A 72,089-nucleotide genomic window follows, 5' to 3' on the forward strand; every position below is an offset into this window, starting at 1 on the left:
CTTCTATTTTTATTTATTTGTTTTCTGCAGAAGGCAAGCTAACTGGAGTTCTTGCAGCAAGGATTCAGAGAGAATTTCATCCACAAATCAGAAGAGTGTTGAAGCAGGGGACAGAATATGAASGTTTGGCCAAGCATTCCAAGTGATTCTTCAAAAAAAATTAAATKATGGCTGTAGAACACATTAAATGTGTCTCTTATTAAATGAGACAATAAATGAGTCATGTTTTGTGGGTGCTGATGATCATTCCAACACATAAAAGTGTGCAAGTACATACAGCTGGAATGCATCCTTGGAAAGCAACACCAAGTCAGAGTTAAAGTTTGACRTGCCATAAGGGAGACCCGTGATTCAGAAAGGTCTAAATAAGGTATAGAATTGGTCTGACAACAACTTTATGAAGTTCAACAAAGGAAAATGTAGAACAAAGGACAAAGGCACCTGTGACAGAAAAATCCCCTGTAGCAGAACAGGCTGGGCATTTGCCAAATGGAAAGTAATTTTGCTGAAAAACACCTAAGATACTGATGAACAGCAAGCTAAGGATGAGTCAGAAGTGTAGTCTTGCAATGAAGAAAGTCAACTTCATATTGGACATGTTAAAAAAAGTGTAGATAGCARCTCAAAGGGAGTTATTAGTCTGCTCCTTTCAGTATTTGTACAACCTCGTTTGGAATTTTGTCCAGATTTGGCCTTCCTAGTGTTAGAGCGAGTCTAAAGGAGGGCCACCAAGATGGGAGCCTATTGTGTACGAGGAGGCACAGAGACAACTCTGGTTTTCACTTTTAAGAGAAGTCTAAGAGGAGATCTTACTTTTTTTGTACTGTGCTACAGACAAGTTTCTGATACATTTTTTGGACACTAACAGTGAAAGTATGAGAGGCATTGGACAAAATGTACAACAATGGAAAGTCAGTAGATATTTTTTCACACCTTGAAGATGGCCCTAGCCTTGCAGTTGTTTCTTCACTGGATCAAATTGTTCCTCCAAACAATTCTCTTCTGCCTATATATCTACTAAATTCATTCATTATTTTCTTCTGTTAAAAAGAAATATTTTATGTTCTGGACGGTATTTCTGGTATTTATTTTTCCATAAAAGAAACCCACATAATGTTTTTTTACGTTTTTATCCTTTGTCATACAGAGGTGCTGTGTCATGGAAGACCTGTACTGTTTTTGAGATCAAATAAGCTCTGATTAATGTCATTGAAAAGTTTTCAAATCACAAAAAGAGAAAGATATTTTCCCAAAGCACATGGATAGAATGAGAAACCTTTATTTTAGGAAGCTGTCACATGGGAGAGTGAATATTTCCTAGAATAGGTAACAATTGATTTGTTTCTAAAAACTAGAATAAAAGTTCCCTAAAATGGAACTACCAAATAGCTTCTGGGAAAAAAATTACCAGAATATGACTGGAACATTTGTAGAGTATGCAGTCAGAGCTAACTCAGAGTACAAATGGTTTACAGAATGCTGCACCTGTTTCTAGCCAACAGTTCAGCTAGTCCTGGAACTCTAAATGGGGGCCTCAAATCACCTTCTGTTCAAAAGCAAAAGCCTTATAACCTAAGTTTTGGGTTCTGATCAGGAAATAGTAGATCAGGACTTAACATCAGAGCCCTGGCCTCCCCTAAGAGTAGTGGATGTAAAATACAGGTAATGCCCAAAACAATAGTAATAATATCTCTTGATTATCTTTGCTCATGTGAAAGTCAGACTGGCCAATAGCTGCTTTCAGGTAATAAATCAGCAGCAGGAAAATATCTTCCATTTCTACCCTTCTTGCCCCCTCAAAGCCCTAGAATCATCAAAAGCAAATAATAAACCACCAATTGAAATTGAATTCAGCAGGAAGATTCACCCAGAATATTCTTCACATTAATTCTTGCCACCTGACAGATTTATGTAATGGTAAAATTGGTGGTGAGAGGGGAGGATTGAATTTCCTTCTCCCAAGTGAGATGTAGTTAATAAAAGGAGTACTTTTCCTCAGCACTGTTCACAGAAGTTTCATGTCTATCATGCTGTGCTTAAAAAAACTACATTTTTTTCTTCATATATTCAAGACATTTTTAAAATCAATAATAAAATGTGCACTCTGGTCAAGGTACATTTCAGCAACTTTTATAACTCTTATGCTGGAAAATCCCTTCATGGCAAAAGGGATCTTCTTTTTTATCATATGTGGGATTTAAAGTAGGAATTTTTATATGAGAACAGTGAATTTTTAGAGAAACTACTCTGATCATTTTATTCCCCAATATATGAGTATTAATACTTTGCTTCTATCAAATCAAACTTTTGGACAGAAGCAAAAATAAGTCTTTGATATGRAATGAATTCCCACACAAAGCACAGTTATTTCCACAGTATTCAGAAATACAAGACCTGCATTCTACTAYGCATTGATTTTTGACCCAGATGGGTGGGATCAAGCCCATTTGTTCTCCACACAGACACACTCTCACCCCAGTTCTTGTGAACCTCCCAAAATGTGACACACAAGCAGATGTGGCAGAGGTGTCCTTTACAAGCTTCTTAATTCTCAGATCATTTTCCTGTGAAGCCCCCTCTCAGCTCTGTCCAGGGTGCTGGACAATCCTGAAAGGAAAGCAGCTGTTTGGATCAGCAGGAAACATTGCAGCACCTGTGGCTATCACTCCGTGCTCTTTGTCCCAAGCTCATGATGCAGCCAGCTGCCTCTGAGGTGGTGTTGGTGGGAGTTCTGCCCATGTTCCTGCTGCTGCAGATGGGTTTTGCTCCTGTCTGTCCCTTCTAATGGCAATTTTTTTATCCTATCTGTCCTATCCTCAAGCCGAGTGCCTATCAACCCACACTGTGCTGATTATCACTCCTAAATCACAAATCGCCAGGAACCCATTTTACCATTAACTCTGTGCATTATTAGACTCATTTCGGACCATCTGGCTTCTCAATATATTGGGACCTGGTGGCAAAGTCACCAGAGTAGTAAGTAAATTCAAACGGATTTGGATTTTATTGTCTCAGAACAAACACTTTGCTGAGAGGAATCAGCTGGAATTGATCTGGCAGAACAGTGGCTTCCCATCTCATTGCACAGCCCAGGCTTTATCAGGACCTGTGCATACTTAATCAACTGCTGGAGCATGTGCCAAAAATATGAGAGAAGTTGCATYTGATTAGGTCTGTCTTCCTTTGTGCTCTCTGGACTTTATTGATTTGGAAGAATTTGGAAGAATTGGGRCAGCAGGCCTCATTTCTCCAGTCCTCATTCTCATTCCTGTTGCCTTTGAAATGAAGAAAATTTATAGAGGTTTAAGTTTCTTACATCCCACCAGGATCAGGATTTACCATGAAGTTCTAAAAATGTAATTGACTAGTTCAAATTTGAATAGTCTTGTAGCAATAACAATAAAATTCCATATAATCCCAAATGACATTCTTAGAATGAAAGCTGGGATTTCTTAAGAAATTTGAAAGAAGTACTTACTTTCTGTTTAAATTCACTAACATCCCCCTCCCCATCACAGTCATAAACATTCAGGTCAATCAAGATACTTAATTCAGACACATTTTTTATTTTTCTGTTGGCTTCCGGATACTTTTGTTAAAATCTCCATTTTAATTACTCATTTACTACAGTGCTAAAGCTCACACTAAATTAAAAACTATTCAGAAGATTTTCAAAATGAGGATTAGAGAACAACATTACYTCAAGAAAAAAATCTGTTTGAAAAGTTCCTACTGAGCTTTTACTTTCAATATTTCACGTTTTTTCCCCCTACTTGTTTAGCATGGGAAAAATAAGACATTCTCTTCCAGGTAGGGATAAATGTTCTGACACAAGCTTAAATATGACAATCTGGTATMATTTCTCTCCTCATAGTCCTGACATACTAAATATTTTAATTGCATAAGACATTCTGCTGTTAATACAACTATCATATATTTACAGAATGGTTAATTTTCTAAATTTATTTTAATCAAGTATTTTAACATGTAATACAGGAGAAGCACATAGAGTGAAAAAATGTAACTTTTCAAGAAACAAATATTTCCAGCTTTGCTTCCTCATCTTGGTTTTTATAACTGAAAATCTGTTAAATCATTAAATTTTTATTTATTAGGAAAAGTGACTGAAAAATTAACAGGATTAACAAAGTAAGAGAACATTTGAGCAGAAAGAGTTTCTTTTAAGAYGAAGGCATGTCTTGTTAAATTACTTTTCTCTTGTAGACATTTTTAATTTTTAGCTATCTTTATTTTGAAGTTTTCTGACTCATGTTTCCTTCTGCTCTTTTGGTTTTGTTTGTTAGAAATTAAGACTGGTTGCCATCCAYTTATGGTCTCTGATCTAAAGGTTTTCTGCACTGAGGTTGTTACAAGCCCATCACTCTGCCCCTCTGGAGGAGCCTGCCTTACAGAGATACTGCCTCTCTTATCCACCATGATTRTACTAGCTTCTTTAATAGGGATCTTTCTCATAAGTTGATGCTTCTACTGACAAASACATTCAATTATTGTGACAATAATTTCATAAAGTGGCATTTTGAGATCCCCAAAGGGGTGGATTACTGTAAATACAATATATGTGAAAACATAAAAATAATTACTGCCACACAAGAAAATGGGGAATGTAATATGAGAAGGAGGAGGGACTGTTAATTTTTGTTTGCCCATTTCAGAAAATTAAGATTTTGTAGGCATTCAATATTTTCTGAATAGAAACTGCCTCATTATTTTATTTCAATAATGTAGCAAACTGTGCATTACAGAGAAAAAAATAACACCACTTTGTGAGGATAAGAGTCACTGAAATATTTTTAGACAAACATTTTGATCACACAACTGTAAATAGACATTTATCAATTGACATTGATAAACCAAGTAACAATTTCCAAAAGGATCAGAAATTTGATTGCAAATTGCCATTAGCAAAATTTTAATGGATGAAATTTTGGTGCACAGTCTGTGGCATCATGTTTTTTAAAGGTACCCATCATCTTCAGTAATTTAATCATATRGAACTTTAAAAAGTCCAGAGAAATGTATCGTAAAGGGAAGCAACAAGTTTTAAGCAATTTTATAGCACAAAATGAATGTTAAACTTAAGGAAGACCTGGAAGTCCTCAGAAATGGCTGATGTCACTTGGTTTGTTCAGCCTGATGAAGAGGAGACTGAGGGGAGACCTCACAGCTGTTCAGAACTTCCTTGTGAGGGGAAGAGGAGGGGCAGGCACTGATCTCTGCTCTGTGGTGACAGTGACAGGACCCAAGGGAAAGGCCTGAGGTTCTGTCAGGGGGGTTTAGGTTTGATAACAGAAGATTCTTCACCCAGAGCATGGCTGGGCATTGGAACAGGCTGCCCAGAAGTGTTTGGGCAACGTTCTCAGGCACACGTGGTTTGACCCTTGGGGATGGTGGTTCTGTGCAGAACCAGGAATTGGTCTTTTATAATCCTGATGGATCRCTTCCAACTGAGGATATTTTATAATTTTATGATTCCATGAACATGTGAGAGGCGGGAAGGGAATTTCATAAGATATACTTCCATATGGCAAAACTTAGAGTCTATAGAAAATCCCAGTTAGAAAAAGCCCCAACTAAATAGACTAATTTAAAATAAGAGAGCACAGCATTTCTATGTAATTTTGTCAGTGATTAAATTCAGGGACTAATTATGTTACTTCTTTGCAATTCCAGTTGCATCCCTCATTAATGTCTGGATTATGTCTAGCTATTAATTGAACAGGAATGAGATGAAAGACCTCCAGACGTCCCTTTCGCTAATTCAGGCAGGAATCATTGTGTTGTTTTTCCCCATGAAGTGCCTGTGCTTTGCAGAGACTGTCTCTCCATGTACTCTTGCAACCTTGAAGAGCTAAAAAACTGCAGCTCTAAATTGCTCAGACTATTAGTTTTCTCTCCGTTTGTTAAAAGTCAAGGAGTAATAAACTGTACCCCCATAAAGGGCAGCAGTGTCATTCATCGGTGTCATCAGGGTCATCACGCCAAACTTCTGAATTCAGAGCTAAAATCCTGGCTCATTGCTGAGATCAGGAATGGGTTGGGATTGTTTTATTTGCTACCTCATGTCTCAGCCTTTCTGATTCACATACATGTAATATAGTGAMTAAATCAATGTTTAAAAGCTGTCATGATGGGTGCTGTGTAGTATACAGGTTATCACAGAATCACTGAATTTTATGTGGTGGAAAAGAAATTTAAATGATCTTCTTGTTCCATATCCCTTGCCATGGCCAGGGACATCTTTTACTAGACCAGGTTGTTCAAATCCCCATTCAACTGAACCTTGGACATGAACATCTCCTCTGCCCTTTCCTTCCTGTTTTCTTTACCTCACTCTTCATTGGGAGGGGACAGGAGAAAAAAATGGTTTGGGCACTTTTTTCTTTTTAAAATCTCTGATTTTATAGGAAAGGAGGAATACTTATGCAAGTCCTTCAGAGCCAAGGAAAAAGCATAATCTAACTGTGATATGAACTAGCAGGAGTTTCGCACATTTTCAACACACTAGTATCCCTGATTTGTCAGTGGCATATTCCACTATTCCATCTTGTTGGAAAATGTCATTTCTACTTGACAAAAACAAAAAAAAAGTTTTGCTGAAACTATTCCCATTTTGAAATTTTATCTGTCTCAGTTATAAGCAACTGCACAAATCATTTCCATCCTCCATATAATCCATTTGGCTACCAGGACACCAGATATCAAGGTGTTTATTAAATACAAAAAGACTTCCAGAAGGATTAGTAAATCATAAGATTGCTAAAATTTAAATACACAGAGAGAAGCTGCCATCATTCTGGCTTCTTATGTTTTGTGCATTGGTACATTACATGATCAAGCTCTCTGCCTTTATTGCAGTCTCTACTCTTCTGGCTAGGAATTATTCCAAATACTCATGCCATAATTAAAAAGCTGTAYGCACTTTCTCCCTATGCAGACATTCTAAAACTTGGTGAGAAGAAAAATATTTCTTTAAGCCCTAGAAATCATGAAGAAAAATATCACATGTTTTTCAGTAATGACTTAATTTCAGTAATGACAGAAGATTTAATTGGGGAGAATTGTTTAGGAAGAACTCTGCCTGGGATTTAACATAACATCCATACAGATATTCTCACCCCTAGTAAGGTGCAGACCCATAACTTTTCATCTTCAGCATCCACCTGAGTAAATGACATGAAGCTGACTCATCTCAACATTGCCCAATCAATTCTAGTACTCCTGATAGGAAAGATATGAGTAAGGATCAGAGGACTGTGTACAAGAAAATATATATGGACCCWGGGATTGTATGTCAGCTACTATGGAAACCAGGAAAAAACATTTCTAAATAAMAAGAAATAATAAACACAGGAGCATTCAACCAAGGCATGGGAGTGAGTCCATTTGATTTTTTATTATTAAACAGAGATTCAGTACCTTTTTAATGCATATTTACACCCTCATGCAAACCAAATTCACTGGTTTCAACTGCTGATTCATATTTCATTTGATCAGTATTAAGTTGCAAGAATAGCCCTTTCTTTTTCAAACAAAAGGACAGCTTTGTGTATGTTTAATGGTTTATTAAATTTGTGCTTATTCTAATTTTGATTGATGTCAGTGTCATTGATGATAAACTCGTTTATAACAGAGAAAATCTTAGTTAATTCCAAGCTATTTCACCAGTCTTTCTTGCCCATGTCATGCAGGACCTCAGAATATGTTGGCCATTGGAAGAAGCCAGATTTACCATCTTTCAGCTGTGATAAGATCATCCCTTTTCCCCATTCCTCTAGTCTAGAATGCTATTAAAGTGAAACTGATAACAGATAAACAGTGGAAAAAATTACATGGAAGGCATGCAGTACATGATAATACCAATCAAGATCAATTTTCATCAATAAGTCTTTGTAAAGCTTAGTAATATAAAAAGGGGTGGCAAAAATAGATGTAATATATAAACCTTATAGAGATTTGTTAGACTCTGATTTAGAACTAAATCATACACTAATAGAATAATATCATGCAAAATGGGTATAGATATTAAATTTGTTTGTCAAGCATGGAGAAGCTGTAATCTTTTAGGGAATATCTAACAGGATTTCCCGCAGATTTATGACCAAATTTCTCTAAAATAACTTTAAAATAGATTGAAAAAGATGTAAGTAAGATTGCAGATTATGTGGCTTGACAGAACATCTACAATGACTAAAATGTCTGTAAATACATGTGTGAATAATAATATAAATCCAATGTGAAACAACAAAATGTAAAGCACGAATGCAAAGAATTAAAATATATAGCTTGTATGTATTAGATAGGAAACTGTATCCTTGAATGGAAGAACTCAGTCTAATTCCAATTTGACTGAGATGGTGAGACTTCACTATGGTGAAAACAATTTTAACAATTTTTTCCCAGAGTAATTGTAGCGGGTAAGTGCTGATTAAGCCTTATTGCAACACAGAATACAGTGAATTTATGATCTYAGAGACACATTCTTTTGTTCCTGACATACAGATGAAAAAAAGAAAATGTACTYTCAGGTTTCTGCACAAACACAAGTGTCTGCTTAGCCTTCTTGTTTAAATATTATGTTTATTTTTGTACTCAGACACATTTATATTTGTCTTTCCTGCCATCAAAAGCACAACATGGAAATGCCTTAACCAGTGAGGAGCAAACAAACCTGATCAGAAGTAACCAGGCTATGGTAGCAAATCCAAAATAATTTAATCTCATTTTGGAGCTGTGAACTCTTCCTTCCAGAGTTTGAATTCTTTTAGTAAATTTCTGTGTACCCAGGTAAATTCCAGCATGGTTTGATTATCTCTATGGAGTGATCAGCATAACCACTTTAAGAAGAAAACAGCAATTGAAAAAAGTCATGGTTACTATTTTAACTAGGATCCTGTTTCATGCATCTGCTTTTGAGTGAATTCAATGGTTTGAGACATCTTATTATGCTTGTGGAGACCATTGTCTCTCATTATTCTGAATCAGGGCTCCTGGATTATCAAAACCTCACCAAGTGTCTGAAATCAATTGGATAAGATTGGTTTTGGGATTGATATACTTCATTAAGCATAAATTCTTTTATATAATTATTTTTGTCTCATTAAACAGCAACAGTGGGGCCATTAAATGATATAAAGACTTATCTGGGGATATCCTAAACTTCCCAAATCTTAAAAATGCTAAAAGCATAGTCCTGTGACTGTGGTGCCCAAAGTAGTAGGGCCATTTGAAATACTTCTGACCTTTAAGACTGGTTTTGAAGAATGTGGAAATCTGTACTTAGTATGCTCTTCAGATAGAAAAGCAGCAAAAAGGGACATATTGGGACTTCTTTAACCTCAGAAATGTTTTTCAAGGCACCCAACACTGTTGAAGCTTGATGTTTCCTAGAGATAAGCAGAGTAAAATTAAATGGACACAGCTTTTAATATGTGATATGGGCAGAAATTTCACAGAATGATTTATAAGTGTTCTACATTAAAATAAAATTTCATATCTAATATATGATTAGATGGAAAGGCTGAGAAGGCCCAGAATTTTATCTGCATCACAGAGGATAAACAAAAACTTTTTAAGAGTGGGTGTCAAATTTCAGTATCTCACTGTTCAGGGTGTGTCCTGACCAGGCTGAACAGAACTGATATAGAATGAGCAAAATTAAATCTTCTATAATTCATTTTGTTTTCATAAAAGTATGTAAGATTGAGAGCCAGACAAAAGGAGAACAACAACAACAAAAGAAATATTTATTTGCTTTAAAGTATTTTTTTAATAAAAGCACATTGACTTTTCATTTTGAAATTACTTTGCTTATAGATTTCATTTTGGTTTGTTTCTTTGAAAACACTTGGAATGAAAGGAACATATGATTTATGATGAAGAAAAATATTTTATTTTCTTAGAGCTGTCAAATAGAAAGCTACCCTTAGGAGGAGATAGCTGGATCTAATATCAGCAGCTAGATGTAAGGAGTCATAACTAAATAAGGAGAGGATTTTCCTCCTCCTTTATTTTATTTTTTTAATTCATTGCTCTTCTTGAACAGAAATATAACAAAATAATCACCAGAATAATCAGTGACTCTGCCAAGCAATGGATGAAACAAAAATAAATGTCTAGAACTCTATCAAATGCTTTGAAAATGGAATATTTAATCTTCACTTGCTCAAAATGTTAAAAGAGGTATGTTAAAGAAGTGAGTGGATTAATCGTCAGTGATGTTAAACAGTTGTTGTGAATTAGGAAATCGAGCTAATTTTATCTTTTCCTGATTCTCTGATCAAGATTAGGTCGGCAAGACTTTATCCTGAGCACTGCCATTGCTCAGGTAGAGCAGAGAATTGCTGAGTGAGAACTTCTCTCATCATCTCGCCTCAGGCAGGGTCCAGCACTGACAAATTAAGGGTTGGTATCTTAGCTCTGCAACCTGTAAACTGATTTCCCAATAGCAAGACAATTCTCTCCCTCATATCTGCAGTCTAATTCAATTCATTTTATGCAATTCTGGTTTATCTGACAAATTGATGATTACAGTATATAACCTCACATATTCCACTGGAATATCCATACAGTAGCTTTATGGGTTGGGGATGGGCCAGGATTTTTTTCTCACAGTTGTCTTAGATAAAGAATGTCCTTCTTGAAGAACTTCTGTATTGCAGAACTTGATTATTTTCAGCACTGCTCTTTCTTAACTGTATAAATAAGAAATACCTAATTCCTGTTCACTGAGTAAGGAAGGTAATCCCTGTGGCACAGATCACGTGATGAATGCAGCAATTCCTTCCAGATGTACAAGACTTTTGTTTCCTTTAGAGGAAGCGAAGACACTATTATCCTCCAGCCCCGCTAACAGTGAACTGAAAAAAATTCTCAGGGCTACCTGCTTAGTAAGTTCTTACATATCCTTTGATAAGATCAACAATTTCCGTGCTTCCAGGAGAATAGCTAGTAAATTGCTATATTCTCTGGGAAGATAGTATCATTTTAATTATATTTTGTGGGAATAAGTTGCCCCAAAATGAATCCAAGGTTTCCTCCTGACAGAGAGAGAAATGAGCCACCCAAGCTCTAATGCATCAGCAAACTCCTGGAATGGAAATGCAAAGGATTTAAAGTGATCCTAAACAGGGAAATAGAAGAGGATTAAGAATCTTTTACAGGTTATTTGCATAATATTAGTAAAGCAGGTAAAATGAGATTGCAATGATCAATTTTCAAAACTCATAAAAAGTACTAATAATGAATTCTAAAATATTTGTATGGCTGGAAGCCTGGCTCTAAGTGAGAGAGGTAATTTTTTAATTGTGACATAGAGACCATTCATGGTGATAAACAGAGAGCAGAAAACCAAAATGAACTATTTGTATCAGTATTCCCTACTTAGGAACCAAAGGATATTTCCAGACCAAAAGCAGTTCTTAGTCAGGATGAGTCAAAAATACCATCTCAAACATAAGTGTCATTAGAAAAGTCTTTAGAACGCACTGGCAAGGAGAGTAGCAGCAAACTGCCAAGACCAAATCATACTTGCCTAAAAATTCCAACAAAATCTGATCCAAAATTACCATCTTAGGACCTGTGACCTCTTTGTCATGAATATATAGATCAGCATGTGAGTAATAGCAGTCAAAAAATATAACTCCATTTTTTATAAATAATGCCATTTCTATAAGAAACTGCACTTGAGTAAGTTCGATTTATAGACCAGTCAGATTTCTTTAAACAAAGGGAAAGAAGCTAACTAATAAACGAAACCATAACAATATAGCAGAGGGAGATGGTTTTCTTAGTTCTCATTTGTGTCTCAAATGCATTATAAAATTTTGTGGAATTGGCAGACATGCAGGAAACTATGATCCATTCAACACCATAGACTTCCAAAGTCCTGTGTGAAAAACTTTCAAGGATACAAGGTTGGCAAAAAATAAGCAAAACTATCAAAATTAATTAGAAGCAATACATTTCAGATTGGGGTTTTCTCTCCTCTCCTCTCCTCTCCTCTCCTCTCCTCTCCTCTCCTCTCCTCTCCCTTCCTTTCTAAAGAATTTTATGACTAAGAAAGGCACCAAAAATGAACAAAATAAAACTTGGTATCTACAAAAGAAGAGATCTCTAGAGCTTTCTGGAAAAGCAGCAGCTGTGGGATATGGTAGTGCTGTATGAAGTCCTGAATGGATGGAAAGTGAGTAATGTGTATTAAGTGAAAGCATTTGACGAGTTTTAACAAGATGAGTATTTCTTTGCATAATGCATTAACAGAGGTCATTTGGAATAGCAGATGTCAAAATGATAGATGGGATTAAAAGGAGCTAGCAAATTAATGAAAGAAAAGAGATTATTAATACTGCAAATTCTGGCTCCTAGTCAATGGATTGTCAGAAGCTAGGAAAAGATAACAGATAAAATAATAGCTTCATCCCTTCAGAATTTCCCAGAAGCAGGAATAGGATATTATGCAAGAAAGAAGACAGGACATTATACAAGACAGACCTCTGGTCAGAGACAGTGCAGACATTTTGATATCCAGTTCTACAATAAACTCACAAATCAGGGTGAGAGAATTCATAGTCTTCTGTGGTGCAGGTTGTTTTGAGAGCCCCTTCTGTAGACAAAACAATCTTAGTACTCAGACTATCAGGGTAACAACCACCCTATTCTTCATAATTTCCTATTTTGACACATGGAAAGCAGCATAACTGGTGACAAATATTGCTAGAACTTGGGGAACCATGAAAAACTCATCTCTGATGTTGTTCAGTGAACAAGACTTTCAATTCTTTAGCATCTCCAGATCTTACAGATGTGTAGACCTTCAGACAAGTAGTCTTTAAAAATGGTATTGGAATAACATTATTTTCTGTGCAAATGGGGGTAGCTGTATTCAAAATGCTAAAAACTTATTAAAAACACTCAGAGACACACACAAAATATTTGTCAATAAACCTGACATACTACAGTCATGTAATAAAAATTACTAAAAAATGTAACAACCACCAATGCTCGTTACTGTTAGCTGAGGGAAAGATATCTATACTTAGTTATGATAGTCATGATGTTCTGGCTCTATATTAAATAAAGCAAAATAATAGTCAGGGTCATCAAGAGGTCTGTTGACTTTTGCGTTCCTGTGTTTTTTGAGTCTTCCCTTGCAGTGTCTGTAAAGGGAGCCAATTTCAAGAAGAAGCTGAACCTAATTTTGGGCTTTGGTTTTGAGTCCTGGCTCTCAAGACAGCAGCTTCTGAAAAGTTATGCTTTTCATTTTTATTATAAAAGATTGCAAAAGAGATAAAATTTCCTCAGCTTGTTCCATGTTTTATGCTTTAATTCTAAAAATTTTCCCATTTCTCTGACTGAAGCAAATATTATCCTGCAAGAACTGCTCATAATTTCACCAATACACACAACTAATGAACTGACTGTACATAAAAAGCCTAAATAATAAATCTTGAACACCAGATACTGAGGAACTGAGGAAATTAGTAGACTCCTGTGTGAAATTAATTCATAAAAGCATTTCACTGGGAAATTGATAAACAAAAATTTCCAGGAGGACTGTAGCCCACAGTTCTGCATTTTGTATATGACTTTGTTTCATGGTAAGTTCTCTTGAGGGCAGTTTGAGGGGTAAGACATGACTAATCCAAGTCACAGTATCAGTGTAGTCATTTTATGAGTAGATGAATAGATTGTGATTAGAATAACATAAACAATTTACAGGTCAAATACATTATTTTCTCCCAGCCAGGCTGCAAGGCACCCAAGAAGCAGTATTCAATTACAGAACAGCTGTTGTAAAAAAGCCTAATCAGTAAATGGTGCTGGCCTTCTTTCTAGATAATTTTTACCTTTTTGTTTTAAATAAGATCCCCCAAATTAGAAATTCTGTGTTTAGGTTTTCTTGATTGTTTTCTGTAAGTATAATTCAGATTATATTCAAAGGCAGATGCTTTCCACATGCAATGCTATGATCAAAAACAATTTCTCACAAAATAGTATGATGTAATCCTTTAAATGGCTGTTCTTATAGAGCTTTCCCTTGAAGGTTCAGAAAAAATTAGATTCCCAAATACCATACACAGTAGGAACATCAGTGTTCATTTCCCACTTCGCAAAACAGGCCAAACAAAATTCTCAGGAAAAGGAAATCAAAGCCTCTGGTTTAACAGATCTGCCAAGATTGTGTGCCAAAAAAACAGATGCCCTGGCTGGGAAWCAGATATAATTAACAGCACTTGCCAGTATTTTCTGCTTTATTTTCTTTCCACCTACGAGTGAAGTGTGAGATTTTAAATATTTGCTTGAGTTRGAACAGAAACTTTTAAAATGGTTATAAAAATATTTAAAACACAATGTGTATTTAATAGAAAAATCTTAACAGAAGTGTATTTTAAAAATAGTGTAAATGGAAAAATACTCAGATGGAAATATTTTGCTAGCAACACTACGTATTTCCAGCTAATCAGCTTTACAGGACAGTTGTAAAATTGGGAAGTTTGGTGTCAAGGACATCTGTACTAAAAATTAGCAAATCCTTCATSATTTATATAGACAGCTGCTATAGGACAAAGATGTTTGTGTTTTCAAAACAGTGACCTTCTAATCAAACCCTTTATGAAACTTGAAAAAATATGCTTATTTGACTTTCATCAACCAACACGGACTTGCAAGGCACAGTGATTAAATGTAGGACAGGATTCTGTTATGTTTGATTTTCCTCATTCAAAACTTTCTCTGACATAAGTCCTATGTCAACATATGCTATGTAAAAGTCTACCCTAGGGAGAAGTTGTTTTCCAGGAAAATGTGTCTGTATAAAGAATACAGAAACCAGTAATATTATCAGTGTATATATTCCCTTTGATACAAGTTTCTTGTACTGCAAATCAAATGCTAGTCAAATTAAAACCAAAAATAATTATGATAAGCATGTAAATAGAAACTGCTTAGTATGTCCAATGTGATAAATTCATGCCACCTTTTAATCAGAGAAGACAATTTTACAGTCAACCCAGTCAACGTTACCAGCACAACACAACAGAATAACTCATGCTAAAAAGTCAAATATAATAAATTAAAAACAATTCCTTCCAGTTTTTGGAAGGAATTGTATATACTGTGTTTGGCATATCTTCTCCCCTYATGCAGTAGCAACACTTTGGTATTTTTCCTGTTTAACCCAGTAAAGATATTTCTTAAAGGAAGACAGTGTAATTACTAATCCAGGAAAAAGTGCCAGAAATTATTCCTTCCTTGGTGTATTCTTTAACATAGAAATAAATAAATAAATGGTTCATACTCAGTGGAGAAAAAGGAAAAAAAAATAGCTATCTTACATAAATGTCTTCTCATCCCTGGAAAAGTATAAGTTCCTTCTTGTTTTAGAAAGCCAGAGTGGTTAATTAAGGAGAAATTAAACCAATTTTAATGAAACTGCAAAGAACATAAAAATCTTTTAGTTCAGACAAATTTTGCACAGACCATCTTTTCTTAAGCCAATAATGAAAATTACTGAAACATTTCTGATGGCCTATGGGTGTGAGCTTGCTGGAYATGTCTAAACTCCTTTAAAACCTCACAACCATCATACAAATTTCATGGGAGGAGAGAATGAAGCTGGAGTGAGGGTGTCTCATTGCCTTGTTGTCTACAGGGAATCACAACCTTGGCTTCCCCAGAATCACTGTTCAACACAAACCRCATGCTGTTGTATTTCTGCCATTAATCTAGCTCATGTCTTTCTTTCAAACAGYACTGAAGAAGYAGCACMTATTCCAGGAGTCTTCAGGGCTGGYACCCCRTTCAGACTCTCAAGGAGGTTTTCCTCCAGTTTGAAGCCAGCAGGCTGAACAATCAGTGTCTGTTTGTCTTGCTGGGCWGCAGGACCCCTGGCAGAAGGCTTCCAGTCCCTCCACACAGTTGGCACAATTGCACCTCACCAATCTGGATGGAAGGCACTTGGAAATGGCTCTGATATGTGCCTGAGGGCTTAAGGCTCATGGCAGCCTCTGTGTTCAACTTGCTTATGCCTGGAGGGTGGCAGGTGCTTTTATCGATTTCCTTATCAGCTTCATCCTTACAGAAAGCACAAACACCTCGCCCCGTTCTTCTGCTACACAAAAACAGCACTAAAGAGCACTAAAACAGCAATGGTCTTACAGGGGATGRTTAAAGCAGTGGCCACAGAAGAAGAGGAGAAGGAGCCTGCAACAAARTAGTTGGTAACATCTCTAAATCATGAAAAATTTGTGCTTAGTTGGAGACTGAGGTTGAAAAAGATCCCTCAGGTATCTTCTTAAAAACARCAGTTACCAAGATGTAACCTCTTGAAAGTTTTTCTTGGTTTTTTTTGTTTTTTGGTTTTTTTTTTAATTTCAGTAATTATAGACATTTTCCTTAATCATAAAGTGATTASTAAATTAATAAAATCTTTGAAGAAAACAAGGTGTTATGAATAATAGAGTAACTGAGTATTTATGAAGAGCTGATCTTATGAAAGTAAAGAAATATGATAATCAGTAAAAACATCTGTTGCCACTTAACCATAGATGAATTATGAATTTATTTGGGAACAGACACATTCTTTGAAATTGAAAGACATCCACACTATGCACAGACTACACACAAAAGAAAATTAATCAGGAATTAAATAAGAAAATCTCACTGTTAAATTCTGCAGGTTTACAAGAAAAGAATGTTCCTTTGCCCATGTTCCTGGGAAAAGAACTGCAAGATAACTATTATTGTTGAGAGAAAAAGAACTCTGTGGTAATCTGATTACACTAGAAGAGCCACAGCATTACTGTATCATGACTGAAGAGACATCAAAACATTTATATTATATTTTTTACTAGAGAGCTACCTRGTAGAAATTTTCCAACTGTTATTCCAAAATGTTGTTCTCCCAGTTCTTCTTTCAAGCACTGAAGAATCTGCTTCTCTAATTTCCGTAGAAAAATCCTAGTTGAAATAAATCAAAGTAATAGCATGAACCATTATACCAATTTTACTGTGCAAGAAATTGACTTCCTGCACTGGAAGACTTTTCTTGGCATGGTTGGTTTTCCTGGCCTGGATGAATCCCATCACTGTTTGACCCACAACTTCTCTTTCCTGTCTGTTCTGTTTCTTTTAAATTGGATGAAGTGAAGCAGTTTAGTAGGGCAAGTCATCACGTTTAAGCAGCTTTAAATTCTCTCTCCTGTCATACAAATTTTAAGGATGTTCTCTACTTCAGACAAAGGGAAGGTTGTGGCTTTTAGCAACCAGTCATTTCCAGCAGTATTTGTTCTTCCTTTGTTGGTCACTGATATAATGGAGTGGAAATCCTTTCGTGCTGTGTACTGTATGTTTTGTGATTTACAGCTAGCCATCCCCGTGACAAAGACACTGTCTCTTCTGCGAACTGGAATGAGCAGATRAAAGACAATCACCATTTTGATGCATTTTAGGGATAATCTGCTCAGTAGGGGTGTTGGCAGGCTTCACAACTTTCACTGCATCCAGCCCCTTTGGCATGAACACTTTCACCCTCCAGTTTAGTGCATYCCTAACAGATTCTGGACTCAGGAGAGAGCAGCAGAAACTTTTATGCTTCAAGTGTCCTAACGGAGTCAGGATATCCACCTTCCATGCCTTTTTTAGGTGAAGACTATTCAGAGAAAGATTAAAGGTAAARTATGAACTGCTAAACCAAAATTTCTTCTGGAAGAAACCTTAATGCCTACTGAAGAAGAAACTGTCATTTAGTCTCAGTGTAGAGTTTGATCAAGATTTTCTTACTGGGTTAATAAATCCCATATTTCAATTTTGCAGTTTTACACGATTTGATTTCTTTTCCCCCTCACTATCACAAAATTTATGTATGTTACTTCAAGACAAAACTCACTCTTTCAAAAAGCATTWATGACTACCTACAAAACAGTACTGGTTTCCTTCTTTAATTTTCCCTTTCAARTTTATAGAATCATAGAATAATTTATGTTGAAACAGACTGCTAAGTAATTGAGTCCAAACGTTAACCCGTTACCATGGCATTCATCACTAAATTCCTGGGACCTGGGTGCTGCACAGGCTTCAGCAGGCAGAGACCCACCCAAAAATGAACTAAAGCAACTCTCTGTAGGAACAAATTTTATATACATACTGAGATATTGCTGAGACACTTTTAATAAAACAGCTTTTAATGCTGGTATCTATTTAGGTTCTTACAACTTCCCTCATAAAAAAAAAGATAAATTAAAAGAATAAATTGAAAAATCCCAATTAATTTATTTCAAGTGTGTACTTGCTTTCAAATGTATGCTAGATGAACTGWTGAATTTTTGATCAAATAAATTCCACCATCTTAATTATTTTTAGCATAATTTTTACTGGAAGGTTCTCTTTGAGTATAAAGAGTTTCTGTTAATTGTCTTCATTAGCAGAACATGATTTCAATTGCAAAACTTTTACTTCTCACCAAGAGCTTTAATAAGCTGCTTGCTAGTTCAATGGAACTGGGGTAATTAATCATGTCTAATAATCAATATTTCATATCAGCCAAAATAAAAAATAATCTAGGTATTTCATGATGTGTCAATAATGTAAAGTAATTAATTAATGGCTATCTTTATTAAATTGTACTAAGAAATCAAGCATTCCRTAAATATTACGACACCAGTGTAAACATTAAAAACCAAAAGTTTTTTAGAGTCTGAATGTGAAGAGTTGTCTAGACATTTTTGATGTTCAGCTTACTGTGAGAAGATTGCTGTCATAAGGGCAAGGATTCAATAATACCAGCTGAGTGTATGGCAAAGAGCAGGGTAAAACGTTAATCTCATGTTGCTTGTGACTGCAAAACTTCTTTGGCAAGAGAAATATCTGCTGTTTTCCAGCTGGTAGAATCCAGCAGACATTGCTTGCCCTGGACTGCTGATTTATGAGACAATAATTGAATGACACAGCAGCCTTACATTCCACAACAGTGCTGCCTGCTATTGCACTTCATTCTGTGAAGAATGGAAGTCACACAGCTGCACTGAACCAAGCTTCAGAATTACAGGCTGTATTTTATTTTCTATCAGAAATTTTATTAGTCCTGACAGCAGCACAATGGTTTTACTGCTATACACTGTGAATAACATCCTCCGTGAAGATTTGAAATGTATCTACTGCTTAGGGATTTGAAAACCTCCCCACATAATATCCTGAGATTCAGCTGCTGTGTTTGGTACCTTGTATGTCTCCTGTATGCATTTGGGGAACATATATAGGGCATTTAAAAAGTCAAGGCCTAATCCTTCAAAGGCACAGCAATACAGCTGCCTTTGAAGATCTCAGACAYATGAGAATATCTATTCTATGCTTAAAGTGTTGCTGTACACACCTTACATACTAAAATTTTTGTACACATTTTAAAATTATGCTTTTTCATTGTAATACATTAAGCATAGCCCATGTGAGTGAAATTACTTTAGGTTAGCCTAAAGAAAAATATTTTGCCTTATAACTATCATCCCTAGAAACAGTCACTGTTGATGAAAGGCAGATTTAACTATATACATTTGATTGTAAAGGGTCTTTTTTCTTTTCAAGCAGAAAAATGTCTGAATGCTAGTGATCAGCACCTGGACAATCTTTTCAGAAGATTCCGTTGTGTTAATGCTCACAGACAGAWTGTTTACCTATACCTTGTCTTGGTATTTTCAAACTGTATTGAGCACTTCCGTGAAACTATTGTTTATATTGGAAATCTTAAAAAAAAAACCAAAAACCTGCCAGATTATATAATGAACTTGAACTTACTTCTCTCCTAAGTGCTTGTTTTGTTCGGTAGAGAGACATTTTGACACAATCTGCTTTGGTGAACTCTTTGCAAAGGGATTTGTTTAATTCCAGTGCAGAATAGATTTCAACATATTGCATGGTGTCAGGAAATGAGCTATTCAACCCCTAGTCAAGCTTTTGTCATTCCACTTTGATCTGTTTCATTCAGATTAAACTAAATTAAATCATATATATCAATAACACCTATAAAATAACCTTATCATGTTAGAAAGATAACTTAGCATTTAAACCTGTAAATTTTTATTTATGCTGTGTTACTCTTTTTATCTTTTCTTATTTTCCTACATTTTTGTTTAATGAAGTTGCTTAACTATTATACCTTCAGTTCTCTGCTGTAATAAAAACTTTTAACACCAGAAAATCTGGTGGAATCCTTTTATAATTGTATATTCTGGTGGGCAGTTTAGATACATAACTCAGACTGGTTTCAACAAGCTTTTAATAGGTGTTACTATTTGTTTATTACAGTTTGGTTTATGAAATTTCACTTCCTGCTTACACACATTGTTGCCTCTCTTTTACTACTTGCATGATATTTCCAGAGACCTTGAGACAGACGTGATGTTTTCTCACATTCTTACTAATTATAAGAGCCTGTAGAAAGAGCGAATTTAGGAACAATTTTTTGTATGTTTTTATGTTTGTTGACGGTTTGACTCCAGTGTGTATTTCCCTTGTTTGTTTACACCTGTAGGATTTTTCTAGTGTGGATAATGCTTCTCAGAACTGGCCTCTCTTCTGTAATTCTCATGCTATGGTGTTTTRTTTTAAGCAAGACAAAAACAAGGGTTCACAGGCATGTGTGAAATATTCTTACCCTTAGCATTATCCTTCTTAKAAAACTGCATTTTAGGATGTCCTCCTAGTGCTGGCTAGCGTGACTACTCTCAGATTTGGAAGACTATTGGCTGAGATTTATTCTTTGTATTATGAGTACTCAATATGCAACAATTTAATGAAGCCTAAGTGATTTCTTTAGTTAAGAGCATTCTATGAATTTCCCTGAACAGGGAAAAACATCAGTTATAGTTATTACAGGAAAATGTAATTGAATAAACCAAACAAGTTATAAATCCATTAAAWTAATTAATTACTCAAAGTTAATACTCAAAACAATCATGTTTTATTAAGTTAGGGAAAAGGAATACTGGAAATGATACAATGTCATTTTGGGGACAGCTATGAAGARTGATCTCACCAATACACTTATTCATTGCTAACTGCACCTATACAGAATAACAAATATATGACTCACAGTCAACTCAACCTCTTGCTTGCTCTAACTTCATTAGCAYAGACCAGAATTGAATCCTGTGTACTTAACCTTAATGCTAACAAGTMTTTCTTGTCTTGTGAATTAAGTATATATTTTGAATTCCTATCTGAACTATAACTTTTCATCTATGAAAACATACAAAGTTCCYCTCATCATCTCAAACAAGCTCTCGTTTGACTTGCAGCCTTGYACCCTACAGCCTTTGTTTTCTAGGATTTCTTATTTCTTAGTTACCAGAGGTAATTCACCTTTCTTATTTATTCCTCATAAAAGATTGATTTTTTTTCCTGAATAAACAACAACTTGCCACTGCCTCTATTCTCATCAAACATTCTAGAGAAAAGCAAGCAAATGATTCCTTTACAAACAATACTTTATCACAGAGCTCAATTYGGAGTGATATACACATGCTGTATCACCCTGAGTGACAACTGAAATTAAAAAAAAGAAAGATCCCTGAAGAAAGAATGTTGACATTTTACCTTTTTATATGCCAATAAGTGCTCTTTTCATCACAGAATAAGTTTAAACACATTTATTTTGTTACACCATCATTATATTGAATTCTGAGTGAAGACATTCATTTTTTCAAAGGGATTTATATCATTAGAGTCACTCATTTCAGTTAGGAAACTGTTTTCATCTACTTTCAAAATGACATTTGGGTGACATTTAAAGTTACTGAGTCAATAGAACAGACCTTTTTTTTTTCTTTTCCTGAGAATGAAACTTCAAAAATACTGGGGAAAAAAAGAAGAAGAATAAGCTGACAGACTTTGCCCAGTCCCAATGTAAAAAATTCAGCTAATTTTACTATTGAAAACTCAAAGTTTTCAATATCTTCATATAAATTTAGCTGGCTAGACTTCTGTCAGAATTCCAGCTTGACGTGACAGGGTATTGCTGTCACACTAACACCAAATTTGAATGTCAGCTCTCTGAAGCACTTTTACTTTGATCTGCTCAGGTTATCTGACATAATACCCAACACACTTTTTAATGAGACTGAGAGAGAAACTGYTTGCTAAGTGGTAAGTGCGAGGTAAGTGGCACAAAACTTTCACAGACAYAATCCTAAAAGGTCAGGTTTTAGCATTTATGATCATGTGTTGAATTCAGTCTAAGCCAGCTGCCTTCTGGGTGCTCAGAAAAGCTTCTGCTTAACATTCCAAGCATTTAACCTGCTCAATTATTTGAAGAATGACAGCTTTTTGCACTCAAGGCTGGTGCTGCTCTACAGGGAAGAGCCACCCTCTGCATTCTTTCTGTGATGGTAACCCCACTGGGGSTCTTACAGCATGCTAGGCCAGGTGAAATCTCACACAGCAGGGCTCTCCTTCCTGCCCTTCTCTCCATCAGAACTATCACACCGCAGGTCTACCTCACCCCATCTCCAGGGAAGGACCAAAAGCTGTAATTCCAGCTTCCTCAGCAGGATTTCAACCACAGGGTGTGCTGGCATTCTTCTGCACCTTTTCTTTTAGACAAATTATTTCAATCATAAAGTACAAATCTTCAGCCCACTGTTCATGGCATACTTTGGAGGGAAAAAACCTTGCTCCAGTTAAAAAGCCCAGGAAATGTGATACCAATATCAGAGCTGTCTTCGTCTACTTCAACGAGAAAAAACAAAGAAAACACACAGAGCACTACATTAGGATCTCATCGCACGCAGAACAAACACAAGTATTTTTAATCAGAAAAAAAAACTATAAAGTCCACCAGCATACAGGATTACAAAGTATATGTTTTTGCTTTAAAACAGTTTATTTCAGTTTTGTATAATCTGACATTTGTAACAGGCAAAAAAAGTCAAAAAACTACAATCTACTTACAATTTCACCATATTTTCAAACTGCAAACTAGCAATTAGGGACAAAAATCTCTAAACCATGGGCAGGACTGAATTACTAATTCATTGACAGACAACGTTCTTGTTAAAAGGCATTTCAGGAAATCAAAATTATATTCAGAAACTATGATCTCCACTTTTAAAAATTTTTCTTTCCCCAGAGGTGAGTAAAAATCAGTGACAGAGAAAAGCAAGAATGTGGCAGGCCTGGAGCAATTGGCAGCACAGCTGAAGCCTTTGATGAATTCTGGCCGTAGTGATCAAAACAAGAACAAGATGAGAACCAAACCTGATTCTAACTCTCAAGACAAAGCAGGAATCTTGTCAGATAATAAACCTTTCACAGAATTCTAGGATCACTGGAATTAATTGTGGATCATCCAGGCCAATGCCCTGCCAAGGCAGGGTCACTACAACAAGTGACCCAGGAATGATTTCAGGTGGGTTCTGAATGKCTSCAGGGAGGGAGACTCCATGACTTCCCTGGGCAGCCTATTCCAGTGCTCTGCCACTCTCASCATAAASAAAATTTTCCACGTGRATTTTTTATCTCTAGRCAGGTTRYGGAATTCTATATATTCAKTCCAAATTCAATATATAGGAGAATATCCTGTGACTKAAAATGTTGGGAAGGTATGTTCAGYTGTAGGATTTTCTCCTTATTCTGAACAACCAAATTGTAGCCCATGTTTATTTCTCAGGAGATCTATAGAAGTTAATCAATAAGTAGATTCTAATCTGTCCATCAATCTGCTGATTATAAAGGCTAAAAACATCCTTTGTTTCCTTTGTTACTTAATTTGAAATCATGAAAAAGTATTAGATGTGTGATCTGCAAATTCAGTCTTTTTACATAAAATAYAGGGTCAGTTTATGCAGTAATGGTAGGTTAGTTAAGAAATATGGAAATAACTTTGTCACAAATTCAGTTTCTCTGAGACAGATGAAAAAAAAAAAATAAATAAGTGCTGCAACTAGATGTATTTGGGCCTTCCAGGGTAAACATTCTGCAAAAGTAATTTCTCTCTTTCAAGTGGCGCTAAACCCAAGACAAGCAGTAATGTCCATAGTAATTATCAGTGGGTTAGTCATCTGCAAACACCTCTGGCAGTCAGAGCTGAAGTTCCTAAGAAACAGTTTGATGGTCCCTTGGCTCCTGCCTTTGAGCTGGGGAAGCAGCTGCTCCAATTGCTCAAACATCTTGGGARATGCACTGATAAGTGAATAGTGGCTACTGAGGCTTCTAGAAAAAAAAAAAACGAACGAGGGGGGGCAGCTTTGTCTTCCCCAAGGATGAACCTGGGAGCTATGTTTATTCACCCCCAGTCACACCTTAGGAACAATTCAGGACAGAGTCCCTTCCTGTCTCTACCTGAAACACAGAGTCCCTCCCAGCCATGGCCCTGCCTGCCTTCCAAAGGACATGGCCTGTACTGAGCTTTGCTTGAGTTCAGTGACCCTTTAAACCAAGCCCAGAGTGATCCCTTTAAGATCCTGCTCTGGAGGGTATTGTATATTCTTGTCGAGAGTTAGAGGTGATTCTTTGTGACAGATAAATAAAACATTTATCCTAAGTTGATTACACTCATCTCAGTGCCAAATCCCTACCTCACACAGCAGCCAARATTATTCACATATAAAGTGCATTTTGGATTCAGCTGCGGAACACCAGAAGGTTTGGTATACACAACAAAGGATGAGAAGACTCATAAATCACAGGAAAATAAACCTCTGGGAAATCATTACTATTTAACCATATGTCTTCATTTTTTTTTTCCTGCTAGCAAGATAAATTCTACGCACWAGAAAAGAACAATTTAAATATTTTAACCGATTCTTAATTGTCATGGTGATGACTAATGCTTAAAGGGCTGATAGGACAGACCAAATCTTTACTTACAGGTTTTAYAGTAGAATCATARCTTACAACAGGGAYTRATCWTTTCAAAGMACTTAATGGGTWAAAATAAAATAAAAATTAAAACCTTTTGTTTKGGATTTTCCTTTTTTACGTGGCCACTTAAATGTGTCCTATTTACACAGAAAGTGACACACTGTGAAAGATCTAYATGGAAATTTTTCAGAAAAGCTATTCTGCAGGAAAAAAAATCAGTTCCTCACTTTGTTTTGAAATGGKTCACAGAATAAAATCTTCACAAGTTCCTCAGTACCACTGGTTCTAGCTTCAAGAAACAACAATCACTGCACCTTTCAAACTACTGGTTAACCATTTATGGGAGCGATGGTTTGAAATATTCAATAAATGCTTTTCACACAATTTTCAGGTACGTAGCCTTGTGTATCTGTACAAAACATCTTCATTCAGCTGAAAGGTATTGTTCAAGACAGAAGCTCTGACCACTTGTGATAAGTCTATTTTCTAGAAACTGTGACACTAACGGATTCTGAGACTACTGCAGCACTCACTGGAGTAGTGAATCAACTGATTCTGTTAGATTTGAGCACCTGAGTCGACCTTTGCAAGGGATGTGTTTTTAAATCTGTTCACCACTGGAGCTTCTGTTTATGAGTTCCAAAAGATAAATGTCTAATACCTGTTTGTCTTATAATCAGCATTTGAGGTTGTTAAGTTCATCGTAAGTCGCTGGATCTTCCTTCAAATATCCATATTTTACAGCAGAAAACTAGAGCGATAGGAGGAAGTAACAGACCTTCTCTGGGGAACCTGCTCCTGAAAAACCTTTTTCCTCACATCCTAATTTTCCCACAATTCTCCAAGCCTAAGCACCGGTATTTGCTCAGAGACTGAAAATAACCTATGTCTGGAACTGGAAAAATCAGTGATCTTTTGAAAACATTTGATGATTTTTAGCCAAAAATCCACCAACTTTCTTAACTTCTTCCATGTATAGCTTTGAAAAGATATTTGCTTATCTAGGGGCCAAGAAGGAAACACTCACTTAATATAGTAAATTCATTTCTTCTGCAACGTTCAGAACAAGATATGTGGTCTGAGTTGCAAGGTATAGAAAACTGATCTTTGTCAGTGCTGTGCTCAAGAAAAAGGTCAGTGTGGTCAGAAAAAAAATGACTCCTGATGTCTCCTGAGCAGGTGTGGCCTTCTGTGCATGGGTGCCAACAGTGTGTGCCAGCTGCAGATATCCTGAGAACTCACTGGGACCCAGCAAGAATCATTAGGTATTAATTTATTGAGATACTAAATTTGAGTCCATCCCTAGAAAGTGTTTCAAATAACATCCCTGATGACCAGAGAGATTGCTCTTAGGTTTTTGGGATTACAAAGACCTTAATCTGAAATAATAAACCTGGATCTGAATCTGAGTTTAATTACATTATGCACCAAAAGTTTATACAGCTCGTTTTCATATATTTTTTCACAGCATGCAGAAAGTGCTAAGACTGCATAAAAATTCCATCTGTTTTCTCCTAACAGTTTTCCCTTAGACTGTTCATGTTTCCATAGAAAAAATATGTTAATCTTTCCTGTGCCACTCACATGAAAACTAGTATTTTCATGAAATCATAGGATCACAAAATGGCCTAGGTTGGAAGGAACCTTGAAGATCATCTTGTCCCAACCCATCTGCCATAGGCAGGAGCACCTTCCACCAGGCAACAGAATATCCAGACCACGTTGCTCAGAGCTGCATCCAACCTGAGTTGGAACAGTTCCAGGGATGGGACACTTTGAGCAGCATATTCCTATGCCTCACTCCCCTCACAGCAAAGAATTTCTTCTCATGAAGAATTATGTAATCTAAACCTACTCCTTTTCAGTTTGAAGCTTATCTTGTTCTGTCACTGCATGCCCTTGTAGAAGGTCCTTCTCCAGCTCTYCTGTTGCTTCCTTCCAGGTGCAGGAAGGGTATAATTAGGTCACTCTGAAGCCTTTACTTCTCCAGAATGAACAATACCAACCCTCTCAGCCTTTTCTCATGGAATAGGTGCTCCATCCTTCCAACCATCCTGGTGCCCCTCCTCTAGACACGCTCCATGAGGTTGAGGTCCTTCCTCTGCTGAGAACCTCCTCAGAGCTGGATGCATCAGTCTGGGTGGGGGTCTTTTTTTTTTTTTTTTTTTAAAATGTAGGGGGTGTTTTTATTTACAGCTATTTTGCAAAATCCTTCTTAAAGGTGAAAAAACACAACTGAATTAATTTCAGCAGTATTTTCAACCCTCCAGCCTAGCATTAAGAAGCTGCAAACAAAGATTAAAGTAACCTAAGAAGTTCTTTTAGATACAAAAGTATTAAGCACATGTATTTCACATCTACAAGAAAAGTAGGTTGCGTTCTCAGTCCTGAGAGAATAAGCACAACCATCCTTCTCTTTGAAGATAAGGCATATCAAAACAATGCAGGGTTTTTTAAATTTCCAACTATTTTTCAAAAAGACAGAAATTCTTGCACAAGTTTAAGTGAACCAATGATCTCAAACTAACTGCTGGCTCAGGTCATGGCTGAGACAAATTTTGAGTAAAATACTCCTAAGTTATTTAAAATGGAAAAAAAATATTTTTAAAATTTGATTTTGTGGGKTTTTTTCCATTATATCTTCTAATTCATCTTTTCTGAGTAAAAATAGATCTTRTTTTCTTTATTCAGTAGTGTAATGAAGATCACAGCAAAATGTTGCAGTTTTAGCCYATGTAACTCACTCATGGTCTGTCTATCTCTATATTTACAGCAAAACACTATAGAGGTAATGAATTTTCCAAACATGTTAGCCATGTAAAYCAGAATTCTTAAATCCTTTCTTTGCCTCTCCTGAAAAACATCTTTTTTTCAGGAAAGTAGTGATCTTCCACACTGTGTAACTCAATATTAGAGTCTCCCATTACAATGACAGTGTTCTCCTTACAAACAGATATTAACACAGTACAAATACCTGAGAATAAATGTGTGAATTCTTAAAGTTTCCTCCTGTCTCCTACAGTCAAAACATGCTGTCAAAAATTGTCATGGGCATAGCAATTTCTTTCTTGTGCTGATGATATTTTCTTAAGATTCTGAAATTAATATGACTAGYAAATGTTCTTTATTAGCATTTGAGCACCCACCCCACCCTACTGTGTAAGAATAATTTGAATGTGCTCTGGTTATCTGCTGCTGCTACAATAACAGCAAATATATATCATTGAAGTTCCTGTATTACAAAGTCTCTGTACTGTAACTGGTTTTATTGTTAATACCCTCATTTGTGTTACTGACGGCCATAGGAAAAATAATTTTATATGGAAATGAATATATTTTGAAACTGAAAAATATCACATAGAATTTTGTTTAGTTCTTGCTTGTCACTGGGGATCTGTCTGTATGCGTTGTGTGAGAATACAGCTTTTAATTTTCCTTCTCTTAGCTGCCAGGGAATGTAGAAGAAAAAAGTTGGTGTAGCATTGTGTGCTGCCTCCCTAGTGCTGCTCTGTAAAATCTGCTCTGCCAAAAACCAGTTATTAGTTAAGGCTTTTCTATCTCTTGACATTACTCTACCSAGAACTATCAAAATGTGTAGTGAAAATGCTGGGGGTTTTAGAGCTCCATGGTGTAGCAGATTTTTAGCTTACAATTGTTTATTTCACGTTGCCACAGTGCCTTGCTTTCATTGCTGTGGAAATTACCTCATCACAAAGCAGACACCTCTTCTAATCCTGAAGGCAATACCTCAGTAAGCCCATGGGAAGAGGATAATTAGATTCCATTGTGTAATAGGTGAGGTAAGGCTGGTGATTAGGGTATAGCACRTATCCTGGACTGTATATTTTGTTTTCTGGGTTAAAATAGTGCGGCATTTCAAAAGCAGATGAATGTTAATCAAGCATCTGTCCTACCAGGTCTAGAGAAAAAGCAAATCCTCACYAGCTTGCCAAGACTCTCATATTCTAATCTCTCCCAGCCCAACTGTGTTGGTGYAATGAGGTTTCCTTTATCCATGAAACAAACAGTATTCCTATTTGCACCGTGATGTTACAATCTAGATTCTTCCCAGAAACAGCCTTCCAACACAAGAAATGCGGATATTGCCTTACTTGAGATAAAGCTACATAACAATAGGCAACTTCAGTAAAAACCAACCAACAACAGAAGAATCCCACCCAACAGCCCAATATTCCACCTCCAGAAAGATTCCAAATGACACTATTATCTAAATTGACTCTTTGAAATGGATTCAATTTCTTAAAAATTGAAAAAAGTAAAGCAAATGTATCTTTGTCCTTCTTCAGTAACATATATTCTCCATTGGGTCCCGCTCTACAACAGGACAAGTGCCCATTGATGGGTTTGGAACTCCACAATCACATGGCTCAAAGATACAGTTCACTCACTCTCTGACATGTATTAAAACAGTCATTGGTCACATTAATCCTTTAAAAAGCTTACCCACTGTCTACTTTAAACAGGAGAGACACTTTCCCATCCCACAATGTCATGATCCTTGTACCAGGAAGCTGAATCTGCCACTGATCAGCTTCTGTGCTTGTAAAACATATGAGCTTAATTTGCCTTTTTCCTAGGRCAGAATGTATCTCACCCTCAGTCAGTGGTCTTCTGGGAGCTGAATTAACAATTACTTTAATCTACAGCATTCCTCTGAGATTGCTTCCATGAAGGACAGAAGCAAAACAACCTTTGTAGGTTGGTCGTGTTGTTTGAATTTGGATATTCTAAAACTCATAAGTAAAATGAACAAAAGTGATTCCCCAGTTCTGAGCTTAGTGAATGACAATAAAGTGTTTGGGTTATTGGTTGACAAATATTAGTGCATTTTTTTCTGGCTAATGCCAAATGGAAGTAGAGGCTATCACTGACTGAATAAACACTGCATAAGCACCATGGAAAGAGAAAGTTCTGTTAGGGAGAGGACACTTGACTAGGAAAATATGGAGTTAGAGAGCTACACTATCTTATTGAGGAAAAGCAGATACAAAGGAGTTGTTAGTGAACAAAAGTGAACAAAAAATATATGAAAAATTAAGGGGTAAGGAAGCTGCTGACTTGCCACTTGCCTCAATGGGTCAAGAACTGTGTCCTGTGAACAACCAAAGAGTGCTCTCAGCTGTGTTCACAGTATTAAACTGAAGAACTGGGAAGAAAACACCTGTGTTAYGTGTGCTTGAGAAACAAATGAGGTGTGGAAGATCCCAACACTTTGAGGTGCATCGGACTAAGCTTTCTGACTGTCAGACACATTAGCATAAAAAGTATGAGCTAAAATATCTTATGGAGGACAGCTTTAAAAAATAAAATAAAAGACAAAGGTACCCACAACTSACTCACAAACTCTCCACCTTTGTCAAGCATTTCTGTGAAGGCTTGTTTACCTCATCCTCTTCTTTATCTTACCTAATTAGACAGTTTAAAGTTTGAAATAATTTTTTTTTTCTACAATCCAAAGCATGTAAGCAGTCTCTCTACCAAAGTTCTTAGATGAAACCTATTAAACTGTAATAAATGTCATGTCACTGCATAAGGCAGAATTACCTCTGTTTGTAGTCAAAACAAACACAGTGGAAAAATTGTTGCTAGGTGCTTTGTAGTGCTACACAATAAAATACAATAATGGAGTGTGGGGAAGACAGCAGTCTACTCATCTACACTGCAAGTCTCTCTGATTTGTGTAGGGGCAAATGAAAGAGGAATTTGTGCTTGATGCCCTGGTCTCAAGAGGTAGGAATTGCTAAGGGCAATTTCCTAAAGCTACTCAGTTCTSTACATTTTGTAATTTGAGTAGCTCTTCAAGAAACTAGAAAAGCCTGTGTTGATTGCACTTCATATACATACACTTCATATACATGTCTTTCATCCAGCTGTCACAGCTATCTGTCTAATGAAAGGTCCACCTGGAGCTCTATTGCATTTTTAGTCATATTACTAAAGYAAAAATTCTACACCAAATGGAGTATTTCTTTGTAACCGAGTCCAAATCACTATCCCAGTCAATCATTTTTCAAATATATGCCTTCACATTTTCTCCATTCAGTGCTTGCAGCACTTTTCTGTAACTTGCTGTCATAAAAATAAGACTCTTTTCTTTTTATAAGCCATCATTAGGCATTTGGTATTTTAGCTAAATTGACTAGATTGTTTCTTATTAACTCCATGTGTATCTTAATTCCATATCATCAAGCTAAAAATCTCTTTCTGAATATCACCATATGTACCACTGAAATGAAAAATGACAAAAACGTACTGATTCAGAGACAAGGAACTCTGACAGTTTAATGATCAGAATGTGTGACTAGGGAACACCTCTCCTTGTCCCCAAAGGTCTTAGCCAGCTGCAAAACCCATAATGTGTTTCAGTCACAGATTTGTTTGCCAATTATTTTAGTATCTCTGAATCACAGTTTTCAACAAATTGTGAGGAAGAAAATATTCTAAGAGGATGTCCAATTACCAAGCTGAAACCCAATGCTTCAATTTTTTTTTTTCTGTGAAAGGTTTGGGTCCCTCGTTGAAGGACTTTTACCTTTATTTATGCATGTATGTGCATCTACATGTGTCCACCTCTTCGGGCCATAGAAGCCTTTAACACTGTTTGTAGAAGTGGTTCTGCTGTTCTTGAAAAGCCATGAGTAAACTCTACTTTATCACAGTGTACAGTTCTCACTCAATTGCCTATATGATGTCATTTTCTCAGAAATGATCTGTCTTAATAAGTAAATAAACCWTCAATCAATCATTCAATTATAGACCCTGTAATTTCCTAAGTGAATTCTAAATTTTCTTTCAGCCAGAAACTGTATCATAACTTAAACACATTAATTATGGTTTATTTTGTTATACTTTTCTGACGAGAGCATTTTATTTTTAATAGTCTTTTAGGATGTCACCATAACTGAATGAAGTAATGAAATTATCATTTAAAATACTAGAATCTAAATGTTATGGATACAAAAACTACATGCTTCAAAAGGAATGAGAACTCTCTACTGTGAAAATAATCCATTCCTGTACTCACTACTGACAAGTGATAGAGTGGAACACTGTAAAACACTCTTTGAAAAATGCATCCCRTCCCTACATTATTTGCTGTTTTTCAAAAAGTTATTCTGGAAGAAATAAATGGGACAGTACCACATCTTCAGCCCTAGTACCATAAATAGTTCTAGTGATACAAATGCCTATATTTTAAAGTCTAGTTAAAGAAAGAACATGTCTGCTCAGTTATTTACATTTCTTTATCTRTAAAATACCTATTCTGTTAGAGATTTTTAAAAATATTCCTTTCATGTCTCAATTGAGAAAATATATTTTGCTGAATTAGAAAAATGTCTTTGTCTTTTTACTACTAGGACCACTGGAATTTAGCTTGTTTACTGCGTTGTTTTTATTTTATTTTAAAAAAAAGTTGTCCTTACTCAGCAAAGTTTGGCAATGTGGAATCATAAAATAGCAAAAAATGACACCTTTTTTTCAGGTTTTGGTTTCATCACTTAATTTCATATGAATTGATCTTTGCACACAAGCAAAATTTCACAGCATTATTTGACTGATCTTAATTAAATTAATTACAATATATTGTCTATGCATTCTCTTGAACAAAGGACCTTTACAAAAATCTGAGACATMAGCATTTTGCTTGAAAACACAACTATAGTTTTGGTAAAGAGAGATGTATGCACCTTACCAGGCATGAGTTCATAACATGCAGAAAACAGTACRATTGTAATTCTCCTTTAAGTGAAGTGCAAGAGGTAACTCTGGAAGTTGGATTCCCATTATCATGCTCAAACATGAAATTAAACASTACAAAACAGCACTTCAGTCAGGATAAAAATGGGAATAACAGGCTTTACTTTGCAATGCCTCTCTCCTTCAGGTTAAGTGATCCTGTGAGAAAGGATTTGCAGTAACACTCACTCAAACAACATTAAGACAGAGCATACCAGAAGACTGCTGAAAACCTTGGAACACAAAGCAGAGCTCCTGAGCGCTGCTTTGGCACTGACAGCATTATTAAAATGTGAGAAGCATTTTACAAGTGCCATGCGGAAAACTGGGACCATTTTATCRTTGAGAGTGTTCCTGAGAATTTTGGATTTGTGTCATTTTGTTTTGACTATTCTTAACGTGTTTGTTTTATAAAGGACTTTCTTCATATTTCTGAATAACTGGAGCCCTTTTCTGTTGAATTGAGGAGCTCAGCCATAGCTTTATTTATTCCTAATTCTGTTTTCTGCAGACATTCCCTTGTCAATTGCTTTGTGGTGCTTTAATGATTTATAAATGTCATCTATAAATCAATCAGCTGTTCGGTCCTTGCTCTTGAATTCTTTCCCGAGAACATTTTTGGCAGCCAACTACACCAGTATTTTCCAGCACTCACCCTCTCAGTTTCCTTTTGCCAAGTCTTTCCAGTCTGTTTTATTCACTTGGCCTTACCATTGCTTTTCCTCAGAAACCAGTTAGGGTCATATGTCATCTCCTTATAAACTAAATAGTTTTGTTTTCTTCACAAACCTGGCAGATCATCAGTTTCTATTCTGGTTCTTCTGGAGTGTGAAATCCAGTTCCTGCTTTTCTGTATCTGTCCTTCAGTTTGCCTCCTCCTTTAATGCCACACGTGTCATTTAATGTAGCAGTTGTTTGATCTGGAATAGAAATAGTACTTGATAGACCTGAAATAGAACTAGCCCTTGATAGAATCCTTTTCAGCTAAACACTGAGGGCATCTTCAAATGGTAAAATACATGAATACTTGCTGATTTTCACCATTCTTCTGGAAGCCAGATCCTGCTGTSCAAGAAGCACCTTGAACCGCTGCACTGGGTGCCTCAAGATTCTACATGAAAGGCACATTTTTAACTTGCTTTTATTTGAGCTTAACCAGAAAAATACTGTATAAGGGWTTTATATGGTTCAGCTAAACATCACTGAAATGAAGGCATATGTCTGATAGGAGACTGATTTCATAGAATCACAGAATTATTTGGGTTGGAAAGGACCTTAACCATCATCTAGTTCCAACACCCCTGCCACAGACAAGGACACCTTCCACTCGACCAGGTTGCTCAAAGCCCCATCCAACACCTCTCTCATGAGAGCAGAGAGGTAGAATGCKCTCCCTCACCCATCTGGCCACGCTGCTTTTGATGCAGCCCAGGTCATGGCTGGCTCTCCAGGCTGTGAGCCCACATTGCCAGATCATATTGAGCTTTTCATCCACCAGCATCCCCAGGTCCTTATCCTCAGGGCTGCTCTCAATCCATTCCTGCCCAGCCTGAATTTGTGCTTGGTATTGCCTTGACCCCTGTGCTGGACCTTGCAGTTGGCCTTGTTGAACTTCATGAGGTTCACAGTCCCACCTCTCCAGCCTGCCCAGGTCCCTTCTGATGCCATCCCTTCCCTCCATATGTGAATGGCACCTCACAGCTTTGTGTCATCAGCAAACTCGCTGGGGGTACACTTGATCAAAGTGCCAGTGACACTTTGTCACTGACAAAGCACCAGGCCTCCCTAAATGCTGGAGGCCTTGGGATTTTTGTGGCTGTAGTTCTGTTGTGCTTCTTTCTAATTTCAAGTGTTACTACAGCTTTAGGCATGAAAACTTGCTAGGTCTCCATATTGATACTTTCCTCTTTTATGACTTCATGTAAAACCGAATAGATGAAATACTTTAAATATAACACACAAGTACTCTGTGTAAAATAATATTTTCTGCTGATCAGTATTCCAGGCTTAGCCAGCTCTAGTTCAGGTCTTGCATAACAGATCTATGACTTACGTAGTGCAAAAGTGACTCTGTTTTGATGATGAGAGTTTTTCCAATTTGTAATCAGTGAAGGAAAATTTACATTCTGATTGCCTCATTCAGATCCGCAATCTCATTGTGGAGGCAAACTGGAATGATCTGGCAGAAAAAATAGGAACCTGTACACCCTGCCACAAATCAGATTGCTGWAAGAATATTTTTCTACGTGGCAATATTTGAGCAGAAATGTACAGCTGAAAAATCAAGGCAGAATTTTACCTTCTTTCRTCTAAATTGTGCCACTGAATACTGAGCCACAGATGTTTTATGCTCTACTATTTATYATAGATAGGATCTGCAACCTTGAATGTGGACAAGATGTTTCTAAGTCTTCTTGTCCCCCGCTGCCATGACTGCTCATCCTCAGGCTCCTCAGCAGAGCTGTCCAGAGCTGCTTTCTGACCAAATCCTCAGCCCCACAACAAACTCCTTTTTAATCTGCTTCCAACTAAAAACTCCCTTTGTAATATAGCCATCCACTCCTTACTTGGAGTATTGATAAGGAAATGGAGATTACCTCTATCATGTCTCCAGCATATTAGCCGTGCAGATGCAGTGCTTGCTACATGCCATTTAGGCATCTGTATCATGGTAACTGGAAGATGTGAGGACTACACAAGGTGAGCTGCATCACAGGTGGAGCACGGTGCTGTGCCTTAATTGTCTCCCCRGAATCAGTTTACAGCAGTGCACTGAGTGTGAGGCACACACCTGCCAGGATCTGTGCACAACTGGGCCAGAGATCCCAAAAGGCCGTGTGTCTTGTTTCTGTTCTCCCAGGCTGGCTGAGTGGGTTCTCATCTTGGACCACTGGACATGTTGGCAGGGCAAGCTCTGGAGGACTGTCTGTGTTAGAAAGCCAGTGAAAGTGTTCCTGACACAGGAATTCTTTTGCCTAATTACCTTTTCCAGGACTTTTACAATTTCTGAAACATTTGTTGGGTGTGCCTGGCAATGAGAAGCTGCATTAGATGAGTGGTTACTCTGATCCAGTGTGGCAAGGTTTATCTTTGTACTGCACTTCAGCTCGTCACATTGCAACAAAGGAGTGGATATGCAGCATGACACATACGTGTTATGCAAGAATTATACAATGCTGAGCTGCTGCAGAACTGACCAGATTTTCATGGAATGAAGGACAAAATGTGAATCACTTCTAGCAACGAGGCAATGTTGTTTTTACAGAGAGAGAAGAGAAACTACCATGAATTTTCAAGTTCACTTCTAAAAATGACACTGCATTGATGTACCCAGCAGTAATAGAGCACATATTTCCTTCAAGACAATCCTTAATTCCTTGCTGAATGCATGAAAGCAGCTCAATTCTGATCTCAGGTACAATGCATTAAAAAGCTTGGATTTAAGGAAGTTGTTTCTGATTTCTGCTGTGATACAGAAAGTTGGACACAGAGCTTAGGAAAGTCACCAGTTTGCAAACACACATTTTCCAACTGTGCCTGCTGAAGCTACAGCTCCCAACTGTTCTCATCTCCCTGCTAGAGATGGCCCTTCTCATCAGCTAGCCATTTACATGGTATGAAATTGAATTGTATTAATCCGCTCCCAGTAAATTGTTTGCATATCTGGTTCTTCCCTGATGATCTGGCTCATTTTGATGCATTTTAGGGAGTGTTTCCAATGAGTACACCCAGTAGCTGGTCTGAGGAAACCCAGCTTTAGCAAGCACAGATATTACCCTGCTAGGAGACAGAACTACAATTTTATCATAGCTGTTTCTTTCAATGYTTATGATGTTGGTAGTTAGTCTATGGCAGACTCAAAGCTCTTKAACTGTTCACTCAACCTGTCTAAAAATCAATCCATTTGCCAGTTGCTGAGCAGCATCCACGCACCTGATGGGACAGAATGGCTCCTTTCCAACTGCACACAGAAGTGCAGTGGGAGGGTAATGAGAAAAATATGTGCAGTGCCTCATTACTGCAAGTTGAACAGAAGTTCACGATTAAATTAACCATGCCTCAGATAATCAATACACTGTAAAAAACTGAATTGAAAATCTATTTTTTTTAGAGATGCATATTCTGGGTGGGTTTCACACAAACCAATATGGGGAGACTTAATAAAAGGAGCAAAGCCTTGAGATAAAATCAGTTCTAATACCTACCCCAAGAAATCAGCTTTGTTTTTAACCTAACTATGGAACTTTTCAAAAGGTGTGTTTCTTGCCTCAGGTCACTGAARCAGAACATTTGGTTGAAAAGGGCAGCACCTATGAGGGCTTGCACAGCATTTATGTCATAAATCCTATGTATATTGCACAGCAATGAAAGTCTTATAAGCTCAGAGTTCCTTTAGAGACAGCCAATTTTGTTCCAGTTGCTCACAGTAAGCTCAGAAACTGTAAGTCACTCATTTCTTCAGACCTTTTCTCGTTTTTTTAACTGTACAGCATTCTGATGACATTTTCAAAAGCACRTAAGGCCTCTGGATGTTGTATTTGACAGCTGTCCAGAATCTGGAAAAATATCTGCTTTATGTCTTGCTTACAGTGGAGGCAGAGTTGCACAGATCTCAGCAAGAGCATGGATTCCTGGGTCAGCCCCTCAGCACCTGATCCATTCTATGATCCTGAGGCTCTCTTACTAGAGTTAATGAACTGGAAAATGTAAAAGTTGTCTATCTCAGAATGAATTGCAGTTGTTTGGCTCTTTTGAGTCTAGGGTAAATGGAAGGCTTCAGTTTTGAGGGTGATGTGGAGATCTATAATAAGAAGTTTTTTCTGAACTAATTTCCAGGTTTGCTTGACATTTTTCTCCTGCATTCCAATATAATTTGCTTTTCTGCTCACAGTTCCAATGACTGCATAATTTTGTAAAACAGGTTTGCTTGAAATTCTCATTCTTCGCTTGTATTCCCAACCAAATGAAAAAAAAAAAAGGCAATATACTGCACAAATATGAAAAATGATAGAAAAGATGACTCTGAAGGGTTCATAACCTGGAAATGAAACATTTTCCCCTGTTTCATATGACATTATCKGGGCAAACACTGACCCCTTATCTCTGGATTCTCCTTCCTACTGGCGCTCTTGAGAATGCTTTAGTTTCAGTTATTGAAATAGACTATGCTTTAAAGATCAAAGGATATCAAACTTGTAACTCTCTAAATCCCAGATCTGGGACACAAATCTGGTAACGCAACAAGAATTTTTAGGGTGGCTCTTTTCTTCATGCTACCACTGCAAAGGTGAAATGTATGAGTTCCAGGCTGTGCTGTTGCCAGAAGAGGGGATGGGATTGGCTTTTTGGAGTTTGTTTTTTGGGATAGATTTTAAGATTTTTTGGGGGGGAGGGTTGTTTGCTTGTGGAATTTTAAAGGTTTTTTTTTTATTTCTATTTGCTTTGGTGTTTGTTTTTAATCCTTTCCCCCTTTGCACCATATTCTTGYAAATATTGTGCACTGGTAATAACAAATAATATTTTTTTTTTTAAAAAAAAAAGAAAAGTTTCTTGCCTCTTTGTGAGGGAGCAGGGATACAATCCAAAGAGAGAAAATTAATTTTCTATAATCATTATATCTCATCTCTGAATATTATGATCTGCAWTTCTCAGGAGAAAATATGCTTCATTACATTTTTGCAACCCAGCTAYATACATGTAAACCAAATGTATATCTGAGGTGCATTGTCTACTACCACAACACAGCTGTTAGTCCAATGTCCACTGCAGCACTGGAAAGCAAAAAAAAATACAACAAAAACAAAATGATAGATTCAGAATGAGAGTTGGAGAGCATTAGCGAGAGAAGGGAAAAATATCATTCCATGCTTGGAAAAAAAATAATCTCCTCAATCAGAATATAAACACTTTGCAGCTAAGTGCTATGCTTGTGTCTTTAGTCACTGAAGATGACTCATTCGTAAAAAAATGATATTAACTTCTTGATATAGCAGTGAATTTATAGTTTTAGAAGCACAGAGTTTTGCTTCTGGACAAGGAGCTCTTTTCATCAAGTCTCTGCATTTCTGAAAGACAGTGGCAAACTCCTTGCTSATTCTAGTTTTAGTCTACTGGAGAAAAAGTATCACCTGGCTTCTGTATCCTTCTAGTAGAGTTCCTTGTCCTCATGCTGTTAAAATAACCCCTAAAATTTAAATATCTTCCTGAGATAAATATGTCTGAGAATATACACTAAGTTTTGGCAGGCTAACTCAATCTTTAAAACCTGCCTGGATTCTCTGCTTAAAATAGCACCTGCCATTTGACAGAGAGCTCTGGAAAGCTGCTTYTCCCTGCAGCCACATAGCAATGAGACATCCCATAGCAGTGGGAGAAATACTTCACAGGATGGTTGGGGTCAGCTCAGTCACCAAAAGCAGAGCGCTTAGGATCATGCCCAGTCAAGATTTTGAACAACTTCAACAATTTTTAATCCCTCTGTTGACACACTTGCCGGCTGAAGTAGTTTTCTCTGAGTCTACAAACAGATGTTAACTCTGTCAGAAAATAGAATATTCAAAACTTTGGGGATTTTAGTCCCTGCATGACTCTCAGTCTAAATTTTACATTTACCCTAAGACTCAATACAAACGTCATGAAATTCATTATGCAAGTTATGTCATTATTTTTTAATGTATCTATGACTTTTCAATTCTAGCTCTGATCTCAGCTGTTCAAATAAAACAGCATCCTGTGAGATATAGGCTTTGGGCTGTAAAAAATGGCAGCTACTGTGAGACAATAGTGAGCAGTTTGATACAGAGCTGGAWTTGTCTCTACCTGTCATGTGTAAGAATTGGGTTTCAATCTCATTAAAACCAATGTCAGTCATTAGRGGGACCCTCAGTAGTGAGCTTAGGTCAGAGGCTTCAATAAAGTGACATTTGATTAAGCTAGAAATGTCAAGCTATCAAAACCCTGGGTTAAAGTGATGAAAGAGACTATAAGTCCAGTTTCTGGATAGGGCTGGCTGTGTATCTGTGAKTTTTAATCTAAACTTAGAGTTCTGAATGTATTAGAGTTAATGGCGGAATGTCAGGTGCAGGAACCTGTTAAGATGTGAAAGAATGCAAAGGTGATGGTCTGTGCTTAGATTWAAGAATATACATGTTTCTGTTTGGACTTTTATAATTAGATTGACATTATGGCATTCTGAAACTTTGAGATATGTGTAAGAATGAGATATGTTGAAAGCAGCACTAATGGRCCATGATGCCACATGACATAAAAGCTGAGAGAGGGGGTATTTGTCTCTTTGTACTTGCACTCATTAGCTCCAGTTTGGATTTATAGTTGAGTTCTCCTTTTCAGAATGTGRCTTATTTTGAAAAATTATGGATAATACTCTAACAATGATAGAGTGGTGAYGGGATAGGACAGTTTTTAGGATTGCTAAAAAGGCTAAATTCTTGCTTTACACCCAATATCATACTATAGATATGCTGCTTTCCACAAATTAATTGAATTTAATTTTTTTTTTTGAGCAGACCAGATAGATGGACAAGTTCTTATGAGAGCTGTATGTTAGTTTGGCGGAGGGGGGGGTGGTGCTGTTGGGTGTTTTTAAACTTAACAGCAAAACCAATCTGAACCTGATTTTTTTTGTGGGTTTGGTGAACATCTGGTTATAGAACAAAGGTGGTAAGAAAGAAGAAACTACATCTGGTGTGTTATTTTAATGCTYAACAATCTAAAGCAAGGGCAGACAGCCACAGTAAAATTTGTCCCTGCCATACTGCCCATTTTGTGACCAGAAAGCAGGTGCCCAGCCCTTAAAACACTGAACTGAGACAAGTGACACCAGGAGCTGGCACTGAGGTTGTCACACCCTCCTCAGAAATCTTTTTCTGCTTTACTATATGCATCTCATTTAGACTCTGTATTCTACAGAATAAATCAAACAATGATTTTTAGCTAACTACAAGCCTTTATTCTTGTATCACTGCACATATAAGATACTGGAAATAAAGAGCTTAATAAGGCAATAAACTAGAGTGAACTATAACCCTTATAGGAATGAGGGAGTGTCGTGTTCCAACCGCAGGGAACCGCGAGGAGTTCTTTTAAAATGGATGGTCAAGAACAAAATGAAGTCAAACAAGACAAACTTTGTATCTGAGAACCGTTTATTGGTAATGAAAAACCGAGAAGTAATTGCCCACTAAAGGGGGCTGGAAAAGACAGCAAAAGTGAAAGGAAAATGGAAAAGGAATGAGGGGAGAGAGAGAGGCAGAGGGAGAGAGYGGACAATACCACCAGCAGGACCTGGTGTGCCGCTGGCGTTTCTATTTTGGCTAAGTAAGAATATGAGAATATGAGTAAGAACAATGCACTACCAAATCTAAGGTAGTGGGAGAAGCTACCAGTAAGGATGTAAAGAAATAAAAAAGAGAATTTTAGCAGACGACACAGTTTCCCAAGATCTATTATATGTCTTCCCCATGTAAGTAATCYCTTGAAAAGACTTTAGTAAATCTTTTGCTTTGTGAGATGAAGCACATTTGTGCAACCAGAATCACAGAATTTTCTGGATGATTTTTTTCACTGCTTGATTTTCTTCCTCAAAATATTTTCCCTAATTTGAAAACGAAATCTCTATTACTTTAAGTTAATTGCATTTCATCCTGCCTTCTGATGACCTGCTCAAAATGTATCTATCAACATGGATAATTAGTGTGACATATCCATTTCAGCCTCTGCACTCTAATTACATACAGCAGTTCTTCCTTTTATTTAAATAAGACCTATGACCATTTTTGTTGTTTTTGTTCTACTGATTGCTTCCTTTTTTTTTTCTTTTTTTTTNTTTTTTTTTTTTCTTTTTTTTTCAATAAAGACTGTACCAGTTTGCTTAAAACTAGCCTCAGTTCAGTGCTTGAGGCTACATCATTTCTGGCAGAGGAGAATAACAACATTTTATGCCTTAGATATTCCCTTGGTGTTTTCTGCATTCTAGAATGACACTTTTTGGGCATTACTATTTCATTACTTATGCGTATTCATGTCATAGACTACTATTATAGCCCCAGATGMACTATTTCTGCTTACTCCTTAATTATACATTTTGGATAACAGCATCCAGTTTCCCCCAGGCCTGCCATTTTCACCTTRTCTTTTATCCACTGAATACTACTGATTGCAGGATGATTCATCAGTTTCTTAAACTCAGGTTGAAATATGAATTCGGGAATGCAATTATTTGTTCAAAATAACAATTAGACTCTTGCCCAGGATCCCATTTGGAATGCCCTAAAAATACCTCAGACCACTGTTTGATTAATAGCTTTTTCAACTGACACCATCTTTATGATGATTTCACGTAGATTGTTTTTCCCTGGGTGTCTGCAAAGATTAAGATGAGTTTGTAGAAGGTCTGAGGTTTCCCCTTGCACGCACTAGGGCAGCCATCACAGCAAAGGGAGATGTTAATCTTGTTGATGCGATTTACCCTGGCAGCTCCACACTRCCTGCTTCTTATCACTTCACAATCTCTATGGTTTATACCAATTCTCTAATCCATTTTTTTTCATGACCTGTCTAATCTAATGTCCTCACTTAAGACTAGCTCTGTGTTTCCCTTCTGCCTGGGGACTCACCATGCCTCCTTAAATTGCTGCTTCATGCAGAATTGCCTTGGCCAGTGGTARAGTAAGCAAGGGCACAACATCCTGAGCACTCATCCTCTCAAACTGTCTGTTCATGGCCATCGTGGTCAGCTGGAAATCCAAATGGGATATCCAACATTTTCACTGTGTTCTCTTTGCCAGCACAACAGGTAACGGGATGCTTAAGTTCCAAACTGAATAAAGCCACATAGATTGATTTTGGCTGAAACCGAGCAGTAACCATGGCAACAGGAAAAGAGAAGCACAAACTATTGCATTGACAAGCACTACATGGCCAGGCTCCCTGGCATTGTTTATCCTGACACTAGATTTTGAACAGAAGTTTCTCTTCTGTGAAATCACAATCTCTGCCTATYGTTTTAATTAATTATCAGATGAAACTTTCCTGTTTAAGCTTCTATCTATCTCCCTCATCTCCATGGCTCACCCCCATGAAATTTTCCTGTCTCCTTAGTTGATAACAAGTGTTTCTGCATTTGAAAGAAGCTATAAACTCCACCACTTTAGAAAAAAAAAAACCAACCAGACAAACAAACAAAACCACAATCTTGAACGGAAAGCTTCTGAAAACAGGGCTGATGYTTTTCTGTTATTCTTAATTGTGCTGAAAATTGCTGGAGGTAAACAAGAAAGAAGGGAATACGAATGCCTCAGCCAGGGGGGTTCTCCAGTAATTGTCCCTGGAGAAAATTCTGACTCTGCTTYATAATCAAACAGTCTAAATAAATAAATGGATACAATAGCAATCATTTGTAGGAGGAATTATTTGTCCTTCCCACGTCTTTAGACTGAAAAAAAGTCTKTCAAACTTCCTTTAAGAACAGAAGAGCAAATAACTAAGACCAAGGTAGGCAATCATTCCCACTGCCTTTGCCTTGATTTTCATTAAAATATGTCTCTCAAACTTACCAGAGCAAAATGTGTCAGCAGCAACTATAGCAATATATATTMATGTACAGTTATTTCTTGATTTTAAGGTCCTGTTTTGGAAATTTTCCCTGTTTTGAAATTAGTGATTCTGATACACTCGCAGCCGTTGTGGAGCCATTGAAAAGCTCCATTAATTCTATCACAATGAGGAGAAGGGGCAAAAATATTCCTGGTCATAGTCAGTACTTCTGGATATCCTTTATCTTGAAATATGCTCTACGATCACTGCTCTTAGAATGGTTAGGATTCAGTATTCATGGATATATGTCAAAAAGTCCTAAAATTTCAGGGCACACTTGTGGGCAATATTCACCASCAGCAAGTCTGGATCTGCTCAGCAGTGGCTTTCTGTGGTAGGATAAGGGCCAATATCATAAATATTCTTCTTTAATGCAAACTACCTCTTGCCCTCAATTTATCTCACCAAAGAGAACAAGAAATCAATAAAAGTAGTTCCTACACACCAGGTGAATGCAACAAAATACTAGTAGAGCCCATAAGTAACACTGAGAGCTTCCCTTGGAGCTTTTATGTCAGAAGCCTTCTCCACATGGCTCCAAATCTGAATCATTGTCCATAAAACCTCCTAATGCAAGCTAACAACATTTGTGGAAAATATACTTCTTAAGACAATTTTTTTTTAATAGAATGAGGTTATTATCATTATCTAGAGGATCCTTGGCTGGTTTTAAAATAGACATTTTTATGGGCATCCCTTAAATGGCTACAAGACATAAATGAAGAAAAGGAATACTCGCTCCACCATTTATCAGGGAATGCATTTGCTATGCAGACTCCATCCCAACTGCTGGATTTGCTCCTTCTTGCTAATAAGGAAGAATTTTAAAAAACCCTCTCTCTTTTCCATAGGGTCTCTGGGTTGTTCCACCACCTGTGTAGGAATTGCAGTAGTGAGGAACTTTATGTAAACATGTATCTTTCCTCAATACATCTTTTTCATGAAAATTTTCTTAAAGCCTCAGTGTTTGACTTTTATTAGAATYGCAATGATCAAGCACAAAATTTAAACTCAGATAGATTATTAAAAGTTACAAATCAAGACCACATGCATTAAGACAATCTAGCCTCTTTGGCTATAGCACAAAAATTACATTATGCTACTGGATATTGAACATAAACTCTCCTGAAAGCTGGAATGTGCAGCCTTGTATGCCTTTTGAATCAAGATGGGTTATGAATCATAGTTCTTTAGCACCAGACAAGTGCTAAAATCTTTAGCATGTCTGACCAATACAGATAAATGTTGATCTATATTCTCTGTTCAAGAGGCATAATTTGACAATTTACATTAATATGTAATTTGTSAAAACAGATCTTTCAAAGAGATTCAAATGTGAAACACTTTTGCCTGTAATCTTTGCTGAACTGCCTCAGAACAGCTCCTGTGAAGAATGATTTACATATTCTTTAGTTTAAATTTCTGGAGCAACCWTTCAGCTGTAATACTTGAACATTATTTTAAATTAAACCAATGAATTTCAAATAAAATCTAACAGGCTAGTAATTCTTTGAAGAGCAAGCAACTATTACCTTGACCTAGGGAAATTTTACAGCTCTAATATTTAATGTCTGGGAGATATGAGCCCATTTTTCTCATTAGGTGAAAATTCCATAGAGAGAGAGAGAGAGAGAGAGAGAGAGAGAGAGAGAGTACATTTTCTAAGTAAAACAAGGACATAAGAAATTGTCTACTCTGCACCTGTCCTACCATCAGCATCACAAGTGCCAGCCTCTAAATATTTCCAGCAAAAAAATTTCAACTCCCTTATGYAAAGACACTTCTGGCAAGAATTTCACAGTGGCGGTTTTGACCACAGGAACACCAGGAGATTTACAGTAGGCAGGAGCAGCAGTTGGAGGAGCAGGGAATATACCCAAAGACATAAAAAATGGCCACAAAACCTAACTTTAACAGTCAAAATCGCTTCTGAGGTATCAACAGATAATTATCTGTTTGCATTTCTACCACCTTGGGGAAAGTCAGAATAGCTCATGGAAGTCAGTGAAATGCATCAAAAACATCCCTGCATACAGGATTGTGTATGTAATTATGTGTGCAGTGGGACCATCCTTTCTTATCTGTTGTGATATGCATGAGGAATTTCCTTGCAATTGTTCTCTGAGCAGTAATAAGTTCATTTTCTCAGGTTGTGCAACACGTTGTGAGAAAGATGGATGAAATAWAGACCTATGTTAAAATTGTATTTTCTGGTTAGTAATGTCACTAATACTCAACAAATCTYCTGCTAATTATTACTTGCACCCATTGCTCAAGGGGAAGAAGTCTCCTCTGTATACTTTAAAACTAATAATATCTTAAAATTTTGATCTATGTAGTTTTTACACTTTGTTATTATATACTATCTTTTTAAGTATTTTCCCTTTTACAAATCTGAAAAAGCGAAAAGAACTGTTTGTGCACATCAGAAAGGATRGTCTAACTTCCTACTTGATTCTATCAGCAAATTAAAATAAGAATTGTTCGTGACTAACACTTTATTATTATCCACAAGAGAAACATACAGCCTCTGCTCTGGCAGAATGAGAGGGAATGTGTTCAGAAAAAGGATCTCAGTGTCTCGTCAAGAACAAKGAAATTTGCAATATCAATTCAACAGACATTATTAGAAAGATTTCCTTCAATGATTAGGTTCCAACCTCAGCAAGGGTTCTAAAGGGAAAAGGAATGCAAGACAAAGGAACCAGTGAAGGATTAAAATGAGAAGCAATTACAAATGCAGTGAACGACGTTTTGTATAAATATCGCTTTTGTATAATTGTAACGTTCCCAATTTGTTTTTAATGTTCTTAAAGTTGTTAGGTGGTGAAATTCRAATATGCAAGTAAATGATTAAATTCTAAATAGATGTAGCAAAGTTTAGTTGCAACAGTGAGCCTGTTCCTTCAAAAAAAAAKAGATGCTGAAGATGACCAATGTCTTTGAAATGAATATCAGGTGAAAAAGTTTAGGCAGTCACACTGGAGAACTTTGAGCTGTAAGACTGAAGAGAAAACCTGTTAAAAACTGAAATTTTTTGCTTGAGTTTTCTCTTTTGGCCTAATGCTTTCCCTAATCAACCACTAAGGTCAGGCCATTCAAAAGGTGTGCACCACCTTTAAATTCCTTATCACTGTGTAAATCAATACAGATAGTTTAAAATTCATATATCACAGTACAGTGTACCTGARCTTTGTGCATGGGTCAATATAGAAAGATCTGAAAGTGAACGTGCTGTACATTAACTGATCCCCAAACTATTTCAAATATGATCTCTGTGGCAAATGTCAAGTATTGTAAGTTATTTTATTATTGTCCACCACCGATGGAAGTTCAGCTTGTGCCACCTCAATCTGCAATAATTTATTGATCTTGCTGTTAAAAGGTACTCAATTACATGCAATAAAATTTAATTAAAAGAACACTAAGATGCTAAAAAGTTATACATTCCAACTGCTTGCTTGTATTTCCAGCATCTATGGGTGCAGTCATAATTTTCCCACTCCATATGAAATGCCATTGKTTTGAGGTCGTATTTGCTTTTGCAGGTTTACCCTGGCTCATTCAGGGTAATTTGAATACCTTTTCATTGTTTCGCTTTGTTCATCATACAGCCGTACTGCTTGTTTACTGCATGCTACTTAAATGCTTCTGTGAATACAGAGTAATGAATTTGACAATTAGCTGTTCTTAGCAGATCATGCATGCAGCATTTGCTTTTCAAAAAATGAGTTTAACATTGCTGGGGTATGATTTTTGTGTGATGTGTTCATATTTTCCTGAGAGGGGACTATAGCAAAATGACACTAAGACCAAAAGTACGCATTAAATTAGAAGAACCAATTTGAGATGCTGCAGGATTGGCTTTTCAGGCAGCATTTTATTTTATATGCTCGAATTGCTGCTCTCACTGACGGTATCTGAAGGTTTCCAGATATTCTGCACAATGGCAACATACTGGTGACCTGTCAACACCACCACTCAATAGTGTCATTAACATTATTTGTTCAGTATCACCATCAGATTTGTGTTGCAGAAACAAGCAYTGAAACCAGTTTGAAGCACAGCATCTAGATGTAAAAATTAAAACATATCTGGCAAACCTTTATCTCACTGACAAGAGCCCGTCCATTTTCTGCAGCAGTTCAGGCAGAGGTTCATTGGACAACAAAATCTTTGGGTACAAAACCCAAAGAACTCACTTCATGGACCCTTGGGAACTAACATGCCAGCTTCTTCTGACTCTTGGGAGTTTGACTTTGCATGTGTTATGTCTGAAAATAGGAAATAACTGATAAAAATGCATTAAACTTTAGTAGACAGAAATTCTACAACAAAAAATTACTGTCTTTTACAGAATTTTATGATCAGGCCTCAATTGCAGAATAACTGCTAGCAAATAGGAGAGTGCCATTTCCGTGAAACATAACTCCTAGAAAATGCAGTAAACTTTTGCCTATGGTTTATCTTCTGTTCATTGGCAAAAAAATAATACTAAAGTTCAAATCCAGAGATYAGCTGTTATGAGGGATTATGTTGAAGGCATTTCCTGGTTTCTTCCAAACTGTCCCTCTGCAATTTGAGATCTTTGTTCTCTGTCTGGYAGAAAGAAAAGAAATGGAAAGAAGAAAGGGGGAACAATAGCAGGAGACATGTAAAYMCCACMAATTCAATACCTATATTCCCCTTTGTAGTGTATTTCAGAGTTAGGAGAAATCATTGCAGGGACTGTGCATCCCCCTAGCAGAAGGAAAGCTAAGCAAAGCTTCGTAGAAGCCCACAACATTTACCAAATTGATAGCAAAGTTTTAGCCCTCAGGGTGCCACATTAAAAATCTGCAAAAAAATTAAATTAATAGAAGTAATTTATTCCTTCTTTTCTATGCCTAAAACCTTTGTTCTGAAAAACAGTGYTTTGCTCCTAGTTTCCCCAAAACACCACCTTAAAGCAGGCATRAAAATTWAAAAAAAATGCAAGGAGAYRAAATGATATGTAAAGTGAGGATTTTTTCTTTGTTGATCTTGTCAGAAAAAAATAGATTCAGCAATATAAAGCTCTTTGTTGGCTTTAATTCATTTTGATAACGTTTAATGTTTGAAATAAAAATAAGCACATTCTCCAGACAAAGATGAAAGAGGTAAAAACCTGCTTACAGCAGCATCGGTGTAATTCACACCCTGGATTCCAGTACATTTTGAAAACTGTTGAGCAACTTAKGAGCAACTGTATTTCTGACAGCAAAATGTTTCTTGGTTCACATTATGAATTTAAGGGGTTGTTTTTTTTTCCCCTCAGAAATTTACTGCATTATTCATTGCAAGTAAACTATCACACTGCTTTGTACATTCTTTTTTTTTTTTGTCTATTCAGTCCCATATTTAAATTTTATGCTTGAGACTTAGGGTAGCTTTGTTATTTTTCCCACTAGCTGTTTTTTTTTATTTTTAACATGAAGCAGAAGTTATCCTATATCAATTAAAAATATGGATAACTTTTTAACAGATTAGTTATAACATACTGTAAAATTGTTTCTCTTGCAGAGTAGTTGTCTGTGCCATGCTGCAATATTACATTTACTCTGCCAAAATAATGAACTTACATTTAAAGAATTCTAAAAATTCAATTCACTGYATAAAATAAAGTAAGAAATACAAGATAAAAGCAGTGAGCATTTCAATTTCAACATGCAAGGATTTGTAGACTTACATTTGGCAGGAGAATTAAAAAGGAAACACTATTTCTGTTGAGCAGGGATACCATGGAAGCATATATTATGAAGTAACACTATATATTGGTGGGGAAGGAGAGCTGGGAGTGGGGGGGTGGATGTGCTACTACATTCCATCTCTTTCCCTTTCCACAACCTCTCGCCTTTTTTTTTTTTTTTTTTTTTTTTTTTTTTTTTTTCTTTTTTTTTTTTTTTTTTTTTTTTTTTTTATCCGTGATCCTGTGATCTGCTTCATTTATACTTTCATCTTTTCAGAATTTAAGTACTTAAGTATTTACTTTCCAAGTTGTGCTCCAGGTTCATTGGCTCAGACACTTCTGCAAGCAATTGGCTGTTTACCTGAAAGAAGATGCCAATAATCACACTTCTTCTGGAAGCACYTGACATTTTATCAGAGTTTTTCTTTAGTCAAAGAAAACTCCATTGCAAGTGGGTCCAGAGGCAACTTAACCCCTCACTCAACTCTGTTCTTTGGCCCTCTCCATGGCAAATTCCATAAATCCTCGAAGATGGGAGCTCCACAATTTGATCTCCTGTTCCTGAGAAAAAACAGGTTGACATCTGCAATGTAAACCCTCATATTCTTACAGTCTGTTTCTCTATAAATCCCACTATATATTTACAGAAATATACAGAAATATTTCAGTGTTATTATACACTATGTCTACATAATATTTCTTGTTATGTCTCTAGTGCTTCCCCTGAGCCATTAGGAAAATTTATCATTTTGTCTCTCAGAGAGGTCCAGTGATAGATGCTACTCAAAGTTAAAATTAAATATTTGATGTACCAAAGCACTGAAAACACATTTGAAAAGAGATTAGACATTKATTTTCCTATATACTCTTTTTCTGTATTGTTGATTAAAGTTTTTACTTTGTTCTTCGTGTCTTCTCCAAAGTTACTCTTATCCTGGACACAGTAATACAGTTCTGTGTGAAGACCAGCAGTTAGCTAAAAGACACAACTAAAAATCTGTTAACACAAAAATTGTTGGGTTTGGATTTTGATCAGTGCCACCCAAATGCCAGAGCCTGCTGAGTGCACTCACCTGCTCTCCCAAGTGATGTGAATTTGTTGTATTTATTCTCGAGGGAAGCAAAACCTGTACACCAATACAGATCCTTCAGCAAATTTATACAGTTCACTTGATTTCCACTTGCAATACATCCATCAACAGCATTGTCTTGTTAATATTAATGCCTGTGCATGCTGACAGCTGATAAAAATGAGTTGCTAATGGAACAGTTAGTCATCAGATGCCAACTTTTCAATTGAAAGTGTTCACACAAGTTAAATGAGACCATAGCTGCTGTGAAATGTGTGAAGTAGGATTAAATCTGTGGCTGAGTATTGCCAGAAGTTCTGGTCATCTCAATTTCAAAAAGTGCCWGTGAAAAGAGAAAAGAACAGCAAAGCTCAATGTGGAAATCAGAGGTGTAGAATGACTTCTCTTCATGACAAGATTGAACATGTTCTTCATCTAAGRAATTAAATAGATGAGGGGGCATAAGGTAACAGCATGGAAAATTGTAATTCGCATGAAGAAGGGATATGAGAAATTACTATTGACCTCAAAGAGCTAAGGAAGCTAGATGGTAATACAAGATTTAAGACAATCAGGAAGGGGTATTTTTTTCTGATTTGTGTAATCACACAGYAGAATTGATTTTCCCAGGTTGGTTTGGACTTGGAAAGTGTAAATGGATTTGAAAGCTCAGGGAARTCCAAGCCAAGGAAGAAGTGTTCACTAACGTCCAGTAGTTTGTGACAGCAGCAAGAATAACATTTTTCTGGAGGCCTTCTGGAGTTTTACATAGTGGTGAGATCTCAAGGGTCTACAAACAGAGATTTTGGAACCTGACAACTTTTTTTGGGTACCTTAAATAGGTAAAATAGCAGAAAATAATTATCTATAAGTCTAACCTAGAGATGAGTCAACTGAACAGTATAAGCAGATGTGTGAAGATCTTCCATGTCCCAGGGAGAGAAATCTTTCTACATTTGTAGGGAAGACACATGAATGAGGATGTGATGGAGACACTGACTTGGAACCAGAAAAGATTTCTCCAGCACCTACTTTTACATGAACAAGTTACGTAGAGCAGAAGCTTCTGCCTGGACATCCTTTTCTGTCTTTTTGTGCTGCACATATTAAGGATTAAGTCTCAGGCTTCCAACACTGGCCTGACTTTGCAAAAAGGAAAAAAATCAACTTCTGGGAAACAAATCCTGATTTCCAGGGACTGTTYCACTTGTGAATGCAAGGTGCATTACATCTTCTGAACTTCAATAGGAAGCTGGGCTGTTCAAGCAGATACAAACCCAAAATCTTCAAACCTGTCATTACATCATCCATTTATATCAGCAAGACTGAATATGATGTCCTTCATTTACATCTTCTTTTTTTTCTAAATACGGATTAGAGTGAATACTCCTTAAAAATCATTAAATGCTCTTTAAAATTATTTCGCTCAGTTCCTCAGTTTTTGAAATGTCTACGGGAAGAACTAGCACAAATCATAAGCCTCTTTTCTTTCTCTGAGGGCTCATTTATACTTTTGTCAATACTGTTTCTACAGAAACTTTAATGAACTCTGGTTTGGTTTAATAAACTAAAATAAACTCTGAAGTTTAGCTAACCCTTTATTGCAAAAGTCCCCTCTGCCACAGGAAATCCCTAAGCATCCTGAGAAGCTGATGACAGCGCATCAATTGTAGTAGCATTGTTCAAGGTTTTCTTTAAGAGTGAAAATAACTGTTTTCAAATGATTCCAAATAATTTCTGATTATAATATTTCAAATGAAGATATTTTCATTTTTCTAGCACATGTAGGTAAGAATGACCACGAAATGTAAAATAAAAAACAAGCAGTGCTATTGTCAAGAATAAGTTCAATAAACATGCACTTAGAAGCTGGAAGTAATTTAATTTATTTTTGTTTAAAATTTTTAACATGAAGAACTGTGTTCTTAATTTGCATGTTCATGTATTATATTATATATATATAGGCCTTTTTATCAGCCAAAATGCTTTTTTATGGGTCCTTGGACTTGCAGTTCAGTACTATACCTTTTAAATATTATGTCCTTCTGTGTCATCTGTCTTCTGTTTTCTGTCTTCATCCTGTTCCCAAGTTACACAAGTTTCACTGCTGCTAACAAGCCACATGGGGTAATTAAAAATGAATAAACCAATACAAGCTCCCACAAGGACACAAGGAACAGCTAAGTAGCCGTTGTCAGRCCCTGAAATAATTGTAACAACACACTGAGCTACAGCCAATCGTATGAGCAAATAAAAAMTTATTTGCCCATGAGGGGAGAGTATTTTATTCACAAAACCAATGTAATAAGGCAGGATTAAGATATAAATCCTGGGAAAGAGAGGGAGGAATAACCACAGTGACCTCTAACTGGGAATTAACTCCAGAACATGATAGTCAGCGGGACCATAACCCTACACTTCACAGTAACTTTGCAGTACCAAACTGAGCATCTGTGTGCAGCCACCTCATCTTAAAACAGTAAGTTTCTGACTCTTCTTTTAGTGGTATCTTACCCTTGAACTGAGGACTCAATATAAAACACCAGTAATTTCATTTYGGTGTCATGCTGTGATCAACGTGGAAAAAATCTTTTTTTTTCTAGCAGATAATGTTTTAGGTGCTCAGATACTAATTATTACATTGGCATGATTATTACATTGATCATGTCTTCAGTGTCATACTGGCACTGGAGAACAATGAGAACCGAAGAAATCGTGCACCCAGAAGTAAGTGGATATATCAGATTGTCCCATGGAGAAGTTATGTTTTTCTCTGCAGGAAATGCAGGCTGTTATGCTTTCTTGTTTCATGCTCTGGTATCTTTCATGCTGGAAAGGAGACTAAAATGAACAAGTTTTTTTAATATTATAATCCAAATAATGTATTTTTCCCCTTTCTGGATTCCTTTCTGTCAATCTTGTGGATATGAACCTCCTTAATGGAAATGTATTTGATSTAGTACAGTACCAAAATCCAGTGTATCTAGATGATCTAAATAAGTGAGGAATATCAAACTTTTGAAACTTTTAGATACAGGGAATTCCCATTCATCTGCAACATTAGAGGCTTGATTCTTCCCTCTCTTGTTGTGTAGACTCTCATTATGGACATAGAGTTGTNTTTTAGATACAGGGAATTCCCATTCATCTGCAACATTAGAGGCTTGATTCTTCCCTCTCTTRTTGTGTAGACTCTCATTATGGACATAGAGTTGTCAATTTCAGAGGGATTTTTCATTACATAAAAGATAAACTCTTTAAATATAGAAGTACAGTCTTGTCTTTGGAGAWATCCTAATTCATCCAGAAAGAAAAAATAAAACTCAAACTTCTCTAAAATAAAACTTACGTCTAGGTACCCATGAAAGTTTTTAGTACTAGTGACAGGAAAATTGTAACAACTGGAGATTTTGAAATAAAGTATTCTATTTGTTATTTCACAGTAAGAATTTTTTTTTTTTTTCCCATGAATTAAAGACAAGATTTGAAATTCTAAAACTATGTGTAAAATGACCATTCCATTCCAAAAACGGAATTTTGAATATTAGGTTCCCTCAGACTGGAGCATTTCAAAGCATTTTGAAAAACTAAATCTATCTATCTGGCTATATCTGGAGAATATTAAGATTGACAAGCTTCAGAACCCTGTGCCTACATATCCCTACAGCTGTTTTTATCAGGTAAATTCATAACAGATGATACAGGAATAGTTCAACGAAGCTTTTAAAACCTTCACAAAACTATGAAAGTTACTCTTAATTATATGACATAGTCTTCATTCATTCATTCATTCTCTTCTGACTGAACCCAAATACTTTGCAGATCTTACACAGGATCACTGTGTGAAAAATACATTACCATATTTGCCTGCTTGCTCTCTCAGTATGCATGATACTATTTTGGGTTTGGTTTTGGGCTTTTTTTCCAGAGCTGTCATGTTTTTATGATGTAGACTTATATTTCAAAATCTATATATATATGATAGAAAAAAAGTTTTTCAGTTCTTAAAGTATCAGTAGGTGCAATTTCTCTGCCACTGTATGTTTAGAAATATTTAATAATTGCTGACTTGTATAACATCTGGGTAGTGATATGTTGACATAAAATTAATGCTGTAAAATATCCATGTATCATCTTTATGGATTAGTATATAATCCTTCCACTTTCCTGGAGAGGAGGGCATTTTCAGAAGAGAAAATAAATATGCATTGTTTAGAAGYGTGTRTTTTCTAGAGCATCAGGGWAAGGGTTAAGATTTYAGGTGTTCCTGGTATATATAARAAAAWAAACAATTTACTTCAAAATGTACAYTTTTCCAGTGATTTGTCTTAAGAATTGTCTGTTGCTTTGTTGTGCTCACAGCTAATTTTTTTTTGTATTTATAATTTCTTAAGCCTGCAAATGGATCAGAAGTCTTTTATTCAAAGAAAGAGTATAAGAGTTGCTACAACCAGCTATGCACTACTGAGCAGCAGTTGTTATCTATGTTAGTCAATAAATTTAATCTGAACAACCTGTAATTTTTCTATTAAACAATTTCTCTGTCTCAATGCACATGTGAGTGGATTAGGTTTTTGCCCATCTAAGCCCTGCTGAGAAAGGACACCCCTAGGGAGAGGTCTATATCCACTATTTTCTGATGCTGAGAGAGAAATCCCCGTGTACTTAGAGGAAATCTGGACCCTTTTGAACAAGTTTTAACAAAGAAATAGGCTATGTTTGGAAGATTTGGGAGACTCTCTGGAGCTTCCTTTCTTCTGCATTCTCCGGCTCTGTGATGTTCCCAGGTTAGACAGAGCCCAGACAAGAGAACAGCTCCAGGTCTGCTCCCAAGTGTGGGCTCTTTCTGAAGCCATATTCAAGCCAGCTGATCAAACCCATTCCGGCACACCAATTAGGCAGATCCCTTGAACCCTAACTCTGCAAAACTTTCTATAAGGCACTGAACTAATTTTCCTCCTAAACCTTCTGAGACTTGTTCTTCTTTTAATGACTTATGAAAAATAAATGAATTTCAAAACAAGATGACTAATAACCACAGCAGGTCAAAAGGTGACCTGAGAAAATGTCCCATTTGGATTGGCYATTTAAGCTAGCTGGCAGTACAGATACCAACTTCACAGCTGTTTTCCATTCCAGAATGAGAAATAATAAACCCCACTCTTTCATTGGGGGTTGTCTGAGTCAGATTCTTTCTGCTGAGTTCTAATCTTTCCCCTCCTGGAATAATAAATATCAGCCACCTCTCACTGCTTAGCAAAGGTACTATTTTTAATTTGAAAGGATTTCTTTTTCACTTTCTAACTTTCTTTCTGTCCTCTGCAGATGAAAAATTGCTGTATGAATGCAAATTTCATTCATTTATTCAATCGTTTATCCAGCTCCATCTTTTGATAAATATGATAAGACTTGTTTCAGGGACAGCAGAGAGGCTGACTKATTCCATTTGAGATTTAATGGTTACCAAGAGCTTCATGAAAAATTCTGCAGGAGCAAACCCTTCAATAGAAAGGAATCACATCACTGCCAGTTCCAATTATATTTTAACAATAGACAATGCTTTTTTGCTCTGGTATTTTACAAAAGATCAGATTCTCATTTTTGAATCCCAAAAATATGTTTGTCTTTACATCTGCGGTGGGATTTAGTCACAAAGAGACTTTTATTTCCATATCTTTCAATAAACAGACAAATAGCAGTTTTCCTCCCCCCATTCTAAAAGCCATTGTCTTGTTTCATTTAATTATCTGTTAGTCAGTTTTCCTTCAAGTTTCAGCATTTTAACATAAAGCATTGAAGAAATGTCTATTATATAACTTTTGGAAAAATTCTTAAAYGTCTCTATCCTATTAAATCATTGTACTAGAGAATTCGTTTACTCCGGTTTTGAAAAGTTTCCCTTGCAGAGCCTCTAAACAAGACAAAGGCATTCKGGTTTATGGATGATTATGGACAGCAAGACAGGATGCTCTTGCACTACTATAATGCTGCAGAAGTATAGATGATGCAGTGTCTTTGGAGGTGAAATTTTATTTCAGACTAAAAAATACCTCATCCCCATTTATGGGGAAGGACAGCATTGTTGCAACACTTTTTTTTTTTCACGGGAATGACCCCCAGCTGAACCATGCATTTCAGTTCACAGGGAGAAAAATAGAAAACATGCAGATTAAAAAGACATCRGGATATTTTCAAAGAGTAAGAATGTCCAAACTCTACAACAGTCTAATACTGAGAAGTTTTAAAGTTCTCTCTCCAGACCTTGCTAAGAACAGATTGGAAAAACTTCTTTGCTGAACAAGCAAGTATGCCTGCCTTTGCACAGTCTGAATGAGGTGAATGAACTCTCAACATYATATTTGTTGGTATCTCTCATGATTTCTGTGCAAGTGTTGAGTTGCTCATTCGTTTATGAGCTCAGCCAAGTAACCAAGCACTATTTTGAAATATTGGTTTAATGTAATGTTTTCTTCAAAGGCTTCAAAGTTTAAAACTAAATATGACACATACCTACCCAGTATTATTTTTTARAATATGACTAAAAATTAATCKTTTCTTACTCCCCAGCAGAGACATAGATGAATGACCTGAAACAAATTTATATGAGGCTATCTCAGCTAAGTACCCAAAATAAAAAAAAATGTTAGAAGAAAACTTCACATCCTCACAGGAAGTGACTTTCAGGTAAGTAGAATGTGTAGGAACATGAGTCACTTCCCACGGTGTGTGGAAGAAAACGATTATCCCTTTTGGAAGTATAAACAAGAACTCAGGAGACAGAAATTCTATTCCTGATTTATTTCTGTAACATTTAGAAAATAGCCTAAAATTAAGTGAGCCTCATTTATCTTGCCTATATGAGCAATGAAAGTGTACAAATGTAATAAAATAATACGACATGATGATCTCCATAATTCTGCTGTGTTTAGAGAAAACATAAACGTTAAAAGGAATGAAAAGTYCTCCTTTCTTATTTCTGTTGATTTCACCTGCCTGATATCCGCTATCAGGCTCTTCCTGATTCAACTATTGAATCTATTTTTAAACTTTTTTTTGTATCCACAAGAGAAAAATGCAGGGAAAATTCTGCCTACTCAAATAAAGGATAATTTGTGTCACTGTGCCTGCAAACAAGCCTCCAGGTTTTCAAAGATTACTGCTCTGACCTCAGAATGTCACCTATAGGTAAGACATCTCTCCACAGCACCTACGGAGAGATTTGTGCTGTAGCTCAAGTATTTCACTTGGCCTTGCCAATATTTTTATTTTTCTCACCATCACGTCCTTTGTCGGTTTGAATGTGTTCTGTTTTATTATAAGTTTGCTTCTTTTCTTTAAAAGATCAGACAGGAAGTGTTAGTCTGTTGGAATGACTAATTTTCAGAAAAGAGAATCAGCTTTCCTTATATCACTTAATAAATAYTTAATCATAATAATTCACAAAAGCAATATGCATACCAAAGAGGCTTAATTTGAGTAGTGGGGATTTTCTGGCTCTTAATTCTATTGACTTCAACTTCTGAGGACTATCAGCTAGCTTTCTTTAAGGAAYATGATCTTTCTTATGTCTGCTTCACTGAAGTTATGCCTGTTCTTTGTATATTAAAAAAGTTATTTCCAATTTTAATATAGTAATTTCTTCACAGAAACCATCTCTGCATTCATTAGCATCTGTGGAAATCTCCTCTAAAATAGATTTCTGGAACTTTGCTCTAAAACACTAACTGGTGTTAAAGCTGTGACAGACAAAATTTTAAAACACCAACTATTCCTTTTCAGATATTTTTATCAAACACATCTAGAACTCTGTATACTCAACTATAAACCTAAGGCACACTGTAAACCAAAAATCTCTAACTTTAGGTCCCAGCTGGAGAGTAAATAGGTTTTATGAGCTCTTTATTATTCTGTCCTTGTGTCTGCATGCACATCACTGTTCAGTTGGAGTTCTGTGGTTTTCCCTGTGTTTTCTCCCTGCCCAGCCTAATACTTTTTTGATAAGCAACAAGTATCCCAGCCTACAGATTAGTTATGGTTTGAATAAAATTTTCTTCTTAAAATTCCTTTAGACCAATCCATTGTTATTACAGTCATTTTTTTCCCCACAGTAATCTTTTAAAAACAAATGACGGCGGTCAAGTCWCGTAATCTTACATCTTACTCCCTCACTGTGGACTGATCCTCTCTACTTTCAAGAGATGTTTTACAGCTAATGTGGATTTACTTTTGCTCTGATTATCCTGATGAATTMCCTCCCCACAAGTTTTGCTTTGACAGTCAGTGCAGTCGGTACCACCAGCAAAATTTGGGGTGCGCTGTAGCCTGCAATGCCTGCCTGTAAGACCGGACCTGTCTTCAGCTTGTGTCGTCATGCAAAAACAAATTACARGAGTTCAGGCTGTGGAGAGCAACCTGTGTATCTTGCCCATCATGAGMAACTGCTAAAACACCAATTTGTCTAAAACTTCTGGTGTAGTCAGCTGAAAAGRTTCAAAGTGTTTTAGAGCACTCTRCCCTCGCCTATARCCACTGGTAGCTCACACACAGGAAYACGAGGCCAGGAGCACACAGCTTGGGGCCAGGGTTAGCCAGGCCATTGCTCACGACAGTCCTGACTGTCTGTGTGGCCAGAGCAGGGACTCCAGAGTGGTGTATCCTTCATGTCACATGTGCTCACATGTTCCAGCTAAAGCCACTGTGTGTGCCTGTCCTGCTGCTTTCGTGTGTGGCACCGAGCACTGAGAGAGCCTGCAAGCGATCACACTCTCCTTTCCCTCACATGTTTTAGGGCAACAAACTATGACGATGTTTGTGACTCAGTCTGTCCATGAAGCCTGGTGTGCTGCTGTATAAGTGGTTTTGAAAGTGAAGAATAGGGTTTTTAGAACTATTAAAAMTGCATAGAACAGATCACAGGCTGTTGTGTCCAACTCTAGAAATTATCCAAGTGACTAGTTTTATTGGTCAACAGGTTTTCCAAGGTTTTCAGTTCATTTCATTCTACATATTCCTAGCTTTAAACCTCTTTCAAGACATACTTCTTCTTGTCTACGTCTCTGAAAGCAATTTTAAACATGGAAAGTTTTCTCAGTTCTGAACTTCTCCACAGTCATGTCCACRAACAGGAGTTTCTTATTCATTATTTTTACCGTGGCATACGCAACACATAGAAATCAGAGCAACATGAAGTCTTCACAAACTGTCCTCATAAACTTCTGCAAAGCAGTACTTTAAATTCTCTTTTTCACTACCAGTAGAGCACCTGAATCTTTGAGAAGCCAATACGAAATACAATATCCCAGTCATAACAGGGGATATTAGGAATGAATGCATTTGTGAAAATTAATCTAAAATCAGTTGGAAGTAATTGCAAGGGAAGGTTAAGGACACTGTAGTCATGTAATGGTTTTACTCTTTATCSTGGTTTCACTATAGCTCTGCATATGCCAGGTAGGTACACAGTCATTTCTAGCCAGRGAAACAACTTCTGTGGAAAGGAGTCCAACCTGTTATGGTTCAGACACAACACTCAAGGGCCTTAAGAAAACAGAAAGCAAGCTTGAAAGCTGAATATCAAGTCCATATGAAGTCATCCCCATCCATTTTCATAACTTCAAAGATGTCACTTAGAAAGTTCTGCTGTAGCAAAAAAAAAATAAAAAAAAATAATACAATCGTCAGAAAACAAATATCTCAAGCTCAGGTTTCATATAAGTACTAGAATGAATTCCATTTTGAAAAAATTAGTTTCTTTCTTAGTTTTTGTCAGACTGATATATTTTCTTTATACCATAATCTTTTCCTTCATTTAATCCTCTATTGATTTCAATTAAGTTCTCACCAGGTTTGCATCTCCAGCTGAGGGTTTTTTCCCCCTAGTTCATCTGTTTTTTAGACTGTTCTTAAAGACTTCAAATCCAATGAAAACCCTAAGGAGTAACCACAAAAAAACTGGCACTGTGATAGGAAATAAACTACCTGTAATCTGTCAGTGGGAAATTCCTTTAAACTCTCTTTCTTCACAGATGGGCAACAGTGGATCTAAAAAGCTATTTAATGATTTTCATGAAATGCTTTAAATTTAGAATTTTTTGAAGGGTTGATTAAAAAATGTGCTCTTTTCGAGCAGGGTGACAGAGGGAAAACATCCATTTATGGCTAAAGAACCATTCTGAAATATCAGGAATGTGTCCATGGTTGACTGTTGTCACAGATCTTCGATGAGATCCTGAGCTAGAAAACTTCTTGGTCCTTCTCCTTTCTGTTAATGTATGATAAGGCTGGTCCTCTTTCCTATGGTTTAGTAAAAATAGACTTATTAGGACAATATTGTTGAGTGCCAGAGGAGGCCTGAAAACACAAAACCGCCCAGCTGAACTGGTTCATATGGCTGCTTTTTAAATAAGCAGAAATACTAATAGCATCAATAATTACAAAATCTTTGCTTACATAATGTGYATCTCTTTCAAAATAGAAGAGGCTGTTTCTTTTTTTTTTTACTTTCAAGGGTTTATTTTGATATAAAATTACATAATCTGAAGGAATTATATCACCTTAGAAATCTTGAAAAATAATGATTTTCAACCATAGTATAAGGAATTAAGATGGGAACTTTATATTTTTCCATCTTAATACCTGCCTGCTACACTAATTGTATGTTTAACTCCAATAGCTCTTATGCCAAATGCTAAAGCTAAATAACCACTTTCATTGTGAGGAGCCTCCTAGACGAGAGCATTGGGAAGAGTCCTGTTAAAAGATAACAAAAGATCAAAAAGAAGGCTGTTGGAATAGGCCAGAGGAATGGTCAGAGCAGATTACTTATTTGATTAGGTAAATTCTGTACAGCTTAAAGTCAGGAGGAGCTGAAGTGTTTTATGCAAAATCATACAGAATGACCTACTTGAAACAAGTTAAGAGCTGCATACAACTGCACATATTCATTCGTATGCCTCTTATACAGAACAGTCTAGAATATCTGCAGGTGCTATTCATGAACACTGTTAGAATTTAAAAATATTAAAATGAAAAGTCTTTGTAAATAAATAAATAAATAAGCTTAAAAATCAGGGTTTCTTATATATACCTCTCTATCTTTTCACTCTATAAAAATGTCAGCTTCTGTAGAGGTTTTCAGATATGTAACTTTTTCAAAAATGAATTGAAAAGTTTACTATGGCAACTTGAATCAGTGCAATATTGCACTTGAAAATGAGTCTGCAAGGGAAATKACTTTGCAAAGAAAAATAATTTAAATGTAATGAAGACTCTCTAAAAAAAATCCTTTTTCTCATTCCCTACGACACGTACTCTCTAAAGGGCAAAGTTTTTGCTATTATGAACAACTTTTAATTTGTATGTGTGTTCTGCCAGCCATTGCCCAGGGTAATCATTAGTGTTTTGGTTCTTTTAACTAGAGTCTCAAAGGTTTGCACACAGTTTTCTTCTGACACAAGAYTTCAATGTACAGCATCTCTACGGGGCTTTGAAAGGCTGCTAAGAATTGGGGGAGAAAAAAAAAAAAGACATTGAACTTCTGAGTTATTGCTGAGACAGCAGTATTTTCAGTTTATCTATGTATAAATCCCAATATTCACAAGTATGCAGGCAGGAAAGCTGCACAAGGGATTTTCTCTGACACATTCAGAGTTCAGTCAGAGCTGTTCAAGCTATGGCTAACAGCCGGTTTTTCAAGGTGTTTTGAGAATTCTCTACATTTTCTTTATTCAAACTATGAGTCACTGACTGATTTATCATATTTATCACTTTTATAAGTTCAATGTGAAATTGCATAAAAGTAATTTCATAATTTTATTAAATATTAATGAAAGCAAGAATGGGCAGGCAAGAGACATTGATTTCTAGTCAAAACCTGCTGCAGTTTGCAGAAGTGTAACTGCTCCTTTTGAATTTTGAACACTCTATGAATGCCGAATTACCTAAAGTGTTTCAGTTATCTAAAAGTATAGAAAAGACATATGAGCTCTAATCTCATTTTGCTGAAAAAAACTATACTTGGATCAAAGTTCCTTTCTACAAAGTACAAGAAAAGATAAATAATGTGWATCAGTGTCCTTTTCAAGTTTAAAATTTTTTGTTTCTTTGTAGTTCTCAAACACTGCACATCYTAGAAGAGCCGTGAAACACTGACTGGAAATTCATGAACTGTATTTGCAAGTAAATCAAGTCGGGCAGAGCTGGTATTTTCTTGAAGCTAGGAAAACAAGCAGAGAGTAATCACCAAAGGCAAGATTACAAAAATCATGGAGAAAAAGTATATAGCCGATCTTAATTACTCACTGAAATTTTTGAAGGAACTTATTTGATATTTTGCTCTACTTGATGATCTATTGTTTTGAAATGCATGAAATTTCTCTTCTAAAGTATTAGGCATGCCGTCACCCTGCTTTTTTAACCAGGACTTTGAAGTGTGGTCAAACTCTGTCATCATCCCTTGATGGATGGAGCAGGATTGTTAATAACAAATTATGACAATTAGCTTCTATCCYGGTATTTTAATAAATATTAAACACCGTGAAATCATTTCCATAGAATTGCAGAATGATTTGGGTTAGAAGGGACCTTTAAAGATCATCTAGTTCCAGCTGCCTTGCCATAGACAGCGACATCCTTCACCAGACCTATTTGCTTAAAACTCCATACATCCTGGCCTTGAACACCTCCAGAGATGGGGGATTGACAACTTCTCRGGTGACCTGTTCCAGTGCCTCACCACCCTCACAGTAAATATTTTTTTTTTTATGTTCAGTCTAAAATTACCCCCTTTTAGTTTAGAGCCATTACCCCTCATCCTGTTACAGGCCCTGGTAAAAAGTCATTCTCCATCTGCTTTATAATCCCCTTATTAAGTATTGAAAGGGCTCAATCTCTGTGATGCTCTCTCATAATTTTCCTGGCTCTGCTCWGTATTCATTCCAAAGGGTCCATGGTTTTCTTGTTCTTGAGACCACAGAACTGGATGCAGTACTGCAGCTGGGGTTTTTCAGGAGTGCAGTAGAGGAGAGGAATCATTTATCTTGAAATACTGGCCACAGTTCTTTATATGTAGCCCAAGATACAATTGTCTTTCTGGGCGGCCAGCATGGGTTGCCAGGCCATGTTCAGTTTTTCATTTCCATCAGTATCCTTAAGTCCTTCTCTGCAGGGATGCACTCAATCCATTCATTGATCAGTCTCTACTGACACTGGATATTTCACAAACCCTGGTGCARCACCTTGCATTTGGTGTTATTGGACGTCAAGAAATTCACAGTAACCCTCCCCTCAAGCCTGTCAGGATCCCTCTGGATGGCACATGCCTTCCCTCATGGGATGGCTTGGCATCTTCTCCAAACTTGCTGAGGGTGTACTCAATCCCACTGCCTATCACAATACTAAAAATATCAAACCACTTCCATATGGACAGAGCCAMATGGAACATCCTCTCCCTGAGGACTTTCCATATGGCACTGTCCTTGCACTTGTTACTGATCTCCTTTGGACATTGAGCCATTGACTATGACTCTGGATGCGACATTAATCCAATTCCTAATACTCCATCAATTCAATCCATACCTCTTCAATTTAGCCACAAAGATATTCTGTGGAACAATTTCAAAGGCCTTAAACAAGTCACAGCAGAGGACATTAGTTTCTCTTCCCTTATCCACCAACCCAGACACTCTACCACAGGTCCCCAGATTACCCAGGCACAATTTTCCTCTTTATAAAGCCATGGTAGCTGTCTTTAATCAYCTCCCTGTCATCCATATGCCTTGACATAGCTTCCAAGAGCATCTGTTCCATGATCTTACAGGCACAGATGTGAGGCAGGCTACTTGATATTTTCCAGTTTTCTAAAACCATCTCCCTCAGGAAACTAAAATTCATTATGATGTTCTCTAACTCTATAACCTTTCCAAGCTTCCAAAATCTTCCTGGACCGGTGCAATTGTAAGAAATAGTGACAATATTTCGGCATACCCAGATCATGACATGGAAAAGACAACAGGAGCCCTTTTTCCTTTGTTATGTCTTCCTTACATGTCTTGAAAGCTGAYACATCTTGACACAGACCTCAACCTCCTAGAGCCTTTTGCAAAATAGAAAACTAACTTTTAAAATGTTTCACCTTTTTTTTTTAACTGCAATACCTCAAGCTGTAAATTTCAAAGCTTTAACGGTTCTCTTGTGTGTCCATGTAGGAGATTAAAGTTCTTTCAAGCTAGTTGCTAAGAGGAAAAAAACAGAAAAGGGCAATTTCTGTTGTGAATCACCAGTTACACTGATTACCTAATAACTTCCAAAGTAAAGCATGTTGTTTTATACATTAATATATACATATATATATATATATGTGTGTGTGTGTGTGTGTGTGTGTGTGTAATACATAAACATTTTGACTTAATATTTTTACCATCACAATTTGCTTAAAAATGTAATTATTATATGAAGCTAGTGTATCAAGACACTTGTTAAGGTATGTTTTGTGTGGACTGCCTTTACATATATATGCTAAGGCATAGAAAAGAACTATCTAAATACGTCAAAATACATGCATTTGCTCCTTCAGTTGCAGCCTCAGACAGACGATTATAAAAATGTCACGTCTTGAATTTTTTTCCATCATTATCTGCCTTTCCTTATAGGATTGTGATCTCTGCTTCGTTAAGGTCAGCGTGTTTTGTACACAATAGTCAGTTATATTCACTGCAAGGATTCCTTCTCTTAGGACAGCCTGACCTTCAGCAACTGAGAACCAAGAGAGAAATTAATTAACTCAAATGCTGCAAGACCCTTTATTAAGATTCTGGTAATAAATAGCTTGGAAGATAAGCAAAATTTAGTCTTTCTCCAAACTGARATGAAACCCACAGGGACTCTGACTGGCTGCAGCAGGAGCTGGCTTCAGTGCTAGAAAATTCTGCAAAAGCACCACAGATGAGAAGTAGGACTACATATCTGCACTTCCTCAGTTTCTCACCTGCTACACAGGTACGTAATGGCTCTCTGCAGGGGTGTAAGTCTCAGAGTGAGATTAATCCAGGCTATCAGAAGGTATCTTTATCATATTTATTCCTTCAGGTATTTAATTTATGCTAACAGTCTCACTGAATAAAAAAAAAAAAAAATGAACATTTCCAGGTGTTCTGGTTTTAATATCAAATGGAAATTAAAATCAGAAAAAGCCACTCCCCTTCCTCTGCCCTTTCCATTAAGGGAGAGACAAAAGCAGAGACTGTGGGTTGAGATAAAAACTTTCTAAAAGCACAAAGCAAYGGAATAAGACWGACACAAAGACAATGTCAATGTCAATTAATAGCAAAAGTATAGAAAAAGAGAAGGTGTTCAGCACTACTGTTGATTCACACCTTCACCCCTGCCCTTTTCAGCACCACACCCAGCAGCTCTGTTCCAGAGAAAATGGGAGGAGAACWGGTGGCAGTGTCAGGGTGAGGTCGGGTCCACTTCCAGAGATTCCTCTCATTTTCATTCCAAAACTGCTTCCCCCAGCAATTATCTGAAAGATATAGAAAAAAAATTAATCGTTTCAGATGTCCAAGAAAAGCTGTTTTCTTTCTTCATCTGTTTATTGTTCAGTGYAAGTTGAAGAAGGAAATTTTTCAAGTGGAAAAGAACTGGATAAAACTTCTCTGCAGAAATCCATTGTATTAGACAAATCCAAGAAACAGGAAGTTCACTTTCCTTTAGCCACTTTTATGTAGTTACACAGCTAGGGCTCTTTTTTGCCAGCTCATATAGCCTGCTCTAAAAGATGGGTAAAAGATGGTGTACTGAGCTTTTCTGGAAAGTATTAACCTGCTTTCTGTTGCAGATTTGTCTGAATGACACAGTTAAAGTAGTTGGATAGAAGGTGGGAACTTAAACAGTAAAAACATTAGATTGAAGAGTACATTCTTCTGCAGCGCTCTCAGCCAAGAGATGCAATGTCCAGAGAAATAACCAAAGGAAAAAGTTTGTGTCAGTTAAAATCGCCAGAGGATGCAAAAAACCTTCACTCTACTACCAACAGGCTGACATTTTGGGGACAGGCTTGATATTGTTTCTGAAAATCCCTGCCCTACCCTTAGATGAAAGTTTTGCAAGGAAAGTTCATGGCATTTCAACTGCCAGCRTGTCATGGTTCAACCCCARCTGGCAACTAAACACCGTGCAGCCAACTCATTCCCCTACCTCCCCAGGTGGGACAGGGGAAAAACAGGGGGAAAAAACAATAAACTCATGGGTTGAGATATGAACAGCGTAATAATTGAAGCAAAATAATAACAATTAGATGACGATGATGATGATGATGATGATGATGATGATGATTAAAAGGAGAGTAGGAGAGAGAAAGACACAACACAAGAACAAGTAATACACAATAGAATTGCTTATCACATGCTCCCTGATACCAACCCTGTCCCTGAGCTATGATCAGACGCTGTTCTGAGTAACTCACCCCAGTTTATACGCTTAACAYGACATTCTGTGGTGTGGAATATCCCCTTGTCCAGTTCAGGCCATGCTTCTTCCCAGCATCTTGTGAACCTSCTCACCAGCAGAGCAAAGGAGTCTGAAAAGTCCTTGGTTAGGGTAGCACCAACAACAACCAAAACATCAGAGTGTCATCAGCAATATTCTCATAGTGAGTCCAAAGCAGAGCACTGTACCACCTACTAAGAAGAAAACAAACTCTCCCAGCCAAAACTAGTGCACAGGGTCAAGGCTGAACTCTTCTCACCTCCARCAGCAAAAATCAGAGACGAGAATTAAAGTGTCTGTGATGGTATACAGTGACAGTGYCTTCTCCTCATTCTGCACTTCTCTTTGGCACACCCAAGTTTCTTCTAAATAAAACAAACTCTTCAAAATATTGCCATAAATCAAGAAATATTGCAATTTGTTTTGTTTGAAACTGAGAGGCATGTCTGTTTTCAAACCACTCAAATAAAGCTTAGGAGGTTYACAGACCTGTGTTTAAGGGTCATCCTGAGATGCCATGGATTTTGTGTTATGCTAAAATAAAGCTGAAAAATGCATTGGTTCAGGAATATAGAAATTTATGAACTGTTGGCATAAGGGACTGCTGCCTGAGAGCTGATAGAGATCAATATCTCTATCATTATTAACATGGATGAAAACTTACACTTAAGCAAGAGAAGTTGCATGCTGCTACAGTTTTCATGCAAAGCCTTTTTTTCAATATTTAGRTCTCATTTACATCTGCAAACAAACTCCACACAAACTAAATTATTCTAAAGAACACAAGGATTCAGTTAAGAAGTTTGCTCTCTGCTAACACTCCTGTGCTACTGCAAATTTGTAAGTTCAAATTCCAAGAAAAGCATTRAGTACTGAAATATTCAAGACCTCATCATGGATAATACTTGTCTGATTGTTAATGTCATTAAAATGAGATTGACACWGTTCCACAACATAAACTCCAGCCTTGCTGGCTGATTTGGTTTCTCCATTAATTCAACTTTTTTTCTAGCCTCTTCAAGGTGTCCTGGAACAGAAGTAGGGAGATTTCAAAGTTTTGGGATACATGTGGCAGTGGTCAGGGGAAGAAAAAACAGCCTTTAAAGATCTGCCATATCATACTTCCTCTTGGCTCCCCACTAGACTGGAATAAGAAAATCAGTAGACAAACCCTTGTGAAAAACAGCAAGACAAAAAGGAAGTTTTAATTATGGAAAGATTTTTATGACTTCAATCTATCCACAAAAGGAACAGATCTCCTTTTTCATGTTGGCCTAGAATGGTTCTTTCTGGTCATCTACATCAAATCACAAAGCTCAAGAGTACTAATCAAAGTAATTCACTGGCAAAATACTTGGAGCTATGGCAAAATAAGGTAATTTTATTTGACAGGATCATTTTGCACCCCTTGAAGAAAAGAACCAAATAGACTCAGTGTAAACAATGTTCTAAAGTAATGCTATCCAGTTATATAAAAGGCAGGGAAAAACAAATCAGCAAAGCCCAAAGCAATTATTTTGTTTTGGAGCTGATCCACTGTATTTTAATAAGAACSTTTACAATTACATAATGGCTCTTCATGGTTAGCAGCAAATGTTGTTGTCTTAATTATATAAAATTTCGTTCACTTCTCCAGAACTGCCCACACCTCTTGAGATAAAGACCTGCAACATACARATCATCCATGAAAATTATAAATGTGTAATCAAAATGCCCAGCAGRGCTGGCAGTGTTTGTCCTGCAAAGGGTACATTTTACTAGGACAGTTCTTAAATCACATATGTCAAATGTGTTATTAATGAGCACTCATTGCACAGAAATGCAAGCTTCTCCCTTCCCCACACCRTTTGCTCTGACCCTTCATTTACCCCAGGGTAAGATTTCCCTTCTCATCCCCTGCAAGGGTCTGTCCTGTGGCCAGAGTAGATGTGTGYTGGCTCCATGGTGCCTCAAGGCTGCTGCTGTTGTGGTGCCAAGCCAGAGCTATTGAGATCCTCTGAGTGTCACATGTCAGCTCTGGGGGCTGTGGAGCCACCACAGTGCAGCCCCTCTCACCTCCACACAGAGGAGGGAGCTCTGCATGGAACATAAGGAGTGAGGCAAATCCCATGGCATATAGAAATCCAGCCAGTTTCAACAGAGATRTCACACCCTGGCACTTGTTTCCCTCAAGTCTAGAAATAAAGCAGATGGTGAGCTCCTACCCCATTTTCTCCTGCAAACCCTCTCCTCTGTTCATCCAGCTACCAAAGAAGTGTATTATCRCATTTCCTCCTGAGAACAAATGCTAGGGACAGCACCTCTAGATAAATTGCTTTCAATCGAAGAGACCTTTACCTTCTTTCAGATGTAGTTATCYAAAACACAACTTCTGTGCAGTGGCATTTGCCTACAAGTCTTTGTCTCCATGAGTACTTGATAATCACAAAAACAAGGACTGCTGATCAATCTGCCACCAGCTCAAATTAGTCTTTCATTTAAAGTCATGAAGTCTAAAGGTATCAATTCCCTTTTACCTAATTTCAGTTCTTTTTCATTTACCTCCCCACTAAGAGTTGGAAAACTGAGAATCACTGCAGCAGCTTCTGGGATTTTAATAGATGTTTCATTGCCTCATAGTGCCCATTASTCAGCCTTAGGAGCTGCTTTGTCAAATTGTTTTCCATCCTGATRAAAACAATTGTTTCAATCATTTGAACAGAAAAGGTGATACGTAATAATTGCACGCTGCAGCTCATGCACCAGGTTTGCTCTGAGCGATACAGACCTGGATTTGATTATGCAGTAAAATGACTAAACCCTTCCTTCTCTGTAGCCATTTTATTTAATAGAATAATCTGGTCTTCTGGGAGGAAAGAGTTTGGTAAAAGAACAGGTTTCCTCTTCTGTTCCATTTTTTTCTATCAGCACTTTTTATGATGCATACAGTACATATATGACAAGCTTGTTTTATAAACAAACCACTTGTGTGCTTTCATGGTGTTACAATGCTCTTGCTAGTCCTGGGGTCTGTTTTTCTTATTTCAGTGGCAAATTTCTGGAAGAAATCTGGATGTGCTATGAACCTGGAAGAAGTTTTTAGTTCCTGCTGTATCCAAGTGCATCCTGCCAATTCATAAAAGTCAAATCAAACTCAGGCTATTCTCATATCCTTCCACTTGTCATAATTAAGTGTTTCTTGAYGAGTTTTCTTGTGAGGAAATAATACATCCTACAATATGAAGTCTTATTTTTACTCTAGCAAAGTTGAACCTGCTCTGGTTTCCTCCTAGAATAGACAGCAAGGAATCTGCTGTAGTATTCAAAGTTACAGGATTTATAAGTATGCTGTTAAACTCAGGAGAGCTCAGGATATCTCAAGCTCAGTCTTGCAATTTCTATAATTCTTAAGCACAGTACCTTACCAGCAGAAGGYAAGAAAAGGAAAGGAAAGGAAGGTAAGGTAAGGAAATTCAGAAACACTTGAAGAAAAGATTTTCTTTCATCCACTTGGGAAGAAACCTATTTTTTTCTGTCAATTTATTATTTACTGAAGCAACAGTATATTTCCAAAATCCTTACCCTTACCCTGAACACATATTTTCTGTCTACCCTCTCTTTGCAAGTGTTATTCACATAGAAAGTCAGCAAGCCCAGATTACAGATAAGTGAAGTCATTCAAGGATGTCAAGAATCATAATAGCCGTCCATCTAACTATGCCAGCAATGTTCTCAGCTCTGCCTATGAAATAGGGAAATAGAGCTAATGCACCTGTGCCTTTCCTAAACAATGCACTTGTGCTTTAAAATTAAAATGTCTCCATAGCAACTTTGAGGCATTCAAGTAAAGAGAGGAAGGACAGTATTTTGCAAAAACATGGAGTGGATTTAAACTGCGTTSTATGTGAGGACCAAAAGCTCAGACCTCTTGGCAACAGCATGAACATGTGTCCTGAGCGAGCTCATAATATGTGACCAATATCCACATCAGGAAAATGATTCTGTAACAGTCCACCACTGCTTCTGTTTCCAATAGAGTGCCAGGGAGCAGCAGGAACAGCACCATCCCAAGAAAGCAGAACCCACAGCAGCCAAGCAACGTGAACAGAGCTGGGTGGGTGCAGGTGGTCTGGATCTCTTGAAACCCAGGCTAGCAGGATGGGTCTGCTGGGACAAGGCAGGTCCCAGCCCAAGCTGGAAAGCCAGGTCAGTGGGTAGGGGTCAGGGAGTCATGGAATCAGGCACAGGAAAACCTGCTCATAGGCAAACACCGAGAGCAGGAGCCTCAGTTTAAAAGCACCTGCTGAGCAAAGGCAGGACAGGCATCTGCTGACATGGCCTGACAGCTCTGTTATCAAAGCTGGCCTTGAGCCCAAGCCTGTTGAGGAGAGGGAATGCCCTCAGGACCCACACAGTGTCCGCTTGTAAAGGCTAGCAAGGCTTATCTGCAGCTCCTTAAACCTTATGAGGAGCAGGGGAGAGACTGCAATGTTTTTTACCTTCAAAAGGAATTGTGTCRTGTTGGCTGCCCACTGGGGACGGGCAGTGCTGATGGCTCACAAACAGCGTGATGCCATCTGCTTCAGGGAGGCCACACTTGCTCCTCTGTTGTCATTTCTGAAAGCTGAAAAATGCCATTCTGTCTGAAAGTCTGTGTTTTTTTCTACATGTGGGAACAACAACAAATAATAATGACAGATGCTTCTAAATGAGACATAATGTCTTTAATAAAATAATTCTAATAAAAACTGTATTTCTCTCTACAATGTCCACTAAACTGTGCATTACTCTCATAAGTAAGAAAGATGGAGCCTAAGTCTGTAACTACCCTAAAGACTGGTTTTGCKTCATAACTTATTCCAGGATTCCACTGTGAGAAATCTGCAGCYCACATGCACAAGTGTGTCTTTCCCCACAGAAACCAGTACTGTAGGGAGGCTTTCCCTGAGGTGGTGATGAGAACTATTAATTCGTCCAGCTCACACTGCTCCCCTGTCCCAATGAATATGCAAGGTGTAAACTTCTTATTTGAGAAACAGATGACAAATTTTCTGTAGCAGAGGAACGGTGCTTTGATAAAATTACCTTTAATGSAATTAGACAATTTATTATGTGTGTCAGTTGAGAATGAACATTAATCCAATGCAGCACTCTTGTATTGATGAATAGCTCACTTCCAAATCATATCAACTACTTTGTTTCTTATGACTTTATAAGAAAGTCCCTTTTAATTTCCTTTTCTTTTTTTAACAATTAAAGATCCACAGGTCAGCCTGATGAAAACAAAGTGAACACTACTCAATCTGCTCATTTAAAGGTACTGAGCCAGCTGTTTCAACTTTCTTTTGGGGATAACCCTTCATTGGTAAGGTAAGTAGTTCTTTTCACTGAGTTATTTTTTTGTCTATCTCTGAAATTCAGTTTTTTTCTGAGTGAGTGGACTTATAGTCCAGATACAGGAAAAGAACAAGGAATTCTCAAAAAAGGGGGGAAAAAAGTGCAACTGTTGTGAAAGTGAACTATTCGTTCTCGTGGCTGTGCTGTTTTCTTTTCAGCTACTACGGTTCAGAGCAGGACATGTGCCTTTCAGTGTCACTGCCATTGCA

This window comes from Malurus melanocephalus, unplaced genomic scaffold (genome assembly GCF_030028575.1).
Source record: "Malurus melanocephalus ecotype Western Australia unplaced genomic scaffold, MMel_1.1 scaffold_43, whole genome shotgun sequence".
Taxonomy (NCBI): domain Eukaryota; kingdom Metazoa; phylum Chordata; class Aves; order Passeriformes; family Maluridae; genus Malurus; species Malurus melanocephalus.